General features: G+C 35.2%; 1 protein-coding gene and 2 non-coding genes across 3 annotated transcripts; 2 read left to right on the top strand and 1 right to left on the bottom strand.

The window, feature by feature from the left end:
• The first annotated feature begins 18,451 nt into the window (after positions 1–18,451).
• LOC112039714 (small nucleolar RNA R71) lies at positions 18,452–18,557 on the top strand. Its single transcript, XR_002886027.1, has one exon. It is a non-coding gene; the product is annotated as a small nucleolar RNA R71 (small nucleolar RNA).
• Positions 18,558–41,306: 22,749 nt separating this feature from the next.
• LOC112039693 (uncharacterized) lies at positions 41,307–42,464 on the top strand. The gene is made up of 3 exons (XR_010630434.1): positions 41,307–41,551; positions 41,848–41,900; positions 42,017–42,464. It is a non-coding gene; the product is annotated as an uncharacterized LOC112039693 (transcript).
• An 11,062-nt stretch (positions 42,465–53,526) lies between these two features.
• LOC112013087 (uncharacterized) lies at positions 53,527–54,138 on the bottom strand. Its single transcript, XM_024045477.1, has one exon. It carries the CDS (start codon positions 54,136–54,138, stop codon positions 53,527–53,529), a length of 612 nt encoding a protein of 203 aa, XP_023901245.1.
• Between the last annotated feature and the right edge of the window lie 17,951 nt (positions 54,139–72,089).

Consider the following 72,089-nt stretch of genomic DNA (forward strand, 5'->3'; position numbering starts at 1 on the left):
TCGGGATTTCAAATAATAACCCGCTCCTTTCTGACTGTGGCACTCGTACATATGTACCACGTCCCGCCAGGTGAGTCCCAAGCCTAGATGGCAATTCAAATCATCGATGGCTCCTAAAACCCTAAAGACATTGGGCGCACATTGCTCGGGGCTAAGCCTATGATTTCGAAGGTAGTTAGTAGTGATGGGGCCCATAGGAATAGTCATTCCTCCTTTCAGGAAGGGGATGATGGGGATTATCACTTCACCCACTTTTCGATTTGTTAGGACTTTTTCTGGGGGGCTATATCTCAAACCCACATCTTCAGGTATGCGGTATGTGGCCCTAAACTTCTTTATCTGAGTGGGACTATCCACCAGATACTGGTATCTACCCATCTTAAACAAACGAGAAAGGAGGGACTCTAAACGTAGTGACTAGGGGGCGACTACTCGAAAGTCAAAAAGGGTGTCCGAGGAGAAGATTAAAGACGAATATATGAGAACTTATACGAACAGGATCGAAAAATGATCTTTGAACTCGTGGAGATGCTTGTAGATTCTAGATTTGATGATTGTAGAGTTTGGTTGATTTGAATGCCTCTATTCGCTGGAAAGTCTGAAAATATGTAAAGTAAAGGAGGAAAAACCTCCTTTAGGGTTTTATATAGAGACAAGCGAAGGGGAAGGAGTTATCCCACCCAAATTCCGAGGAAGAGCCACGTCCATTGGATCATTAGTCCACCGTTAGATGACAAAGGCAAAATGTTGCCTAGAGTAATTAATAGCGCTTTGGAAACCTTGAAACGGCAACAGCAATTATGAAGCGCACAAATCTATGCTCCTACACATGTGAACTAAGATATTTTTGCATTTTTTATTTTTATTTTGTAGCAAATCAAAATCTTATTTTTTCTCCTCGGATGTGAGGAAAAAATTAAAATTTTGAGGGTCTACTATAGGGGGAAAAGCCCAACCTTACGTAGTGGGCCTAGAGCCCAATGTGAAGGTTACTGTATGTCTGAAGAGGCTAAAATTGTTAAGGAGTACTTCGCATGAAAGAAAGATACTTGGGAGTGAAGAAGATCCGTCTGAAAAGAGCACCAGCATTTCGAAGAGATCATTCTCCTCGGATGTAAAGATTCTTGGTCATATAAATATCTGGGGGGTTCGAATGAGCTTACTAATGACTTTAGCCGTCTGGGTAAGCTTTGGACACACCTGGAGATAAGAAGAATGAAGAAATATCTAAAAGGAAAAGTTGCCACCACCGTATTAAATGCACTGCAGCAACTTTTCTGGCCGTATTTATGTGGAGAAGACCCCTGAACAGTATAACCTCAGCTACCGCCACTCACAAAAAGCTAAAGAAGATACATGACATGACATACACTCAAGTAGGTACCCAGATGAAGAACAAGTGGATGATGGGGATGATGGGGGAAGGATGCTATATAAAGAAGAAGGGCTCCTGATAAAAGAGGGGGAAAATAGACGATAAAGAAAAAGAGAGGTTTTACTGTAGCTCTAAGAACTGTAATCACTACTCAATTTATCACAAACCTTTTCGGACTTCAATATATTTCATTTTTACGTGTATCTTTCTGCTGGTTTATACTTGGAGGTTGTAACCAATCATTGTTAATTCCATAATCTACCTAGCTTTATCATCCACGCTTTACAAATTCATTGTTTTGGGCTTGGGCCACAAATCCTAACCCTACATCAAAAGTGCACGTTATAGGTTGAAACTTTCTAAAAAAAATATAAAATTATATATCCAAAGGCATTTTATAAGAATTGACTTCTTTATGTTGTGCTACATAAGTTTTGGAAATTCCACAACATCACCAACATTTATTTTTACTTATTTAAGTTTAATGTTTTAAGACAATTAATTTTATTTTTAAGGGAAAATTTAATAAATGCCCTAAATACATTAGTTTAGAAACTATTTTCAAAAATATTTTTATGGGATAATGATAAAATAATTAATTTTTTTTTATGGCTTTTTATATTTCTCATAATAGTGATGTTAGAACTTTCCTAATATGTTTTATTAACAATTGCTCTAAAGACACTCATTAATATAACCCTTATTTTAATTATCATCTCAGCCAAACACACCTCCATTTGATAACTCTATAAGGGACAGGTAAATCCATAATAAAGAAAAATACACTACGTCTGACCCGTTCATAAATGTGTTTGCATGCATATATAATTGGGTTGTGGCCTTGTGGGTACGTATGCATATTTGCTAGCATGGGGCTTAGGCACCTGCAAAGGTTTATATTAAAAATATTTGAAAAAATAAAAGTCCCAAGTTTTACTAAGTTTTCTCACTCAAATTGATGTATATATCAAACTTTCAATACTTCAACATCACTGCTGGTGACTAATGCTTATGAGATCCCTTAAGTAGTTGTTTTATCATAGGCAGTGTTATATGCGGCGGAGGAATTTTACCTGAAACAAGGTTTGATCCAAACTTAACTTATCTTGTATCTTTTTATTAGATGTGAATTTTGAAAATCAAACTATGTGATTAAATTCTCTTTATAGTCTTAATACTCATATTAATTTTGTTCAAATTGGATATTATTTACTATTCAATCAATAAATTTATTTTTTATGCATAATTTTATACGAAAAAATTTGAAATTTTGATAGCATGGAGGATATAATAAAAACATGTAATCCAATGGTTTGATTTTTAAAATTTACATTCAATAAAGAGATATAGAAGAAGTATGGAGGGTTTCACCTTTTCCTTTTATGTGCAATCACACCATTTCTGTTGTTTTTGGATGATTGCAGGAAATTTATGTTGGGGAAAAATGAATTAAAATGTCAACTCAAGGTACAGGTTGTAGTTATGTTTCCATACCCTATATTGACTAGAGTTTTAGCTATTGTGTACATAATGAACTATACTAGACCAGACATAGTATACTCTGTCAGCAAATGGAGTAGATACACAAGTAACCTAGGGGAAGATCACTAGAAGGCAATACTTAGGGTTTCAGGTATTTAAGATACATCTTAAACTATGGATTGCACGACACTCAGTATCCAACTGTACTAGAGGGGTACAATGATGCTAATTGAATATCTGATATAAAAGACACAAAATCTACGAGTGGATATGTCTTTCCGCTGGGTGGTGTAGCTATATCTTGGAAATCTAATAAACAAACATGCATTGCTAGGTCCACAATGGAATCAGAGTTGATTTATAAAGCATAATGACTTCGTCTTTTCTTAGAGGATATGCCAATGTGGACAAAAGTTGTACCTCAAATTTGTATATATTATGATAGCCAATCAGCGATTGATAGGTGCTACAACTTAAATAATGCTCCCAAGTGCAGGATTGTTGCTAAGTAATTACTCGGTAAGTTCAAGGTCGAATCCATAGGGAAAAGGGAATTGATTAGCAAACCACAAGAGAATAAAACTAAAATAATAAAGTTTAATTGAAGAAATTTTTGATGGTTTAGTAAAGTTAATTTAAATTGAAAGAAAATAACAATATATTAAGGCGCTAAGTTTTAGGGATCCACACACAGCACATCTATTGATAGTCTTAACAATATTTATTTTATAGCTCAACTAAAATTCATACGAAGGATGATCTTAGTCAGATGATTTAACAATAAAAACTCAAGAATTAATTGTCTAAGTTAGTGTTAGGACATATGTGAATCATGTTAGGAACATATGTCATTTAGAATTGGATAATCCTTTGACAAAACGCACTTTACTTGTAATTGGTTAGATCTAGGTTTTGTTTAATACTTTAAGGAATAAGAGTTCAAGTCCAAGAGCGAAAACCATGCAAATCTATCCAAGAATCAAGTGAAGAAGTGCTGGATTTTAAAGATTGATAGCTAACTCGATAGATGGTATCTATTGACGTTTAAAAGACAACTTTTGTCCAATGCTCGACAGCTGCTCGATAGATAACCTATCTGTCGAGATTTACTAAAATTAGTTTTTCATATTTGATTTCACACCAATCCATTTATTTTAGTTTAGGCTTTCTTTTCTCACAACCCTAAACATATATAAGATTTATTTTTAGAGCCGTCACAACTGATGAAAGTGGATGCAACTTAATCTAAAAAATTTCACAAGCATATTGTGACTGGAAACATATGCCCAAGTTCATATTTCTCTTGAAGAAGCTACTGTATTTGTATGTAGTAAGGTTTTGTAACTAAGGAGCTTCGTGATCTTCATCGTGTTGATGAACTAAAGAACTTTGCAGCCAAAATCCTTCTTAAGTTGGTGGTTAGTCACGTACTTGGATCTGTGCATTGATTGGTTAGTCACGTAATGGGAGCCGTGCATTAAAAAGGAAATATTGTTACTACAGAACAAGTCCAATTGGGTATTGGGGTAAAGGTTTAAATGTAGATTGGTATAAGGTACTGAGATTCCTTTACTTGTAACCACTTGTTTTGATAATAGTGGATTCTTGGGAGTAGCGACCTTAAGTTCACCCGGTGGGATTTTGCCTTGGTGGTTTTGTCCATTAATAAACAAATCACTTGTGTCAAATTTATTTTCTATTGCATTTAACTCAATGATTTATTTGTGCTACCACACTTATTGCATGAAATTGAATCTAATTAATTCACTTGGCTAATTAATTGATTAATTTACTAAAGATGTCAATACATTCTTGGCCTATCAGTTAGTTTCATGAAATTGATTGATTTTAGACAAAACAAAACTAGTGAATTAGTTTGCAAGGAATACTAAGCATTTAACATGCTCTGAGTCTACGATAAATCAAAGAATTATACAGAACTAAACACTTTTCTAGATGAGTAAATCAATCAAAAACATAAGAACATAAACATTAAAACTATAAAATAATTGTTAAAAACATACCAATAAATATTTGGGTTTCACCCCTTGCCTTAGCAATGCTTCTAGCAAGCCATAACACAAATAAAACTCTAAAACGATAAATAAACTTTAATAAAATATAAATTACATTCTATGGCAGCTCTCCCCCGAATTTTTCCCTAAAGAGCCTTTAAATAGGACAATGAATCCTATTACAAGTTGAATTCCCGTTTCAAGAAAATCCCAGGTTTTTAAGCTTCACTTAACTGATGTTTTCAGCCCATTTAACTTCAGAATTCAGACTTTTGGTAAACTACAAAGTTGTAGCCCTTAAAGTTGAATTTCCAGCCTAACTTAAATCATCTCAATTGGACATCTGAGACGAAAGGTATGCTCCAAACACTAACAGGTACGCAGGCTGGAATCTTAATCTGAATTAAACTTGGATTTGTTGCAAATTTCTTGTGATTCCTTGCTCCAATTGGACTTGAATTTAATTGGGTTGACCTTCTTTGACTTCATCATGACTCTTGTAAAAGTAAAGTTCATTAACTTTCTTCTTTGCACAAATCCACTTATTTAATTTCATTATCATACTAAAGACAATTTCACGCAATAAAATTCAATTAAGCACAAAATTGATTATTCAGCATTATTCCAAAACCAACTATAAAATGCATGAATTAACTCAAAACAAGTATGATAATACTTTCTAATAATGATATAAATATGCAAAGTTAAGTTATTATCACACTCCCTAACTAGTTCATTACTAGTCCCTAGCAATTTAAGCGACTCAAGACAAACACACAAAATAACAAAAAATTATTACTTTAGTAGAAATAGTTAATCAAAGGTCAAAACACTAACAACCACTAAAGATATTCCACATGCCATCAATACTTAGTGTGTGAATAATTTAGCCAACACAAACACAACCTTAGTCTTAAGATAAAATATGGCTTAAATTTCTATCCAAAGTTATGCTTCAACTCAAATCTCATAGTTGTTAACACTCAACAAATAAAATCACTTCAAAAAGGGTGTAATACTCTTAACCATATGTGAGCAAAATAATGTAGAACAAAAACTAATATCTCACATATAAATAAGATGAAGAATTGTGAAGCAAAATAAAGGACATTTATAGTCTCATGAAAGGATGCCAAACACTAAGAATATTACACCACACACATTGATTAGTAATGTCAAGATCCAAACCATACCTTCCTTAAGATCAAATAGGACTTTCATTGGGACGTAATGTAGGTTAAAGAGGAGGAATTTAGAACAAAGGGTATAGGTAAAATAAAAAGTGTTCCCAAGAATAATTAGAGAGACAACTTCTTTTGAGTATATGACGGTTGATTTATCCTCTCAAGTTTCTTGAATATTGCACTTTCACTTTCTTTCTTTTTTCTTCAAAATTTCATCAACAAATTCATTATCTATTTCTTCCTCTTTCACATTCCTTTTTTTTTTCAACATTTTTCCTTTTCTGTTTATGACTTTTTTTTTTTAGTGGGTCCTCATTTTCTTCCAACTATTTCGCCACAAATTTACCACAATAAGACAATTTGATTGCATTCATTCTTGGAACACTTAAGTAAAGGGTTTGAGAAAGATTGGCTAAAATAATAGGCTCAAATGGGTGACTAGCGATAATATATCAAGAAGAAAAATAATAAAGGCTCAAAACTAACAAAGATGGCCTAAAATCATCTCTTAAGGATTGAGACAATTCTTCAAAATCCAAGACTTTAACATATTCAAGTGTGGCATAAAATTGATGAATTCTTAGCATTTGACCAAATCAGAGAGTAATGAGACTAAGCAACAAAAAAGTTATGTGTTTTCAAATGAAAAATGAGATCAAAAGAAAATAACCCTAAAAAAAAATGAATGGCTCAAGAACTCACTTGGGTTATAGTCTCTACAATTTATTTTCAAAATTTTCAAAGTCATCTCTATCTCTCAACCAAGAAACATGTTCATGTGGCTAAAGTGCATGTGCATAATAGTTGAGCATAATAATAGTGGAATTCTTTAGATAGAAGTAGCATAAAGAACTTTGACTTAAAACTCTTGCTAAAGCAACACTTTTTTTTTTTTTTTTTGGGTTGAAAATTGAACTAAAAACAAAAACAAAAATCACTAAAAACAAGCAATTTTTTTTTTTTAACAAAAATAAAACCAAATGCAAATCATCTCAAGTTCCTCCTCCCAACCTAAAACTTACATTGTCCCCAATGATATCAAGGAAAAACAATAAAGAGTAAAGAGTACAAAGAGTACCTTGAAGAGATGAACATAAATGAACAAAAAATAAAATAAAATAAAATAACACCTGCAAAAGGGGTTAGAAAAAAAAAATAACCAAAAAAAAAAAAAATAAATACAATCTGAACCACGACACAAACACTAATGCTAATTGCTTGGCATGTCTTGATAGATGGGATCCTCCAAATTAATGGATTCCTCCTCTTGTGAAAAATTCTCAAGAAATGGCTTAAGAAGTTGTCCATTCACCTTAAATATGTTACCATTTTTAGGATTTTCAATTTCTATGTCACCATGGGGAAAACATTTTAACAATGAAAGGTCCAATCCATCTAGATCTCAATATTTTGGGAAACAAATTTAACCTAGAATTATACAAAAGAACTTTTTGAGATGGTTCAAAAGATTTCCTTAAAAAAAATTTCATAAAAAACCATCATTCTTTCTTTAGAAATCCTAGAATTCTCATATGCATCACGCCGAATTTCTTCCAACTCATTCAATTGCAATTTTCTCAATGAACTAGCCTTGTCTAAGTTAAAGTAAAACATCTTTATCGCCCAATATGATTTATGTTCCAATACCACATGCATGTGACAAGCTTGACCAAAAACAAATCTATAAGGAGACATACCAAGAATATTTTTATAGGCAGTGCGGTATGCCCAAAGTGCATCATTCAACCTCAAAGACCAATTTTACGATTTGGGTTAATCGTCTTATCCAAAATTTGTTTAATCTCCCTATTGGCAAGCTCAACTTGTCCACTTGTTTATGGGTGATATGGGGTGGCAACCCTATGTGTTAGGCAATATTTTCTCATTAATGCCTCAAAAGGTTGGTTGCAAAAGTGCAAGCCCCATCACTAATAATTGCCCTAGGGATGCCAAACCTTGACAAAAAAATTTCCTTTAAGAATTTCAAAACAATTTTGTGATCATTCTTTTTGCAAGGAATAGCCTCAACCCATTTTGAAACATAATCTAGAGCCACTAGAATGTAAATATATCCAAAAGATGGGAACGGACCGATGAAGTCTATGCCCCAACAATCAAAAATTTCAACAACTAAAATTGGGTTTAAAGGCATCATATTCTACGAGTTATTCCTCCCAAATTTTGACAAGACTCACAAGATTTGCAAAAATGATGAGTGTCTTTAAACATATTAGGCCAATAAAAACCACATTGCAAAATCTTTCCAACGGTTTTCCTTAAAGAAAAATGGCCTCCACAAGCTTCATTATGAAAAAAGGAGATGACACTAGATATTTCATTATTAGGGGCACATCTCCTAATGATTTGATTTGGACAGTACTTAAATAAATAATGATCATCATAGAAAAAATTGCATACCTCAACCATGGAGCATTTCTTATCTTGAGCATACTAGTGAGATGGTGTTTGTCTTGTGACAAGAAAATTGACAATATCAGCATACCAATTGTTCATCAGGGAATGAAACCCTAATGGGCAATATATCCATGGATTCATTAAAAATGAGGCGCAACAGATGGCCTGCCACCACATTTTCTACTCCCTTTTTATCTTTGATGGTGATATTAAATTCTTGTAGTAGAAGAATCCATCTAATCAATCTTGGCTTTGCATCCTTTTTTGAAAGAAGATATTTTAAAGCTGCTTGGTCAGTGAAAACAACAGAAAGAGAGCCAAGAATATATGAACAGAATTTATCTAAGGCAAATACCACAGCAAATAACTATTTTTCAGTTGTACAGTAATTCATTTGAGCTTCATTCAAAGTCTTACTTGCATAATAAATTACATGAGATCTTTTATCCTTTCTTTGCCCTAAAACAGATCCTATCGCATAATCACTTACATCACACATAATTTCAAAAGGTAAATTCCAATTTGGTGGTTGCATGATAGGTGCAATGGTAAGCATGACTTTTAGCTTATCAAAAGCTTCTTGGCAAGTTTGGGTCCATTTAAAGGGAGTGTCATTTGTTAAGAGGTTACACATAGGTCTAGATACGAAACTAAAGTCTTTTATGAACCTCCTATAAAATCCAACATGTCGTAAGAATGATCTCACGTCTTTAACAGTCTTAGGTGTAGGTAAATTAGCAATCAACTCAATTTTTGCTTTACCCACCTCTATGCCTTTTGAAGAAACAATGTGGCCTAGTACAATCCCTTTTGTGGCCATAAAATGGCACTTTTCTCAATTTAATAGTAAATTCTTTTCTTTACACCTAGTTATGACTTTTTGCAAATTAGAAAGGCATTCATCAAAATAGTCACCAAACACCAAAAAAAAAAAAAAAAAAAAAATCATCCATGAAAATCTCTAAATAATGCTCTAACATGTCACTAAAAATACTTAGCATGCATCTTTGAAAAGTGGCAAGTGCATTACATAAACCAAATGGCATCCTCCTAAATGCAAAAGTACTGAAAGGACAAGTAAATGTGGTTTTCTCTTGATCTTCAAGTGCAATTTCAATTTGATAGTACCCAAAATACCCATCTAAAAAGCAATAGTACTTATGACTCATGGTCCGACATTAGAGAACGTGTTGGGAATTTTGGGAAAATGGTGCCCAACGAGTGGATGTCCTAGCTATTTTTCAAGGAGACTTGACTTTGAAGCCCCTTCTAAAGGCCAAATCTTTAGGCACTAAGAGAAAGAAGAATGCAAAAACCCCTTCTAGTAAGAAGCCCAAGGTACACTCTTTTCTCTATAGTGACTAACTCTTGTAACTTTTTCTTTTAACCCATGGCACAAGTAACTTTTCTTCCTTTCTCCATTTTTGACCTTTGACAGGTTACAAGCTCTATTTTTCAAGCTCAACCAAAAGCAAGAGTCACTTCTTCAACCTGAGAGGTTTTTGTGCAAGAAATGATATCTAATGAAGAAACAATGTCTAACACTGAAAGGGAGATTCAAATCGGGTGTATGCCAAAAATCCTCAAGAGAAGGAAGATTTGACAGAAGCTACTTCCAAGGTGATAGGTCAAAAATGGATTGACCCCTATGTTAAATTAATCAATTAATTATCCAAGTTAATTAATTAAGTCAATTTAACATGCAATAGCGTGGTAGCACAAACAAATCACTAAATAAGTAAATACAGCGGAAAATAAGTTTGACACAGGTGATTTGTTTACGAATGGGGAAAACCACCGAGGCAAAACCTCACCGAGTGAATTTAAAGTCACCACTCCCGAGAATCCACTATTATCAATCACAAGCGGTTACAAGTAAAGGGAATCCCAGTACCCAATACCAACCTACAGTTGAACTATTACCCCAATACCCAATTGGACTTGTATTATAGCGGCAATCTCTCCGTTCAATGCATGACTCCCAGTATGTGACTAACTAATGATGCACAGATCCCAATACGTGACTTACACACCAACTTGAGGAAGATGTTGGTTACAAAGTTCTTCAGTTCATCCAACAATGAAGTTTAGGAAGTTTCTTAGTGCAGTAGTTTCTACAAAGAATATGATGAACTAGAACAATTTCTGTCTTCGGCCACAGTATGCGTGGATTATTCTTTTGCAACACCTTGCATCACCTGCGACAACTCTTAAAATAATCCTTATATATGTCTAGGGTTGTGAGAAAAGAAACACTACACAAATACTCAATGATATGCGTGTAATCAGATTTGGAAAACCTAATTTCGTAATTCTTGACAGATATAGCTTGTGTTGAGCTTCTATTGAGCTTTAGCAGTAATTCTCGATAGAAAGGATTCTGTCAAGACTTCTGTCGAGATTTAATGAGTAGCACAATCTTTACTTGTTTCTTGGTAAAATTTGCATGGTTTTAATACTAAACTTAAATGCTTGAATCTAGAACTACTAAACCCATCCTAAATCTACCCAATTACAAGTAAAGTGCATTTTATCAAAGGATTATGCAATTACATAAATATGTCCCTAACACAAGGAACAATGGTGAAAGCACCTAGACAAAATCTGATCCATTGCTCTCATTGTTTTCTCCAGATTTAAGAGCAATCTGTTCTCAATTGCTCTCCAAATATCCTAAAATCATGAAGGATACCAGCAAATGGACCTTGTCACTTAAGGGTTTTCTCTTACAGCAAATTGGGCCTATCATATCCCAACTACAGTTAAAGAGTAAAGAGGATTGTCTAGCTCTTCCCTTTGACAATTTCCTTTCCATGCTAAGTGAGGTTGAGAGCCTAAGTGTTAATGTCGGCTGGTTAAAGAACTGTGTCATTGGATTGAGGGCTTAAAGAAGGCAGGACCCTTTGTTCATGCTTTCTTGTCCTCACTTCGTGAATTGAGAGTTAAGGAGAACTCTTGTATCAACAAAGCGAAGGAAACAGAATCAACCTTACAGGTACGTGTCACTTCAATCACTCAGCTCCAAAAATCTATCAATAGACTTCAGGTGGAATTAACATCCCAGAAGCAAGTTTTGCCCTTCAAGCTCAATTAGAAGGTGTCATCGTAGAACGTAACTCTTTGAAGAAAGTGATTGAGAAGTTGGAAGGCAAGCTAGGAGCTCTGAGCAATCCAGACTTCTCTCTTGAAAATTTTAGTTCTCTCACAAACATCATCTAATTTTCAAGTTGTAATAATTTATGGTCTTGAGAGGTCATGTGGTTGTATTATAAACTTTACTATGCTTTATTTTGCTAAGCTATTTAAATTTTGCATGTATATTATGAACAATAGCATATGAAATAGCTGAATATAAGTTTTTGTTTATAATATTATGAGTTTTGTAGAACACAATATCGGTTTGACATGATGGCCACAAAAAAATGTTTTTACAAGATTAAGCATTATACTTCTTAAGGTGAGCTCCACTAATGGGGCTATACGCCTTTATATCTGCTTGATCCTTTAGCCAATAATATCCTATTGGATGTGCTTCTTCTACTATGTATGGTTCTTTCCATTTTGGAGAAAACTTGTGTTTAATAGCTCCAGCCACTCCTCATACATACAGGGCAGTTTTCCAAACAAGTTTTCCCACTTGAAACTTTCTTTCTCTAACTTTGCCTTCATGCCTAGCCTTCATATTAGCCTAGTAAATGCAGTTATGAGAGGTAACATTATCATGCATTACTTCCACAACTTCCAAAGTGTCTTCTCTGGGTATCCCTGCAATCTCTGCTAGCTTCATTGCTGGCCTTACTAATTTTATTGGGATAACAGCCTCTGTGCCATAGACTAAAGAAAAGGGTAAAGCTCCTGTAGCTTGTGATTTACCTGTTCTATGAGCCCACAAAGCTGTAGGCAGCACCTCTTTCCACTCCTTTCCATTCTTCTTAGTCATTTTTCCCAATATCTTCAGTAATCTTTTGTTAGAGGCCTCAGCTTGACCATTTCCATTGGGATAATAAGGTATCGATGTCATGTGAGAAATGGGGTACCATTCTGTTTAACGGTGCACATCCTTGTTCAAGAATGGTGTGCCATTGTCAAAAATAATTCTGTTGGGTACCCCAAAACAACTTATTATATTCTCCCTTAAGAAATTAGTCATTAAGCTACATGTTGCCTTCTTCATAGCCACAACCTATACCCACTTGGTAAATAGATTAGTGGCTACCAGTATCCATGTACATCCTTCAAAGGAGGGGTTTATAGGTCCTATAAATCCAGCCCCTAGTTATGGAATGGATATGGAGCCACAATTGGATGAAGACTTTGATGGCTACTATGTATTTCATCCCCTTACTTTTGGCACTTTTGATATTTTTTGGCAAAGTCTTGGGCATCCCTTTGCATTGTGGGCCAGTAATATCCCTGGTGTAAAACCATTTGCCATAACTTTCTCCCACCCAAGTGTCCTGCTGGCTCTTCTTCATGCAAGTCTGAAAGAACACCATTGGCTTCTTTAGTGGGAATACATACCATCCACCTTCCTTGAAAGCTTCTCTTAAATAACTTCCCATTTACCACCTTAAACCTGGTCACATATTTTTTCAACTTTTCTCTTTGTACCTGATCAACTGGTAATACACATTGTAAAAGATTTTTTTAGTACAAACTTAGTGGCTAGGGCAACAAGCGAGTCAACAAGCTCATTCTCATTCTTGTTAACCACCTTGTACTCTATGGAAGTAAAGTGTTCCATAATCCTCTGCGTAAAGTGTTCCATAATCCTCTGCCTTGTTGGCAGAGTATGAAGCAATGTCTATCAATGCCCTTTTGATTTGAGTTTCTCCTAAAAAGGTAGTGACATATAAAGGCCTGTCGCCATTAAGAACTCGATTGACTAGATCTTTATTAGAAAAGGTGACTAATTCCTTTTCTTCTTGATATGCCACTTGCATCAAACTTCCTTCAACAGCTGCCACTTCATGATTCCTTTCCATCACCCTGGTCAAAGCTTGGGCTACCTCTCTTCTAGACATTGGCCTAAAACCTATTCCTTAAAAAGAGGTGTGTATCTTATCTTCCTACTGAATTCTCGTTACCATTTCTTCATCTACCAAAAGTGGAGTTGCTTAGCTACTGCTAGCCATGTTCTCTGCTTCCTCTTCCATAGGATCCTCACGACCTATGAAGAAAGTCATTGCCATTTTTGGTTTACGCATCCTTAGGCCTGCCCTCTTCCTGGCTTTGATAACCAAATCTCCCTTAGCTACCCTATCATGGAAGATATTCCTTAAAGCAAAGCAATCCATGGTATAGTGATCACATTTCTTGTGATACATACAATAGAGTGGACTTCCTTTTTCCTCTTCTGTAGGTTCATGTTTACATTCAAGCAACAACACTACACCATCTTTCAACCAAGCTTCTAGGATGCTATACAACTCTTCAGTGGACATGGTGAAAGGAGGGGGAATACTACCTCTTTCCCTCTTCTTACCATTGACTACCTTGTTAGATTCTTCTACCACAACAACTTCCACCTTCTTATTTTCTCTCCACCACGATTTCTAGATGTGCTCATGGTTTGTGAAGTCGAACCCTTTGAAGGCTTCCTCATAGACATTCTTGTTCTTCTTGCAGCCTTTACGAGCCTTGTAAAATTAGTAATCTAAAGATTCTCTAGATAAGGTTGGTGTTTATACAACATACTCGTGATACAAACATCCACCAGCCTTTCTTCCTCTACAAGGTCATAACACAACAAAGAAAGGTCTCAAAACCTACGAATATATTCCAGCAACCCCTCAGACACCCTTTGCTTTTTCGTGTTGTAGATTTGACAATGTGAGCTTTTCTTCCAAAGCTAAGAACTTTTTCCTGAACTATGTTGCCAAATCGTTCCAACTCAGAATTGACCCTAGTGCAAAACTAGCGTATGAAGTAAAAACCCGGCCTTCTAAGGACTTAGAGAACTCCCTAAGCCTTAATTCACAGCCATAGGAGTGAGCCGTCAGTGCATCTTAGAGAACTCCCTAAGCCTCAACTCATGGTCATAGGAATGAGCCGTCAGTGCATCTACATACTGTCTAATATGGTCTTTAGCATTCCTTGTCATGCCATCATACTTGGGAAAGATAGGAGGAGTGTAGTTAGCAGGGTAAGGCTTCCCAGCTATCTCTTCAGGATAAGAAGGTCTAGTATCAACATAAATAGCACTCTCCATCTTCTTGGATTTGAACAAAATAGCATATATCTCTTCCTTAGTTAGGTAAGGAGATCTACTCTTATGATGACCAGCCTCACCTGAGAACTCTGTGCCTTCAGAGTGCATGGATATGCAATCTATACTTGGTTCTAACCGATGGTTTTCACCCATACCGGTTAGTATCCCCGTAACCTTCTCCCTCGGAGGCAAGGAGGAAGTGACAACAAACAAAGGTATACAACCCAACAAAAACACACTTAAAAGGAAAATAACCAGAGATCCCCAGCAAAGTCACCAAAAATGTACGTGCAAGTTAGATTTGAGCTTATATAGGGAAGTAAAATAAATTATCTAATAGTACATCTACATGAGAAAGCTTGAAAAGATGCTAGCTTCGACATGACACTCGAACAAGAAGAAAATGATGGTAGGACATGAAAAAGACGCATATTTAAACAAGAAGAAGAAACTAATGATGAACGAAACACAAGATGTACATGGAAAACCCTAGAGAAGGGATGAAAAACCATAGTTTGAGCAAGAATGTAACGTTCTTGCTCTGTTCAGATATGTGTGAAAAGAGATTAATTTCTTACAATAAAGTTGTTCTTATTAATTTCTTACAATAAAGTTGTTCTTCTCTCCTACCAACTCTCTACTCTCTTCTACAAATATCTACTTGGGTTCTTACCCTAACAATACAGTTGCATGTTCCTCTTATACTCTGAGGAATATGCTTGAGTACAAAGACCGGTGTCAAGTCATCATTTCTCTATTTTTGAAATTTTCACAGCTGTGATGTTATCTGTTGTCTAGAGGATAATAATTGTGCCAACTTTGCACTAGGACCCATGGGTAGGTGACTTTGCCACTGCTTAAGAAATAAGTCTTGGACATTGAGAGGGACATCAGGAGTACTATGATTGATACACGTGTCTTTGATTTGGTTCAACCTGCATTCAACAATAAGGGGTGTCCTCATAGCTTCCGACCTTAAAAAGTCACTATCTCCCTTTTGTGAGTGTTTGAATACCATGTTAGGTGCATCTTACTTCATTTCCAAGGCAGTCAGACCTTTAGCACGGACCAAGAACAAAATCCCCTTAGCCAACACTTCCTCCTCCTTTGCTCACAATCGTTCCACATGTATGGTCTAGATTCAACCACCTATCCATTCTCCTATGCCTTAGTGGTCTTATGTACACAAAGTGTTGATGGCATGTAGAATATCTTTGGTGGTTGTTAGTGTTTTGACCTATGATTAAATATTTCTACTAAAGTAATAATTTTTTGTTATTTTGTGTCTTTGTCTCAATTCGCTTAAATTGCTAGGGACTAGCAATGAGCTAGTTGAGAGTGTGATAACAGCTTAATTTTGCATTTTTATATTATTATTAGAAATCATTATCATACTTATTTTGAGTTAATTTATGCATTTTATAGTTGGTTTTGGAATAATGCAGAATAATCAATTTTGTGCTTGATTGAATTTTAATGCGTGAATTTGTCTTTTGTAGGATAATGAAATTAAATAAGTGAATTTGTGCAAAGAAGAAATCTAATGGATTTTACTTTTACAAGAGCCATTGTAAAGGCAAAGAAGGCCAACCAATTAAATTTGAGTCCAATTGGAGTAAGGAATTAAAGGAAATTTGCACAAAATCCAAGTCCAATTCGGATTAAGATTATAGCCTGCGCACTAGTTAGTATTTGGAGCATAACTTTCGGCTCAAATGTCCAATCAAGATGATTTAAGTTGGGATGAAAAGCTAATTGAAGCCTATGGTTTCTCTCTAAATTGGAATTTAACTTGTAATAGGATTCCTTGAACTATTTAAAGGCTTTTTAGGGAAAATTTCAAGGGAGAGCTGCCGTAGAATATAATTTAGGTTTTCTTAAAGTTTCTTTATAGTTTTTACAATTTTGTTTGTGTTATGGCTTGCTAGAAGCCTTGCTAAGGCAAGGGGTGAAACCTAACCGTTTATTGGTACGTTCTTAACAATTATTTTATGATTTTAATGCTTATGTTATTATGTTTTTGATTGATTTACTCATCTAGAAAAGTGTTTAGTTCTATATAATTCTTTGATACATCATAGACTCTAGGCATGTTAAATGCTTAGTATTCCTTGCGAACTAATTCACTTGTTTTATTTTGCCTAAAATCAATTAATTTCATGAAACTACCTTAGACAATTAATTCTTGAGTTTTTATTGTTAAATCATTTGACTAAGATCATCCTTCGTATGAATTTTAGTTGAGTTATAAAATAAATATTGTTAAGACTACCAATAAATGTGTTGTGTGTGGATCCTTAAACCTTAGCGCCTTAATATTTTGTTATTTTCTCTCAATTTAAATTACTTTTACTAAACCATCAAAAATCTCTTCAATTAAACTTTATTATTTTAGTTTTATTCTCTTGTGGTTTGCTAATCAATTCCCTTTTTCTTGTGGATTTGACCTCGGACTTACAGAGTCATTACTTCGCGACAATCTTGCACTTGAGAGCATTATTTAAGTCGCAACAGATTCACACTTGCCCCAAGATCGTGCGAAGCTTTCTCTATGTTTGAATTACTAATCACACATGAAATAATGGGACAACTTGGATCTTTGAACTTAGGAGGTCTATTGTTTTGAATGATTACACTAACTTGTTCAGTAAAAAATTCCTTCTTACGTACATTAAGCTTACGCTTGACAATACACAAATCTTTCAGAAATTTAGCGTATGATGGAATTTGCTTTATGGCATCCAAAAGCAAAATGTTCAATTTGACTTGCTTAAACACATCAAGGATATCAAAAATTTTGATTCACTTTTTGAGGTGGAATCAACCTTTCGAGAAAGGGAGCAGGGATAGGACACCTTTCAATTTTTATTAGATTTAGGCTCAAGAACTTCACCATTACTCTTTATTTTGAAAGATTCATCATGTGTATTGCTTTTAGGAATATCTTTTGCAATGATTTTGCCACTACAAAGAGTAGTTACAGATTTAACTTGACTCACTTTATTTTCAGAGGAACTGCAATCATCAACACAAAATCGACCTTGGGGGTTTGGTTGTGGTTGAGATGGAAACTTACCCTTTCTATTGTGCTCATGGATGTGGTCAATTTAGTGAAAGTGCTCCTAAATTCATTTATGGCTTGTGAGTTCTGATTATTAATGGTGGATTGAGTCTACATGAATTGTTGCAAAGTGTCCTCAATTGGAGCAGGGAACAAAATTTAAAGAACCATGTGTAGGAGGTGCAACCACATTATCATTCCTTCAACTAAAATTTGGGTAATTCCTTTATCCTAAATTGTATGTCTCTAAATAGGGAGAAGGGTATGATTTTTTCACCATGTTCATAGCATTTTCTTGATCATGTAACACCTCTTTAAAAGCCGGAATTGTAGGAAATTCATTGGTAGGGTGTTCCATGGTCTCACAAATTCTACAAACCTCATCAATTTTAGGCACAGTATTGACCCATTGACTTTCCTTAATTCCATGGCTTCAAGCTTCCTAGTTATACTAGCCACCCTAGCACTAAGGTCATCATCTCCTCTAAGTTGGTACTTACTACCCCAGAGGGGTTGGTGGATGCTTTAGACCTATCTGAGATACCAGTGGTATCCCAAGATTGGGTATTCTCAGCTAAAAGATCAAAATAATCAAAAGCCTCATCAAGATCTTTATTCAAAAAATCTTCATTGCACATCATCTCTACAAATTGGTGCATCTTTAGAGTTAAACTTTTATAGAAAAAACTAATTATATGCCATGTTTCACAGCCATGATGTGGACAAGCATTAAGCAAATCTTTAAATCTTTACCAACATTGATAAATATCTCATTATCTTTTTGTGAAAAATTCATTATTTGTCTTTTAAGTGCATTAGTCCTATGAATTGGAAAAAATTTCTATAAAAACTCAGTTTGCATCTCTTGCCAATACCAATTGACCTAGGTCTCAAAGAATTAAGTGAAGCTTTTGCCTTGTCTTTAAGAGAAAAAGGGAACAACTTCAATTTAATGGTCCCTTCATTACATGATTGGTCATGGAATGTTGAACATACCTCCTCAAATTCCTTAAGGTGTTGGGAAGGATTTTTAGAATCTAAGCCATGAAATTTAGGAAGTAATGAAATCATACTAGGATTAAAAATTAAATTATTTGCATTAGCTGGAAAAATGATGCATGATGGTGCACTACTCCTAGTAGGTTGCAAATAATGCATGAGAGTTCTAATGGGTTGGTGAGCAAGGAAGTTTTCATTATTTAAATTATTCTCATCACCATGGTTACTCTCTAAGTCCGCCATGATATCAAGTATGTGAGAATGTGTGAAAGAATCAGATAAATTGCCAAACAAATTATTAGACTCAATTCTAACCAAACGATTATCACTATCACGATACCAAACACGCATGCAATAGTAAAGCAAGAAAGAAAAAGAAAAGAAAACAAATACCTTTAACAATAAAAAGAAGTAAAAAATAAAAGAAAAACTCTAAAGGAAAACTAAACTACTTAAAAAGAAAAGAGTTTGAGAGATATTACCAAATATGTGAAGAAATTTAATGCCGAAAGCCTCTCCAAACGAAGTGGAACACTTCTCTAATTGCCTAATCCCCGGTAGCGGCGCCAAAAATTTGCTACGACTTAAATAATGCTCCTAAGTGCAGGATTGTCATAAAATAATAACTCGGTAAGTCCGAGGTTGAATCCATAGGGAAAAAGGAATTGATTCACAAACCATAAGAGAATAAAACTAAAATAATAAAGTTTAATGAAGATATTTTTGATGGTTTAGTAAAGTTAATTTAAATTGAGAGAGAATAACAATATATTAAGGTGCTAAGGTTTAGGGATCCACACACAACACATCTATTGATAGTTTAACAATATTTATTTTATAATTCAATTAAAATTCATATGAAGGATGATTTTAGTCAGATGATTTAACAATAAAAACTCAAGAATTAATTGTCTAAGGTAGTTTCATGAAATTAATTGATTTTAGGTAAAACAAAACTATTGAATTCGTTCACAGGGAATACTAGGCATTTAACATGCCCAGAGTCTAAGATAAATCAAAGAATTATACAGAATTAAACACTTTTGTAGATGAGTAAATCAATCAAAAACATAATAGCGTAAGCATTAAAATCATAAAATAATTGTTAAGAATATACCAATAAATGGTTGGGTTTCACCCCTTGCCTTGGCAAAGCTTCTAGCAAGCCATAACACAAATAAAAATCTAAAAATTGTAAATAAACTTTGAGAAAACCTAAATTACATTCAATGGCAGCTCTCCCCCGAGTTTTTCTCTAAAGAGCCTTGAAGTTAAATTTCCAGCCCTACTTGAATCATCTCGATTGGAGATCTGAACTGAAAGTTATGCTCCAAATACTAACTGTTGCGCAGGTTGGAATCCTAATCCGAATTGGACTTGAATTTGGTGCAAATTTCCTTTGATTCCTTGCTCCAATTGGACTCGAATTTAATTGGGTTGGCTTTCTTTGCCTTCATCATGGCCTTGTAAAAGTAAAATCCATTAGCTTTCTTCTTTGCACAAATCCACTTATTTAATTTCATTATCCTACTAAAGACAAATTCACGCATTAAAATTCAATGAAGTACAAAATTGATTATTTAGCAATATTCCAAAACCAACTATAAAATGCATAAATTAACTCAAAAAAAAAGTATGATAATGCTTTTTTATAATAATATAAATATGCAAAGTTAAGCTATTATCAATAGGGCACATAGTTGTATCTATAATGGTAAGTCTCGACATATTCATCATAGACACAATATCGTACAGCAGTTGCTCTCAAATGGAATTATCTTCATTGACTACATAAAGTCGAAAGATAATATAGTGGATCCATTAACAAAAGGTTTGAGTGGAGATCAATTAAATTGCTCATCAAGGGGAATGAGTTTAAAGCTTGTAATTTTAAGACTTTAGGATGGCAACTCAACCCAGTTGACAAGAGATCCCAAGATATAGGTTCAAAAGGACAATTGAATCTTGGACGACTAGTAGTGTCACTGTGGAGATAACATTTCCTACCCACTCCTACGATCAAATAGTGATTCATGCAAAATGAAGGATAAGCTATGCTTTTAATGATTCTTATATGAGTGTGAGGTGGGCCGCTTCTATGAGATTTTTAGGGTTGAATTCTCTAGAGCACTCATGAAACCTAAGTTTGTTCAAGGCCAATATGAACACAATCATGAGAACTAACTATGTTTGAAAAGGAACTGTGTGAATTATATTGCCTTGGTATGCACAAAAAGTTCAATAGTTCAAGACATCACATTCACTGGTTAGCTCGTATATCTGGTAGCTAGTCTTTCATATAAAAAAATTCGAAGGCAAAAGTTATTTATCTCGATACAATGACTTTTCATTCTACTTTCTATGTGTATGCATTATCATTTGCATTGTGTTTTGTCAATTTCCGTTCGTGTGGGGGATTGTTAGAAAAATGGTTTATTAAGTCATGGGCATTTACCCAAAACCATTAAGTTGTGAATGGGAAATTGATTCTGTAAGTGCCGATTGATGTGGGTTCGGCCTTGTCCATCAAATATTTAATCATTTTTTTATTTTTATTGTTTGTATGCGTGTGTAGTACTTAACTTGAAAACAATATGTCTATTTGCTATTGCACCTTTTATGAACTAGTGCGAGTGTGCAGCAATATGTCTATTCACTATTGCACCTATTCTAAAATGGTGTCAGTGTGTCTATAAACAAGCATCTCTTATTTCATTTTAGTTAGCTTTTTTCATTCATTCTATGAGGGATTGTACCCCTAGCTCAATTTGATTTGATTAGTTTGGGCCAAACCTATGTGAATGGGTGAGTTCACTTTGGTGTCTTTTAGAATGGTGGTTTGATTGATTACATTTTCCCTATAGATTAAAAGTTTTATAATGGAATCGTCACTTATTTAATTATTGAAAAAAAAATAAGAAAAGTATAATTGAAAATTTCATCATTTTATTGATTTGACTTTGTTTCCTATTTACAATCTAGAGATTGAAAATTGTATGGATAAGTATTTGATCAACCCTTAATCTAAACTTGGAGGCTATGTCACAAGATGGGAAGGTGTTAGGCACTCACCTTACTTGGTGAAACCCTTCTAGATTACAATGGCCAACGTTCATGTCACATCATCTAATCAACCAACATATTATTAATTAATTGCTTGTTTATTAATTTAATTTAAATTGGCATGCTACTTGCTTGAATTAAGAAGTATGTGCATGTGATAAACCCTAATTCCATTTATTCATTATCACATTTGGATTGAAAAATAAATTTTAGTGAATGTGTATGAATGGTGATATCCTAGATTCAAGGATTTGAGAGAATTATGAAATTAACATGTTTGTCATATTTTGGATATGAATTTAAGATCAAAGCTAGTGATATACATGAACATGTAATAAATAATCAAGAACATGTGAAGAACACATATGAACAACATTCAAGAATATCAATAACATTCAAGCATATTCAAGAAATTTAAATAATCAACTAGCATGTTTTAATCTTAAACTAACATTGTAGGAAAATGAAAAACAAGGAAAGGGATTATTCCTGCATGTAAGATCCACATGGTGGATTAGGAGGCTTTTGGTGGAGTAGAGAAGAAGAACTAGAAGAGGGAGAGTGAGAGTGAGGCTCACTTAATATCTTAAGTCTTAGGAAGACCAAGATATGACAAAACTAACTCTACTTCACTAGAACTCAAGAGGGGAGAGTAGAGAGGATGTTTTTGTGTGTCTTGGAATGGAGAAGAAGTGAGGTTTATATAGTAGTAGTGGAGAAAATATGAATAGAATTGCATTTAAATAGGGTTGACAAAGGATGAGAGAAAATCATGAAGCTAGACTCAATTTTAGAGGTTTTGGGAAGCTTGGTTCATTAATTTCAAAAATTGGTGGGAGTGGTGAGCAAGAAAAATGACTAAAACTTCAGTTTTTCCTGTAGTTGTTATAACAACTCTGAGAGTCAAATTTGAAAAATCATATCTTACTCATTTCTAATCAAAATTGTCTTGTTCTTGTACTCAAATTGAAGCCTTAGATGTCTAGTTTCTAGAAAAGTTAACATAACTAACAAATTCAAAATGGTTTGAGAGATATCAACAAAATAGTGAACAAATGTCATTTGTTGGAAAATAGTTTCAGCACAATTAGCATAAATATGTCCCAAATTTAGCTTCCAATTAACATTAATAGGCCCCAATTACTTCCATTTTAGAATTCATCAGCCTCAAATCATGACCTAATTATCTTGATTAAAAATATGATTATACCAATTACTCATGAATAATTAATATTTGACAATTTAATTAATCAAGTGCGCAACCTTATCATAAGCTGTAGTCTTAGCCAATTGAATTATGACACGTCACTAATTTCAAATGGATTATAATTATAACCAATCAAAATTAATTGTTCATAATCACATGTAATTAGACTTAATTTGTGAGGGTGCAACTTGGCTATTTAAACTTGATTTGATGACAACTTTCAATCATGTGGTTCGATTAAGGCTTATGACCAGTCACTTTAATCGTTACAACATCAAGATCATATTGATGAAATGAAATTAATGATCCAATGGCTAGAATTAAGATACTTATTTCCAAGTGAAATTACTCTTTTTGCCCTCCATGTGAGGTTAGGTGCAAGTTACAAAATGTGGTCAACACATTCATAAGAGTCTTTAGAGAGAGGGAGAGACACTATTTTGTTTGTTGTGCACAGAGATTATAGTGCTTCTTCTGCGTGTTGTTGATCGTTGGGAGGTAGACGTCCAAAAGACTCAAAGCATCTCTAAATTAATAGTGTACGGATGAAATTTGTCTTAAGGACATAGTGTTAAACACTAGCATTGATCAGTTTTGTATCTGCCATTTTGCATTCATTTGGTCTATAAGTTTTACTCTATTTTTTCTTGTACATTTAGACATAGATTTTGCATTCATTTGGTCTATAAGTTTTACTCTATTTTTTCTTGTACATTTAGACATAGATTTGTGCATATTTTGATTATTGATGTTGTTCACAAAATCACAAAGGTAAATTATTTGTGCACATATTCCAACACTTTTTGTATTGCATAACAAATTGAAACCCATGGACTCTGGTACTATAGATTTGGTTTGAAATTACCCCAAATTTTATTGCTTTGTGCTTTGATAGATTTTTTTCCCCAATATGCTTGATGATGGGTATGATGTCTAGTTGAGATTGGGTATGTCGACCATGTATCGGTGGGTAAATATAGCAAAACTAGTCAAAATTTTATAACTCAACCCGACTCAAAAATACATGACACAAACCCAAATTTTTTGATCCAAAGCAAAAATGGGTTGACCAACCCGACCCTTTTTTTCGAGTCAACCCGACTCAACCTGTGACCTCACAATTTTAAAACAAAAAAAAAAAAAAAAAATGGTAAAGAAAGTTCAATAAAACTAAGACATTATTGATTTGACTGTTTGTTTTGAGCTTTACAGTACACAAGTCAAATTCAATTGGCAATATATAATGGACATTATTATTATTATTATTTATTTAAACATCAATATTTTAACATATTTTAACATAAAAACTTAGTGACAACTTTTATATTTATATGTCTTTAAATTAAATAAATCAATTTTTGACATGTGTCATTCAAGATGATAATTATCTTAATCAAATAGAGATAAATATCCTAATTAAATTGGAATTATAATAGTTAATAACTTTCCCTATTAAAATAAATAAAAATAGAGATAATTATCTACAAGTAACAAGTTCTAGTGGGACACTTTAACTTTGAGTTAATTAGAATCTACTACTTATTTTCAATGAGATCAATTAAAGTGGGACTCGTCCTTTGAAGCCACTATAAATAGAGGGCATACCTCCTCTCATTCTACACAATTTTTTCAAGACATCAAAACTTTGGAGAAATTCTGCCTCAAGAACACATGAAAACATTCAAAGAAATTCCTTTGAATCCTTCTCTCAATATTTGAAGTTTTATTGGAATCAATCTCAAAAGCCTTCATAAACTTCAAAAAGCCCTAAATTATTGAAACTCATCGGATCAAGCCTCTAAAGCCCCGAATAACTTCAACCTAAAGCCCTTCAAATTTGAAGAATCTTCGAAGAACTTGAAGAACGTTCGAAGACTTGAAGAACAACAAACCTCTAACAAGCTCAAAACCAGATATTTGTTGTGAAGATCGTTTGATCCATCTTCCAATCAAAGTTAAAAAGAATTCATGTTCGAGTCAAGATTACAAAGAAGATAGAATCAGATGATTATTCTTTTGTAAAAGAATCAACAACAGGGAATTGTATTCATTATTCAATTAATACAAATTATATTTGCAAAGCACTTTCAATTGTTTGATTTTCAAACTTGAGAAATTTTGTTTTTACAAATGCCATTCAAAATTATATATTTAACATCATTTAGATACAATGGCTTTAAGGAAACAATTGAGACATTTACATAATTGCATGCAAATAAATTGAAGAATGAATGATTGTGGCATTTTGTAATGAGTAAAGATTCTTAAATCAAATAACAAAGTACATGCCAAGATAATTTGGTTACTGTAAAGTTAAGAAAATATATTTAAAACTATAGTCATGTATGAGAAACATTCATAAACGTGAAAATAATGAATCCAAATTATATCAATGTGAAATGGTTTTTCAAAATAAATTATAATATTTCCTAAAGTGTATGTTACTTAACAATAACATGATATTCATAAAAGAGACCATGTATAAATAAGTAAATAATCAAACTTTAATATATATTCTCAAACCAAAATAGAGTGTCAACCGCAATTGATATAAGATTAGAAAATTATTTTTTAAGATTGTAAATTTCTTATATGTTTTTATTCTTTGTCAAATTAGTTATCCAATAAGGCATTTGTAATTTTGTTTTATGTTTTAGGATGTTGATACTGTGTAGAAATGAAACTTGTGTGTTTGTTTTAACTATCTTTTGTGCTATTTTGCTTTGGTTAATAATGTTAGAATTTGTATAATTTTAAAATTATTGAACAAGTTCTAATTTGTTTAGGTGAGTTCATTCTTGATATGAGTGGTGAATTCAAAATAATGCAATTTATGTCCAAAATAAACGATTCTTCAAAATAAATTATAATATTTCTAGAGTGTGTGTTACTTAACAATGACATAATATTTATAAAAAATACCATGTATAAATAAGTGAACAATCAAACTTTAATGTATATTCTCAAATTGAAATAGAATACCAACCACAATTGATATAAGATTATTAATGATGCAAAGAAAATCAGTAGGCTGAATACTCTGAACTTCAATGGGCTATTGGTTGCTTGGAAGGTCTGAAAAGAAAAAGATACAAAATTAAAGGTAACTGGGGTGAACCGGCCAAGAACCCTCCTATGCTTAAGTTAGTTTTTCTCTCTAGAACTCAAGAATTCCAACTTTAGGAGTAGTGAAAACTTACCTTCATTTGGTGTGGATGAGTCCTTATATAGTGAGATTTGGAGTGGTTACTTGTTTAGCAACTTTCTCAACATGTGTGGAAGTTGGAAGGTTCAGACTTAACATTCACAACTACTATAGTAGTTAGAATGTTCAATCTTATCTTCTATAACTGCTATTAGAAATTAAGTACTTAGTGAGAAGTTATAGCGATGAACAAGGATGTGCTCATACTTCAAAATAGTAGAACATGGTCTGAATTACAAGCTTTTGTACATAAATCCATTTTTGAAAATAGTGTTAAGGGGTCTTCCAGGTGTTTTCTTGATGGATGACCTTCATGCCCTCAAACGACCTCCTGGCGATGGACGACCTTTTTATGGTGGGCTAATCTTTCTGGCTCTAGATGACTATATGGACAAATTGGAGATGGTCCAATTTTTGGTTCGCCATCAGTTGCCCCATTGTCCAAGGGTTGTCCAGGACACAGTAGTATAACTATTGGTTTTTGACACGCGTCAACATTTTTATGGTCAATTGTTGTACCATATGTCGTCCTTACGCTAGGTGAATTTTATTGTTCCAGATTGTGCCACGTGTCATAACCTTATTGGTTGGCTGATCGCGTTGATTTATTTTTCGAGGAGAATGCCACGTGTCAACTTCTGGTTGGTCCGTGTTGCTTCGTTAACCCACCTCTAGGAATATGTACGTTCTCTCTCTCTTGCCCTTTTGCTGTTCTGATAATTTCCTTTCTACCATTTCGTCCAAGAGCCTTATCTAGTCCTCGTCTTCTAGTCTCATCAGGTACTTTCTTTCCTTCATCCTTAGGTTTTCGTCTTTGTTCATTCTTCTAACTATGTTTGCATCTAGTAGTAGCCTAGAGAGAGAGATAGACGAGTATTAAGACGTGTCCTCTGTGAGTGGTGGTGGTAGTTATGAGAGCAGTGTGGGTAGTACAAGTTGTAGTAGTGATAGTAGTTCTTTAGACGAGCATTATTTGTCTAGGATCCCTGGTTTTCCTTTAAAGGAATTTCAAGAAATGCAATGTAGGACGACTTCTAGGGCAGAGGCTAGCACATCCAGAAGATCACCTAGTCCTCCTCAGGATGAAGAGGAGGAGGAAGAAGAAAATATAATTTATAGTTGTGCTCCTGAGGTAGCATCTACTCTGAACGCGCCTAAGTTAAAAGCCCTTGTAGGTAGATATCAAATTCCTGGTGAGTTTAGGCATCATCTACCTAAAGAGGGAGAATGGTGTTGTTCTCTTTCTTCTGGTTTTGGTGTATATACCTCTTACCTTCTAACAGGCCTTAGGTCTCCCTTAAACTCCTTTTGTAGAGACCTCTTCCATAGGTTGGGTATTGGACCAAACTAGCTCAACCCTAATGGATGGAGGATGTTAGTTGTCATGTAAGTGCTATGGCATGAGGCATTGGAAGGGAATTGTCCAATCATAATGAACGAGTTCCTTTACTGCTATAAGCCATCAGAGATATAGTAATCTGCTGGTTTTTACCAATTCTCATCTAGGGGCCCTCAATTTAGTTTAATAAAGGGCCATAGTTCTTCTGATAGGCTTTGGAAGAAAGAATTTTTTTTTTTTTTTCTAGAAATTGGACTGGGGACCCAGTTGATATAGATAGTGCCCCTTTCCCTCATTTTACCAGCCTCCTAGGTCGTCTTCGTCCTAAGGGTATGTCTTTCTTCCTTTCTTTTATTTATTTTATCTAACTTTTTTACTCATCTATCCTTCTTTTGTATTGGTGCAGCTGCTACTCGTCCACGCTTGGACAAATTTTATTTGGATCGTATTGACTAAGCACGTGCCTTCCCTAAGAGGTCTTTCCATAACTTAATGACTCTTAGTTATCTGGCTGCTTGGGGGCTTGGTCCTGAGCCTACTATGGAGAACCTTGCACATGAGGAGACTACTCGTCGAAGTAAGTATCGTCCATCCTCTTTTTTTTTTTCACTAACTTCGTCCTCTTAAACATAGGGTTGGCCACTATGAAAGAAAATAAAGGGAAAGGCGTTGCGAGTGGAACTAAGGGTGAAGAGGACATGCAGGTCTTGGACAATGTCACTCCCCTGGTCGTCCAGAAGCCTAGCATCCATACTGGAAAGAGAAAGGGTATATCCAGCTCTGTGGACCTTGGTGACCTTCCTACTTGTTGAGGTTCCAAGAAACAGAAGTCTGGCAAGACTCCTTGTTAGGACATATTTGAATCATGTTAGAAACATATGTCAATGTAGAATTGGCCAATCCTTTGACGAAATGCACTTTACTTATAATTTAGTAGATCTATGATATATTTAATACTTCAAGGAACAAGATTTCAAGTTCAAGTGTTAAAGCCATGAAAATTTGTCTAAGAATCAAGTGAAGAAATGCTGCATTTTAAAGCTCGATAGCTATCTTGACAGATAGAATCTATCGAGGTTTAAAAGGCTGTGTAAGCTCAATGCTCGACAGCTTCTTGATAGATAAGCTATTTATCGAAATTTACGAAAACCTTGCACATGAGGAGACTACTCGTCGAAGTAAGTATCGTCCATCCTCTTTTTTTTTTTCACTAACTTCGTCCTCTTAAACATAGGGTTGGCCACTATGAAAGAAAATAAAGGGAAAGGCGTTGCGAGTGGAATTAAGGGTGAAGAGGACGTGCAGGTCTTGGACAATGTCACTCCCCTGGTCGTCCAGAAGCCTAGCATCCATACTGGAAAGAGAAAGGGTATATCCAGCTCTGTGGACCTTGGTGACCTTCCTACTTGTTGAGGTTCCAAGAAACAGAAGTCTGGCAAGACTCCTTGTTAGGACATATGTGAATCATGTTAGAAACATATGTCAATGTAGAATTGGCCAATCCTTTGACAAAACGCACTTTACTTATAATTTAGTAGATCTATGATATATTTAATACTTCAAGGAACAAGATTTCAAGTTCAAGTGTTAAAGCCATGCAAATTTGTCCAAGAATCAAGTGAAGAAATGCTGCATTTTAAAGCTCGAAAGCTATCTTGATAGATAGAATCTATCGAGGTTTAAAAGGCTGTGTAAGCTCGATGCTCGACAGCTTCTTGATAGATAAGCTATTTATCGAGATTTACGAAAACCTTGCACATGAGGAGACTACTCGTCGAAGTAAGTATCGTCCATCCTCTTTTTTTTTTTTTCACTAACTTCGTCCTCTTAAACATAGGGTTGGCCACTATGAAAGAAAATAAAGGGAAAGGCGTTGCGAGTGGAACTAAGGGTGAAGAGGACGTGCAGGTCTCGGACAATGTCACTCCCCTGGTCGTCCAGAAGCCTAGCATCCATACTAGAAAGAGAAAGGGTATATCCAGCTCTGTGGACCTTGGTGACCTTCCTACTTGTTGAGGTTCCAAGAAACAGAAGTCTGGCAAGACTCCTTGTTAGGACATATGTGAATCATGTTAGAAACATATTTCAATGTAAAATTGGTCAATCCTTTGACAAAACACACTTTACTTATAATTTAGTAGATCTATGATATATTTAATACTTCAAGGAACAAGATTTCAAGTTCAAATGTTAAAGCCATGCAAATTTGTTCAAGAATCAAGTGAAGAAATGCTGCATTTTGAAGCTCGACAGCTATCTTGACAGATAGAATCTATCGAGGTTTAAAAGGCTGTGTAAGCTCGATGCTCAACAGCTTCTTGATAGATAAGCTATTTATCGAGATTTACGAAAATCAGATTTTCAGTTATGATTTCACTCCAATCCATGCATACATGTTTAGGCTTTCTTTTCTCACAACCCTGAACATATATAAAGATTATTTTAAAGGTCATCATAGCTGATGAAACTGAATGCAAAAGTTTTTCACAAGCATATTTTGATTGGAAAAATATGCCCTAGTTCATCTTTCTTTTCAAGAAGCTGTTGCGTTTGTACGCCGTAGGGTTTTGTAACCAAGGAGCTTCGTGATCTTCATTGTGTTGATGAACTGAAGAACTTTGTAGCCAACATCCTTCTCAAGTTGGTGGTAGTACGTACTTGGATCCGTGATTGGTTAGTCACGTACTGGGAGCCATGCATTGAAAGGATAGATTGCCACTACAGAATAAGTCCAATTGGGTATTAGGGTAAGGGTTCAACTGTAGGTTAGTATAAGATATTGGGATTCCTTTACTTGTAACCATTTGTTTTAATAATAGTGGATTCTCGGGAATGATGACTGTAAATTCACCTAGTGGGGTTTTGCTTCAATGGTTTACCCTATTCGTAAACAAATCACCTGTATCAAATTTATTTTCTGCTGCATTTAGTTATTTGGTGATTTGTTTATACTACCATGTGTAATGCATGTTAATTGACTTAATTAATTCACTTAGCTAATTAATTGGTTAATTCATCACAAGAGGTCGATACATTCTTGGCCTATCACTCCTCCTTCTAAGTTTCCAAAGCTCTCTTTTGCGACGATACACCTAAACGCCTTGGTAGTGAACTTGGTACCCCAGACAACTCCATTCGTCCAAACTACTGCACTCATCTAACATGAGGACCTCCCTTTTATAGCTAAAGCTCCTCACAGGGCCCACCCTTCAGAGAAAACCAAGCATCCTCCCAACTTGGTATTGGATGAGGGTTATGCTTGGAGGAAGTTTGAAGAAATCATCACTGACAATGAGGTAAACTCATGTTATAACAAGCCAATGAAGGACTTTGAACGTTCTGCCATCCATGACCTCTTCAAGGTATGTGGTTTTCATTATTTTCCTTTTATTTTCTAAAACATTCAAGAAAAATTTCTAACTCTCCTTTGTTCATTCACAGGCCATGTCCAAGTTTTACACTATGTCTACCCAAGCTAAGGAGCTTTGCATTGAGGCTAAGGATGCTAAGGAGAAGAATAAGAAGCTAAGTAGTGAGGTTCTTTTGAAAAAGGGGGATGTGATTAGATTGACTAAGGATCTCAATCGTTTACAAGGAATTGAGACGAGGCTAAAAGATGAGGTAGAGGAGCTCAAGGCGGACTCCATTGAAAAAGAGACCCACATCACTCACCTATAAGGGAAAGTTTTAGAACTCGCCTCGTCCTTGGAAAAGGCTCGAGAAGAAGCCATTACTGTCTTCAAGAGGTCAGACGATTTCAAGAACCGTCTAGACAGTCATTATGCTGCTGGCTATGAGGACTTTCGTGCTAATGCCAAGGAAACTTATCCTGACATGGACTTAGACTCCTTCAAAATTCCTCTTGCCATAGAGAGTTCCCTGCTTTCGATGAGTTTCGAGGACGTCAACGTGATGGACAATGCTACAACTGAAATAGCCCAAGATGCTATTGTTGCTAGCAAGGACGATTCAAAGTTTAGGGTTGATGCCCTCAGTGGTTTATCCTAGTAATTTTATTTTCCTTTAGACAAATTTATTATTTTAGTTTATTGGAGATGCCTGTTGTTTTGGGCTTCACTTTTTTTTTTTTTTTAAATATAAATTCATTCAAGTATAATTGCTTCGTCCAAGTGTATGGACGAACAACATATACAATTGCCTTCATTGGCTTCGAATAACTCAAGGGTTTTTGGACGGTAGTCATCTACCCTTCTTTAGCTTTTATGAATGAATGTCTACTTTAATTTTCATTTCTTACTTGGTATTGAACATGTTATATGCTTTATGAATGAATTTTGTTCACATCATCCATATTATTTCTATGGTTTTGTGTGGTCTGTCCACTTATGAGGACATTTTATCTCGTCTTGATTATATGAACAAATTTTTATCTACATCGTCCTTGTTAAAATAAAATTTTCATGCTCTACACTTTTACCATTCTTTACATTTCACAAGTATAACTTGTCTATGAATGGTATTTCTTTTACTAGCTTTATTCGTCCATAAATTTTTACTTTTAGCTTACATCATTACTCGTCCATAGATTGGACGATTTTTTACTCATCTTTTGTCGAGATGTTTCCAGAATTTACTCGTCCAAAGATTGGATTGTTTGGCTAGTTAAATTCATCCGTGGACTTTGAAATATTTTTATGTGCATGTTTTTCCTCGTCCATTAGTTAGACGGATATTCCTTAGGTTTTATCTTGTCCAATGCTTAGACGAATATATATTGGTTTATTTTCCTTTGCTTTATCCTTATTTTAAGGAAAGTTTATAGACGTTACATCCCTGCTTCCAAAGATTTTACTCGTCTTGGGCTTTTAGACTTCTTGTGGACTAGTTTGAATGAAATCATGAAAATTGGAAATTCATACCACATTATATACATTGGAAATCCAAACTATATGTACATAACATAAACATCGTCCACAAGCATGGCACATGCTTAAAACCTAGTGCCTTAGGGAATTAGTAATACTTAGACTAAGTACATGACTTCGTCCATCACAAATTCATCCATAGATAGAGCAAAAGTTAGAAACTAATGCACTTTTAGGGAATTAAAATATTTAAAAACATGCAGTAGTAGTAATAAACATAAACAAATTGGAGGAAAACATTGCATAACTTCAACTTCGTCCATGATGCTCGTCCATGGTGATGCTCATCCAGGCTGACCCTTCATTGATAATATCTTCTTAGATGCTCAACATTCCAAAGGTGCTCTAACTTCTGTCCATCTAGGGCTTCCAAGTAGTATGATCCCTACCTTTTGGCAGTTGATAACCCTATAAGGTCCTTCCCAATTAGGCCCTAGCTTTCCGTAAGCTGGGTTTCTGGTTGCCAAGGAGACCTTTTTAAGAATGAGGTCCCCAATGTTGAAGCGTCTGAGTTTCACCATTGAATCATATTGCCAAGCCATAAAACTTTTGTATCTTGCTATAATCTGCTCTGCATCCATTCTTACCTCGTCAATAAGATCGAGGTTAAGACAAAGTTGTTCTTTATTCTCCTCGTCTTGATACTTCATCATCCTGTGGTTAGCCATGTGCACTTCTGTAGATATAATTGCTTCACTTCCATAGGCTTGTTTGAAAGGAGTTTCCCCTGTGTGGGCTTGTAGGGGCCCTCACAGTCGTCCTATAAACCCATAGAACACCGGTAGCTTATCTAGCCATGCCGAGTCTTAATGATTTTCAACAAAGATTGGTTTGCTACCTTTACTTATCCAGTTGCTTGTGGGTGGGAGGTTGAGGAATAATGATTCTTTATTCCAAGTTGTTTGCAAAAATCTCTGAAACGTGTGTTATTAAATTGTCATCCATTATCAGACATTAGAATCCTGGGTACCCCAAATCTGCATATAATGCTCTTCCAAACAAGTTTTTGACATTCTGTTGTGTAATTTTTGTTAAGGGTTTAGCTTCCGCTTACTTGGTGAAGTAATCAATTCCTACCACCAAAATCTTCATCTGCTTGATTCTAATTGGAAAGGGGTCTAAAATATTCAATCCCCATTGTGCAAAGAGCCATGGGGCCATTATTAGGGTGAGGTACTCCAACAATTGCCTAGGGATGTTACTGAATTGCTAACATTGATTGCACACCATCACATAAGCCTTAGCATTTGCTTGAATAGTTGGCTAGTAATAACCTGCACAGACAACCTTGTGGACAAGTGCTCTAACTCCTGAATGGTTGCCATATGCTCCCTTATGGACTTCTCTCAATACGTAGTTTGCTTCTTCTGGAACTAAACATCTTAGATAAGGCTGAGAGAAGCCTCTTTTGTATAGCACCTCACCTATAAAGACGTACTTAGCTGATCTCATCCTTAGCTTTTTCTGGCCTTGTCTCTTTCTTCTGGAAGTCTTCCATCTTTTTGGTAGGTGACTATTAGGGTCATCCAATTTTTTTCACCTTCTATTTGTTGTACTTCTTGAAGATCTATGCTTCACATGCATTGGATTTCATTAGACTCATCCACCGATCCATCTGCTGATGCTTCCTTCGCTAAGGTGTTTGCTTCCACGTTTTCTTCCCTTAGGACTTGAATGAAACTAGCTTCTTTAAATTTCTTAATAAGGCATCTCACCTTATTAAGATATTTCTTCATTCGTTCTTCTTTAGCTTCACACGTTCCATTCAGTTGACCTATAACCAATTGAGAGTCTCCCTGGACGACTATTGATTCAGCCTTTAAAGACTTGGCCAATTCTAGCCCTTTAAGAAGGGCTTCATACTCAACTTCATTGTTGGTTATTTGATACTGTAGATGAACCTTATACTTCATCTTTTCTCCTTCTGGAGACTGCAACATAACTCCTATTCCTCCTGCATATAATGTAGATGACCCATCCATATGGATGACTTATGTTTTACCGTCTTCCACCCCGTTTAAACTACCATGACTTGGAGTGAATTCTGTAATGAAATCTACTAGAGCTTGTGCTTTTATTGCATTTCTTAGTTGGTACCCAATGTTAAACTCACTAAGCTCAACGACCCATTGGATCAGTCGTCTTGCAGCTTCTAACTTGTTCATTGCCTTCTTGAACGGATGATCTGTCATAACATTGATGATCTGAGCTTCGAAGTAATGCCTCATCTTCCTGGAAGCCATTATTAATGCAAAAGCTAACTTTTCCATCATCCGATATTGTCTTTCTGCTTCCCTTAGTGCTCGGCTTGTATAATACACAAGTTTCTGCACCTTCCCTTCTTCCTTGATCAATGCTAAACTTACTGCATGTAGGGACACTACTAAGTATAAATATAACTCTTCACCTTGTACGGATGGACTTAGCAGGAGAGCCATGGTAAGATAAACTTTAAGATCCCGAAAGGCCTTCTGGTACTTATCCATCCATTTGAACACCTTTCTAAGAACTTTGAAAAAGGTAAACATTTATTTGTAGCTTTGAAACAATCTTGTTTAGAACTGCAACTCGTCCAGTGAGAGACTGGACTTCCTTGACATTCTTTGGTGATTCTATGTTCAGTATGGCTTAGATCTTATCTAGATTCACTTCAATTTCTCTTTGTGTAACCATGAATCCTAGAAACTTCCCTGACGAAACCCCGAAGGCACTTACTTGGATTCAGCTTCATATTATATTGTCTAAGTGTGTCAAAAGTCTCCTTTAGGTCGTCCAGATGTTTCTTCTTATCCAAACTCTTCACCAGCATATCATCCACATAAACTTCTACATTTCGTCCTATTTGTGGATGGAACATGTGATTAACTAACCTCTGATAAGTTGCTCCCACATTCTTCAAACCAAAGGGCATCACCTTGTAAAAAATAAACCTTGATTGGTAATAAAGAATGTCTTCTCTTGATCTGCCTTGTCCATCTTTATCTAGTTATAACTTGAGAAGGCGTCCATGAAGTTTAGCAATTGATGACTTGCTATTGAGTCCACCAATTGGTCAATGCGTGGCAACGGATAACTATCCTTAGGGAAAACCTTGTTCAAATCAGTGAAATCTACACATATCCTCCACTTACCGTTAGCCTTCTTGACCATCACCACATTAGCCAACCAATCCGGGTAATAAACTTCCCGAATGAATTCTATTGTAGTTAACTTCTAAGCCTCTTCCTTGATAGCATTATCTCGCTCAGGAGCAAATACCCTCTTTTTCTGACGAATGGGCTTGGAAACTAGATACACATTTAATCAATGAGTAATAACACTTGGATCAATTCCTAGCATATCTTTGTGACTCCATGCAAAAAGCGTCAATACTCTTCCTTAAGAACTGGACGAGGTCTTGTTTCGTTTTCTCCTCCATACTTGTTTCAATTCTAGTAAGCTTTTCGAGATTACCCTCTTCTAGAGGGATATCTTCCAGTACTTCGGTGAGTTTTGTAATAACCCTTCTCTCCTCTATGATTATTGTTTGCACATGCTCATCCATAACTAACATGGCTAGGTAACATTTTCTAGCAGCTAACTGATCTTCTTGCACTTGCCCTATCCTAATGACTAATAGGTGGTAGGTAGATGTTACTACCTTTCAATGACAGCATCATAGGAAGACGAACAGTCCACCATGAGGAAATTCACTTCCTTGGTTATTTGTTGTGAATATGCTCCCACCACTACTAGTAATGTAATAGTGCCTACAGGTAGCACTTTTATTCCTCCAAATCCTACCAAAGGTGAACATACTGGATGAAGTTGATCTCGTCCAAGCCTCATTTGTTGGAAGGCGAGGTAATATAAGATGTCTACCGAACTTCCATTATCCACCAACACCCTTCTAGTTGTATAGTCTGCAATAAGCAAAGTGATGACAATTGCATCGTCAAGTGGGTGATGGACCCTTCCAGTGCCCTCCTCTGTGAATGTAATGGCTTGCTCGTCTGCCCCTCTCGTCCTTAGTGGTCATCCAGAGAGTTGGACATTCTGCACCACTTTCAGGTATGTTTTCCTTGACTTGGAAGACTGCCTAGTTGAGGTTTCTCCTATAATAACTCTTATTTCTCCAAGTGGGGGTCTTAATGGCTCTTTTATCTTTCCTTTCAACTTCTCATCTTTATGATCTCATCCAACAAAATGTCTCAACTTTCCCTGTCTGATAAGATTCTCTACTTGCTGCTTTAAGTCATAGCACTCGTCCATGTCATGTTCATGATCTCTCTAGAAGCGGCAATACTTGTTCTTATTGCACTTACTAGGATCTCCCTTCATCTTTTCTGGCGACTTCAAGGATGGGTTATCCTTGATCTACATAAGCACTTGATCAAGTGGAACATTCAAGGATATGTAATGATGACCCCTTCCTGAAGACGAATTTGCCTTCCTATTATCTCTATCCTTTTGCATTCATAAAGTTTTGGACTGAATGGACGAGTTCAGCCATGGTTTGCGGCTTTTGATCATAAAGCTTGTGGATGAATAAATTGGAACTAACTCCATTGTGGAAGGATGCCAATAGTAACTTGTCATCCATCTCGTCTACCGTAAAAGCTTCCCTGTTGAAACGAGTGATGAAGGAATGCAAGCTCTCATTTTCTCCTTGCTCTATGGTCAGCAGGCTAGACGAAGAGCATTTATGCCTTTGTCCTCCGATAAAGATGTTAACAAACAACTTACTCAACTCCTCAAAAGAACCAACGGTGTCCGAAGGTATTTTGCTAAACCACACTCGTGCTAGCCCCTTAAGGGTAATGGAGAAGGCTCTACACATTATCTCATTTGGAACTCCTTGAAGGTGCATTGTCATCTTGAAGGTTGCAATGTGGTCACACGGGTTGCGCGTTCCATCATACTATCCAAGGAAGGCATCTTGAACTTGGAAGGTAGGGGATGACTATTGATGGAATCTACGAAAGGAGAATCAGTTCGATGAATTAAATCATCGACATGATTCGTCCTTTTCATATTTACCCTCATCTCTTCCATGGCTCTCCTCATTTGATCCATTTCCCTCTCCAAATGTGGCACCCTATATGAAGTGGTACCCCTTGACTGGTTCTCATGCTCAACATTTTCTCATTCTCAAACTTCTTGACTCTGAGCTTGCCCTTCTGTACATCGTTCATGGCGTTGCCTCCTTTGGTTAATCTCTCGGGTTAGTTCTTGATTCTAATGGGCTAGCTTTGCCATGGTGACTGCCATAGACTATATTTGTTGGACGGAAGGTGGTTCCATGATAGGTGCTAATTGTGAGCAAGGTTGGGATGGCTAGAAGCGTTCCCACTCTCTTGGTGGCCTAGACTAGTGGCCATCGACCTTATTCGGACCATACAACGTTTTTTCTGAGAAAGATCACAAATTTAATGAAACTTTCCCACAGACGGCGCCAATCAATGATTCCTAGAAAATTAGTAGGCTGAATACTTCGAACTTCAATAGGCTAGTGGTTGCTTGGAAGGCCTGAAAAGAAAAAGACACAAAATCAAAGGTGACCGGGGTGAAACAGCTAAGAACCCTCCGATGCTTAAGTTAGTTTTTCTTTCTAGAACTCAAGAATTCCAACTTTAGGAGGAGTGAAAACTTACCTTCATTTGGTGTGGATAAGTCTTTATATAGTGAGTTTTGGAGTGATTACTTGTTTAGTAACTTCCTCAACGTGTGTGGAAGTTGGAAGGTTCAAACTTAACTTCCACAACTACTATAAAAGTTAGAATGTTCAATCTTATCTTCTACAATTGCCATTAGAAGTTAAGCACTTAGTGGTAAGTTATAGCGATGAACAAGGATTTGCTCATACTTCAAAATAGTAGAATGTGGTCCGAATTACAAGCTTTTGTACATAAATCCATTTTTGAAAATTTTCTGAGTGTTGAGGGGTCTTCCAGGTGTTTTCTTGATGGACGACCTTCATGCACTCAGACGACCTCCGAACGATGGACGACCTTTCTATGTTAGGCTAATCTTTTGGCTCTAGACAACTTTATGGGCAAATTGGAGATAGTTCGATTTTTGGTTTACCATCAATTATAAGATTAGTTTTTAAGACTGTAAATTTCTTATATGTTTTTATTATTTGTCAAATTATTTATCCAATAAGGCATTTGTAATTTTGTTTTATATTTTAGGATGTTGATATTGTGTAGAAATGAAATTTGTGTGTTTGTTTCAACTGTCTTTTGTGCTATTTTGTTTTGGTTAATAATGTTAGAATTTGTATAATTTTAAAATTATTGAACAAGTATTAATTTGTTTAGGTGAGTTCATTCTTGATATGAGTGGTGAATTCAAAGTAATGCATTTTACATCAAGTAATTTGCTAAATTACTTTCTAAATGGCAGATAAATTTCTTTTCATAAAAAAAAAAAAAAAAAAAAGTGCAAAAATATGGGTTGACCTAACGTGTAACCCGATTGATCGACCCATTCCAAACCTGCTTAAAATAAGCCATTTTAACTTGTAACTTGATGATTGACTCAACCTGAACCCGACTAGTTGCCTTATTAGTGGGTGGTCAGTGGCTAGTGGGTTTGTTTGTGTCTATGGGTGTATGGGTTTCGTGGGTTGTTGGCATGTGATGTGGGTGTGCTCAAAACCAGTGTTAGATTAAATTATTATTGCTTATTTTTCATTAGTTTTGAATTAGAATATCTATTGTAGTAGCTAAGATGTGATTTGTTGGTCAAGTTATCATTTTTTTAAACCCATTTTCTCTATTACTAGTTTGAATCATAAAGGGGAAAAATTCTATAGGTAACTCTAATATTTGTACATTGTTTTTTCTATAATGTCTCTTTTGATTATTGCTTGCTTTTGTAATTTAATTTGTTGAAATGTATTAAAGATGTGGTATTTTCCGGTCATAAGCAATGTGGCCTCCTTTTATCTATTTGTAAGAGCATTAGCACCTGGTTTCTATAATATTAAAAAAAAAAAAAAATTCTCATTTTACTATTTCAAAAGCTATTTATCTATTATATCATATCATTTTATAACACACCCAACATCCTAAACTCTATTTTTTTTCTGCTTTATTTAAATATTATTTTTTATTATTGTTTTACTATCTCTCTCTCTCTCTCTTCCTCTTCCTCTCTTTCACCCTTTTCCTCTTAAGCAACCAACAACCGCCACATCATAGTGCCACTGCCAAAGACACCAAGCAAACTCACCAACCCACCAAGCAAACCCAATGGCCCGAAACCACCATCGCAAACCCACATCAACCACCACACACACAACACCCATACCCACACACAATGCCCAAACCAATAAACCCGCACACACATAACACCTAAACCTATAAACCCACCATTGCCAATCAACCACCACCTCACCAAACCCACCACCCACCCCACCACTACGGCAACACCCTACCACCACCACCATGAACCTATAGATGCACAGAAACCCACAACAAATCAAAGCAAAATCCACACAACTGAAACCTACAAAATCTGAATCCAAAAGGAAAAACCCATCCCTAAATCAAAACCCATAGCAAATTCCAACCGCAAAGCCCATCAGAATCCATCCAAAATCAAAACCCATGAACCATAAATCAATCCATTGTGAACCACAGTGCTTCAATCAATCTACCTCAACCAACACCACCACATCACAGAGCTCAAAAATGAACAAAGAGAGATAGAGAGAGGAGAAAGCTCGAGAGAGCCAGACTTGAGAAAGCAGAGAAGAGAGGAGAAAGCTAGATCTGCTAGCAACCAAACATCGGCAAGCAACCTAGCCACCATAATAAAAAATAAAATAAAAACTACCCACCACCGAGAGAGAGAGAGAGAGAGAGAGAGAGAGAACCAGAGAGGTGAGATGGAGAGTGGAAGTCGAAGAGAGACAGTGTGCTAAGAAGAGAAAGAATGAAGTGAGAGAAAGAATTAATATAAAATTTTACAATTTGTTACAATAATTTCTTTCAAGTAAGACGTTACTATAGCAAGATTGTATAATTTTTTACAACTAGCATGCTGGATAATGCATGTGTTTTTATGCTTTGATACTAAAATATAGCAAATTATGAGATTTAGCCACCCAAATATTGATGCTCTAAGGATTCAAGGTGAGGTCATGGTGTTGTAGTCATAAGGCTTAGAAAGCATAATGCTATCTGCTAATTAGTAGGGTCAATTTACAAAGATGGAAATATCGTAGTGGATGTGCACGAACTTATTGAGGATTGGTTGGATTGGTGATATGGTTATTGGATGGTGTAACATTGTACTAGGTGTAACTTAAACCCAACCCTACATGTATATATAGACAAACATTTAAATTGTTTTTTTTTTTTTATTTTTATTGCATGAGTTTGCAATTAGTCATCTTTGTTGGTTTCACAATTTTTCCGCTAATTTTCTTTTTAGTTTTTGGTAAAAATGCAAAACTCATTTTCTAAGTTTTACTAAAATTCATTTCAAATTCTCTAACTTTATTTTTATTTAACTAAGTCTTAAAATTTCAAATTTATTCAATTAATACTTGCCTTTAGAGTTGTGTTGTTAATGACCCAATTTTTTTTTTAATTTAAATTTTTTGTTTACTCTCTTTAATTATAGAGAAATGTTATATTTATAACATTTTTTACAACAAATTTTGTATTAGGTTTTTACGGGTAATTATTAGTAAGGTATAAAAGTAATTTAAGTGATAGGTTCAAATTAAAACCAATAACAACTAACTACCTATTACTTATTGCGAAAAATTAAAATGTTATAGATTAGTTTTTTTTTTTTTTTTTTTTGATAGGGTAGCACCTCTCTTAATTATAAGAAAAACTAACAAAAATATTTCCAAAAATTAAAATTAAAAAAAAATTAATTACTATTATTTAGGAAAAAAAGAAGAAGAGAGAAACTCACAACACTGATGCTGCTCTTCCTCATCGGGTTCTTGCCTAATCTGATCACCGATGCCTCACGTTTGAACTGGGTTTATACGTTTTGAGTGGCTGAGCAATTTCTGAAACTCCCCTTAAATCCGAATTGTACAAATTTTCTGAACCTGACATTTACGAAGACAGTGGCCGGCGTGAAGTCTCTGATTATCTACGTAAGTAGACCAGTTTTCCTTTTCTTTTTTTTCGGAAGCCATTTTTCAATTGCTTTTGAGAGATTGTTCAAGATGTGATATGTGTGTTTTCTTTCTGTGTAAGCCCTTTGTTTGTTTCTTGGCGAAGTTCAATTTAGTTTTGGTTTTTTTCATCGCAGATTTCTCACCTATCAACCTAAACTTAATTGAATTGAATACGATTGTAAAGGAACTACTAATCTCCTTTTCAGTTGTCTTCAATTAAGGATTTTAATTCCTAATCCTCTTTCCTCTCTTTTCTTTTTTGTTGAACTTAGGGAAACAGCATTGAAGATCAAATTCTACCTGCGCTTCGTCTCTTCAAAAAATGGTTAGTGATATTTTTACTTTAATTTTGGGATTTTTTTTCCCTTACCAATGTAGAATTTAAATTATTTAATACTAAATATTAAATTTGATGTGTTTCTAATGTCCTTTCACGATTAGGTTTTTATTACTGCGAGGGCCAGTTTCGCGTGTATGATTTTTCGACAGGAAATTTGATGGGTTTATAAAGCTTTGATCTCAGGAATATGAATAAGAAACCTTTAAAGTTTGTTTGGTTTAGTTGATGCTTCAGATTTTTTTATTAAAAAAAAAAAAGTAATCAAATTTTGTAATTTTGTTGGTGGTTGGGTTGGTGGTGAGATGTAATTGTTCTTGACTTTGGGTGGAGGGTCACTTTGTCAAGAGTGTAGTAACTATGTGATTCCAGACTTCAGCTCTCTGCGATGTTTTTATTGCTTTTAGTGCAGACTCAGAATAGTATGTATTTCCTGGCTTTCTTTTATTTTGGATTTAGGATTGAGGTTGGATAGTGTATTTAATTACTCATAATACTATTATGATAATAGTGATTCACTGCCAAAGATGGGCTATATTTTCCAGTTGCAAAGATTTTTGTGCTATAATTTTAGTTTATCAAAGGAAAAAAATAAAAATGTAGCCAACTTTGACACTGAAGGAACAGTATCGTTGCCTGATACTTGTACTCTAAAACTTACTGCATATTTATTATTTCTGCTGGCTTCATTTGTTTTCATTATTATCTACCGTGAATGCCCTTACTTTTTAGAAATATTTTTGAGCTCTTGAGCTTATTGTGTATATTATCATTATTGCTGGTTTTATTTGTTTTCATTATTATCTACGGATTGAATCTAACTGCCATGAAGTTCTCATTGTGATTCTTTAAGGATTGAGGTTGGATAGTGTATTTAATTACTCATAATACTATTATGATAATAGTGATTCACTGCCAAAGATGGGCTATATTTTCCAGTTGCAAAGATTTTTGTGCTATAATTTTAGTTTATCAAAGGAAAAAAATAAAAATGTAGCCAACTTTGACACTGAAGGAACAGTATCGTTGCCTGATACTTGTACTCTAAAACTTACTGCATATTTATTATTTCTGCTGGCTTCATTTGTTTTCATTATTATCTACCGTGAATGCCCTTATTTTTTAGAAATATTTTTGAGCTCTTGAGCTTATTGTGTATATTATCATTATTGCTGGTTTTATTTGTTTTCATTATTATCTACGGATTGAATCTAACTGCCATGAAGTTCTCATTGTGATTCTTTTGGTTGTTTTATTTCTTTGTAGCAAGTATAGTCAAACTTTTTTTTTTTTTTTTTTGTGAGCTAATTTAGAATCTTTAATTTAAAATTATCTCAAAATTTGCTTGATAGGTGAATTTTTACAATTTTTTTCAGCAAAACCATAACTGCACCACATCTTGCTTTTGCGGCCACCTGTGCGGTGTGATGCGGTTTAGAGTTTAGCCAAAACCATAATTGCACCGCACTTGATTTTTGTGATCACATGTGCGATATTATGTATAAGATACAGTTTGAAATCGGTATATTTTTCAAATTTTGGGCCTTTCTTACTTGACCCAAAACTAATTTTTCCCTTTTTTTGGACCAAGTTTTAAATTATTTAGCTAGTTTTTCTTTATTTTGAGTTGGCTTTTCTAGTCAACACTTGCTAGGGTTATTAAACTTTTTTTTTTTTGAAAACTAGGGTTATTAAACTATTAATAATATATTTAATATTAAAAATAAATAAATATATTAATATATAGAGAGGGTGCGGTGCGGTTTGTGCGGTTTTCTTATTATAAAACTGCAAACCGGTGCGGTGCACTATTACTTGCGGTGCGGTACGGTTATGCCATTTTGCGGGCGGTTTTTGCGGTTTGATGAGCTTGACTTTTAATCACATTTATGGTAAGTATTTTTGCTATATGTAATGTAAATCAAACATGTTTGAGGGATGATATTGTCAAATTTCCATCTTGAGAACTTTGAAATCTCTGTGAACATGTAACTTATAAAAAGAAAAAAGAAATTTCTGTGGACATGTATTTTTTGTTCTGCCGTCCAGTCTGTCACTGTGGCCTGTTCTTTTCATTTCTAGGATAAGGATTCTACAGATTTCTTAGATCAATGCAAAAGAAAGAGCCCCATACATTTATGCTCAATGAGCTCAAAGAACTGATGTAGAGTTGGATAATAAGAATTGAAAATTTGGTTGTGAAAGGAATGTATGCCCTAGTGTGATTATTTTCCTTTATTCTCTCTTTTCTTCTTCTCTTTCTCATTTTACTATTGTTTATAGGAATTTTTCCTCCAGCCCATGAGCACCATAAATTTTTCTCTTTTCCCCTTTTTTTTTATTTTTTTTATTTTTATTTTTATTTTTTAAATTGATAAGTTACCCAATCGGTCTTAAACTCTCATGTCATCCTCCATTCTGCTCTTATAAGGAAAGGAGGTTCCATTTGAGCTGAAGCTCATTAGCTCTCAAGTTACAAGTTACAGCCCCAAATCAAACCTTTTTTATTTTATTGATTTATTTATTTATATATTGATTTATTTTTAACAATCTCTGTTCTAGAATCCAGGGTTAGGTTCTCTAAAGATTTTTCTAGTGCATCTTCTCCCCCCTCTTCAGCTTCGCTGTTGCTGTCCCGTCTTATTTTCAGAACTGAAACCTGGTAAAAAAAAAAAAAGGAATAATGTTTAATTTTTATTGACGAAATCAGAATCCATGTTGATTATCAAGACAATAATAGTAAAACTCTTTTTTTACGATCGTATTCTGCATCACGCTTTCTGGTAGCACCATACTGAACAGGATAAAAATATTTAAAAAAAATAAAAAAAAAAAAAACAAAAACAGAAAAACCAAATCCAAATCCAAATCTAAACACATAACGGACCTGAAACGCTTTGTTTTCTTGTTCGAGCTGACGAACTCTCTCCTCGTAATTCTGCTTTCGCTTATCATCAGAACCTGACGACGATGAAGAAGCAACTGGACTCGTTTGCTTTGAGCGACGATTCGCCTTCTTCATCTTCTTCTGCAATTCAATTATGGCTAAGATTTTTCTTCAATCTCTCTCTCTCTCTCTCTCTGTGAAATGAAACCCTAATTAATACGGACTCACCTATTTGTTTGAATCGGATTCGAATCCGAGGGAGGCTTTTAAAAAAGCTAAAAAAAATATCGTTAATGGTAGAGAACAGAGATCCATGTTTCACTGCTCACTGCTCCTTTTAATTATTACAATGATTTTCTCTTTCATTGTTCATTCATTCACTCCACGACAACTCCTAGCTTGCCACGTCGGCAGTGGTACTCCTACAATGGGAGCGAAAATTTTGAAATTCAAATTTGGAAATGAAAAGTTGTCGTTTGGACTTTTTGAGTTTGGGCCGAAACGACCCAGACTCTCTGTCTCTGTGGCCCATCTGGCCCATATGTGGAACGTTGTCGTCCGGGATCGATTTACCAAACGACGAGCCTTTGGTAGAAACGAAATTGCATTAACAAAAACTAAATAGAGTTAGGGTGAAGAGGCCGTAGCCTCTCATAATACAGACCAAAATTATCATAAAATAACAGCATACATAAGTCCACATGTGGACTTTCAAAAAGAATAAAATCTTGACTTGAATTTAATCAATTCAAGCCAAAGCATCCGCGCATTTGTTAGCTTCATGAAAGCAATACTTCATCCTCACTTGATGAATTTGATTGATGAAAATCTTGCAATCTATGATAAGAGAAGCGTGATATAAATTACTATAAATTCTTCAATAACCCAGCCAAGCAGCTATACTGTCAAGCTCTTTCTCGATTGCCAAAAGGTTTAATCTAATACAAAGTATCAAATCAACCCTAGTGTTGATGCCACCCCTATAGATCGAATGAACCCTTTAACCCGTCTCTCACTATGGTCACGGATTGAACCCCTTCTAGAACCAATGAGTCTTGAATGCACAATCATACCCTCCATTTGAATCCGTTATGTTGATGTGATAATGGTGTCTATATAGGGAGTTCAAGTTGAACTCGTTTTGGAGAGACAATTTCAGTGTTGAAACTTGGTACTTGTCTTTTAGACGAGTTTACGAGAAGGCTATTCCCCAAATAGCTTTAAAAACTGTTAATTTAGCAAATAATTTCTAAAAATTATTTATTTATAATGAAAACATGACCTAGTATACATGGACTTGCTTCTTCTTGCAGGTCATCTTTGAAAAAAGAAAACAATTTCATTCAACTTTATCTTTTTGATAATTCGATAGTTACATGAGGAAGTAAGGATTTGAACTATCGACATCTTTGTTGGACACATCAAGAGATGTTAATTGAGTTGCAAGATTCTTGGCCACTTTGTTCAACTTTAAAATTGTGAATTTAATTCACTTAATCATAATTCCAACATATATAAACTAAATAATCTGAATAACTAGCTTAACTTCAAAGGCAATAGTAAGCATATGATGGTAGATATCATGTCTTTTGTAAAAACCCACAAAAAACTTCTTTCATGGAATCCTGATAATTGCATATATCTCAAAGTTCACTATGTTGGTACCACTTACCAAGTAGGGGCAAGGATATTAATTCAAAGGCCACTGTTCTCTTTTCATCTGATGTTCTTTTCGGCTGGAAAGGACTTGTAGAGCAAGAATGCTAGACTGCTCCATTGATTCATCCAATTGACCAGCATTCTTCCCATCTCACTGAATAGATTGCTAATATTTGATGCAGCCCATTGCATAGGGTAACTCAATTTGAATAATTCTAACCCATATTGTGAGGTATAATTCTTCCACCTGGTCAATCTCTTTTCATACTCTCTATAGTTCCAATCTAGAAATTTCAAGCCTTAAAAAAAGATCCCAATGGTAAACCCAAAAAAGTTATGGGAAAAGAGCTTATTTTACAACTCAAAAACTTAGCTAATGCTTCTACATCCGGCACAATTCCTACTGGCACTATCTTACATTTGTTTAGGTTCACTCTCAACCCCGTGAATAACTCAAAAAAATACAAAATAAATTTCAAGTTTACAAGTTGCTCCCAGTCCACTTCACTAAAAATCATAGTATCATTAGCAAACAACAAATGAGAGATAGTTAAAGCATCACCATTCCTTCCCTCGATTTTAAACCCCGTCATCATTCCTTCCTTAACTGCCTTATCAATTATTGAACTGAGCACTTCTATGATAAGGATAAGCAAGAGAGATGACAGTGGATCTCCTTGTCTCAGTCCTTTGGAGCTTGAGAAAAAGTTTGAAGAACTACCATTAACAAGTACAGAGAAACTGATAGAAGATATGCACATTTGTATCCATCTTCTCCATCTCTCTCCAAACCCGTATCTCTCTAACAAATACAGAAGGCTCTCCCAACAAACATGGTCATAAGCCTCAATATTAACTTTGAAAATTAGTCCTAGCAAGTTGCTCTGAACTCTACTTTCCAGGCATTCATTTGCTATTAGGACAGAATCTAAAATATGTCTTCCCCTTGCGACTACATTCTGTGAATCCGATACCAGCTTACCCACTACACTCCTCAATCTATTTGCCAAAACCTTCGTTAAGATTTTGTAAAGACTTCCCACCAAACTAATTGGGTTGAAGTCTTCCATATTAGATGCACTTGGTTTCTTTGGAACAAGGGCTATGAAAGAGGCATTTAAACTCTTTTCAAAGGTGCTTCCCATATGAAACTCGTGTAAGAATCTCATCTTTTTTTTGATAGGTAATAAGACTTTTATTGAAAAATTGAACATCATGTTCACGATGGTGAACACTTTGAACAATGAAACAAATACAAGAAGATCAAGAGCTAAAAGAAATAGAAACTAAAAAATCAGCTACAGCAGTACAATTCGTACCCCCCAAATACGAGCCCAAAGAAACAAAGTACGAAAAAGTAAACATTTTATGTGTTCTAAAGTTCTCGCCTTGCCTTCAAAAATGCGAGCATTACGTTCCTGCCAGACTAACCACATTAAACATGCCGGGACCATGTTCCAAATGATTGAAAGATGCTTTCCAAACCAGTTTCTCCAAATAAAGAAAAAAGATTTCACTGACCTTGGCATGACCCATTGGATCCCAAACATTGCAAAAACTTCACACCATAAAGCATGAGAGAACTTACAATGAAGAAGAAGGTGGTCCACTGATTCCCCATCATAACAACACAAGCAACACTGATTAACCAAAAACTGACCTTTCTTAATAAGGTTGTCAATGGTGAGTATCCCATCATTAGCTGCTGTCCATAAGAAAAAGGACACCCGTTTAGGTATCTTAGTACGCCATATACACTCCCAAGGAAAGGCATCAGTAGGAGGACTAGATAATAGCTTATAAAAAGAGCGCACATCAAAAACACAAGATGTAGTCAATCTCCAAACCAACTGATCATCCCCCTCACCCCTCGGCATAGAGGAATAAATAAACTCAAAGAATGAGTAGACAGTGGTTGCTTGCCAATCCTGAGGACCATGACGAAACAATAAGTTCCAGCTCCTACCTCCTTCTGAATTTGTTACAATCACGTCAGAGACATATGCTTCTTTAGAAACAGAGCAATCATACATGGAAAGGAAGAGTTCCTTCAAAGGAGTAGGCCCACACCATGGGTCATGCCAAAAACTAACATGGCTACCCTCCCCCACATTAAACAAAATATGGCTAAAGAACTTCTCTGACCCTTCTTTAATACTCCTCTATATCCCACACCCGTGAGCACCTCTTACCCCTGTAGTGCACCAGCCTCCTCTTACCTCTTCATATTTGTCTGCTATAACCTGACGCCATAATCTATGATTTTCTTTCCCAAACCGCCACAACCACTTCCCAAGCAAAGCCTTATTAAATAACCCAACACTCCGGATTCCCAACCCGCCACATTCAACTGGCAAGCATACCTTATCCCAAGCAACTAAAGGATATTTAAACACATCCTCTGAGGCCCCCCAAAGGAAATTCCTCTGAATTCTTTCAATTCTTGCAGCCACAGCCTGAGGAATGGTAAACAACGATAAAAAGTAGGTGGGAAGACTCGATAGGGTACTTTTTAACAAAATAAGCCTACCTCCTTTAGACAAATATAGTCTTTTCCATCCAGCCAACCTTTTCTCCATCTTTTCAATAATAGGATTCCAAATTGATGAATCCTTGTAGTGTGCCCCAAGAGGCATACCCAAATATCTCATAGGCAGAGTGCCCACCTTGCAGCAAAGGATACGGGCCAAACCATTCAAATCCCCAACATCGCCAACAAGAACAATCTCACTCTTGTCTACATTAACTTTCAGGCCTGTAATAGCTTCAAAGAATATCAACACCATCCGCACGTATAATAACTGTTCCCTAGAAGCATCACAAAACAATACAGTATCATCAGCAAAAAGAATGTGAGAAATATGGATACCCCCATGTTTATGTGATCCCGCTTTAAATCCACAAAGAAAACCACCATTTTCTGTCATCTTCAACAGTCTACTCAACACTTCCATAATCATTAGAAATAAAAGTGGAGACAGAGGATCCCCTTAGCGAAGACCACGAGAACTACCAAAAAAACCTGCAGGGGATCCATTAACCAAAACAGAGAATTTAACTGTAGAGATGCACGCCTTAATCCACCTACTCCACCTTGCCCCAAAGCCCATCCTTTCCATAAGGTAAAATAGTGCATTCCAGTTCACATGATCATAAGCCTTCTCAATGTCCAGCTTTATTATAGGACCAGGAATACCACTCTTCAACCTGCTATCTAAACATTCATTAGCAATAAGAACCGAATCGAGGATTTGTCTCCCTCCCACAAAAGAATTTTGAGAGTCAGATATCAATTTATCCAAAACTCCTTGAAGCCTATGAGCCAACACCCTAGCCAACAGTTTATAAAGGCTGCCCACAAGACTAATGGGGCGAAAGTCTTTGATATTAACTGCATTAGTCTTCTTGGGGATCAAACACAGAAATGTGGCATTCAGAGATTTCTCAAAAACACACTGACTGTGAAAATCTTTGAAGAAGGCCAATATATCCCCTTCTAAAACACTCCAACATTTCTGAAAGAATGCCATAGTAAACCCATCTGGCCCAGGGGCCTTATCACCTTCCGCCTCCTTGAGGGCCTCAATAATCTCCTCTTTCTCGAACTCTCTCTCCAACATAGACCTCTCAGATTCGTCTAGGCAAGCAAACTCTAACCCATCAATAGTAGGTCTCCAAGTTTCCGGTTCCTGATATAATCTCCTGTAAAAATCCACCACCTGATCCGTAACATCTGACTCCTCCTCAAAGAGAAAGCCATCCACCTCTACACCCCTAATTTGATTGGTTCGCCTATGGGAATTAGCAATTCTATGAAAGAATCTTATGTTGTTATCACCTTCTTTGATAAAAAGAGCCTTTGACTTCTGCCTCCAAGAAATCTCTTCCAAGGAAGCCAGAAAATCTATATCAGATTTAACCACCAACCTTCTAGCCCTATCCTCTTGAGTCAACACCTGCAACTCTTCTCTCAAGTCAAGGTCTAAGAGCTCAGTCAAAAGACTCTTTTTCCTAAAAGCTATATCTCCAAAAACATGCTTGTTCCAATGCTTCAAATCCCTTTTAAGGGCTTTCAATTTACAAGCTAGAACGTAACTTGGAGGTCCCAGGAAATGATAACCATTCCACCAATGACGAACCTTATCCACAAAACCCTCCACCTTTAACCACATATTTTCAAATCTAAAAGGGTTCTTTCCCCTTGACAAAACACCTGCCTCAACTAGCAAAGGACAATGATCCGACACCACCCTAGGGAGAGTTCTTTGAGTTACATCTAAGAAATGCTCTTCCCAATCTACTGTCATCAAAACTCTATCTGGTCTGGACATAGAAGGACTATCAGAGTCTCGAAACCAAGTATATTCACCTCCTACCAAAGGCAAATCAATCAGCGAATGTTTAGCAATGAAATCCGAGAATTTAAACATAGCTGGACTAAAAGAGTTACAGCCAAGTCTCTCAGCCGGGTAACGGATAACATTGAAATCTCCCAACAAGCACCAAGCCCCAGCCCACCGTGATCTCACTAAGTCTAATTCTGCCCACATAGCATCTCTAAGACTTCTATCAGTTGGTTCATACACCCCTGAACAAATCCATTCAAAGCCATCTGCCACACCCTTTAACACAACAGAAATTGAAAAACTTCCAACCATTGAATCTACTCTCTCAAAAACCCTTCTATCCCACGTCAAAATGACACCCCCAGCTGTATGTATGGCGTCTAAAGCCCCCCAATCTACAAAAGGGCTACCCCAGAGACTTTTAACCACGCTAGAGCTGGTGCTATCTAGTTTAGATTCTTGAACACATACGATATCACACTTCCATTCCCGTAAAAGGTTCTTCACAACATCTCTCTTATGAGGATTATTCAAACCCCTCACATTCCATGACAGAATTTTTAAGTTCATTTACCAACAGACAAACCCAAACTAGAGGATTTCAAACTGCCTCTAGAACTTCTACCAGACTGTCCATCGTAATTAATAGATGAAAACGAATTTCTTAACTCCCTCAACCCCTTTTGGTTTGAATTGCTTACCCGACGAGTAGTAACAACAGTTGCTTGCTGCTCCCAAACCCTCTCAAGTTTTTGAAAAAAATCAATACACTGTCTCTCACAGCAATCAATTGGGAAACCCACATAAGTACTAAAATCTCTAATCTTCCTACTCACCCATTCTGATGGCTCCATAACCTCTTCCACTGAAACCCCATCCGAACCATCTTCCATAGAGACGAGATTAAAAGAACCATTTGGGTCCCACAGAGCCAGAGGTGTAATGACCTCAGGGTTAACAGCCTCCTCACCCTTACCCGAAAGCAAAGTAGCATCCCAAATCAGTCTAGGAACCTCAGAGTCATCCAAACCACGACCCACCTCAGAAATAGGAAAATACAAGTCCGAACCCCCCCTCACTTGGCTCTGAACCTGAGTTGGGCACCCAGATTTAACACCGGTTGTCGAACAGGCTCCATTAACTGTATCGGCAACCAAACACCCAGCCCCATGGTCCACGATTTGATCAGCGACAACAGGAGAGTGTGCTGGTTCTCTAACTACACTCAAACCTGCCTCCACATCAGTGCCGTGATCCTCTGAACTCGAAACATGTTCGTCGGGCTTCAAATCAGTCACAAAAGGGCCACTAAGTCTCGCACCGGAGCTCTGGAACTCCCTGGACTCTTTCTTATGAGTTGGTCCCTCATCGGAGTTCATATCAGCAACAGGGGAGCCACCCAGTCCCTCGCCGGAGCTTGGAATCTCCCCTTCTTCATCCTCGTGAGTTCCCGATCCTTCCCCAGTCACCCACTCCGAAATTTGCAAGTCATCGGACCCATCTCCTATATGTATGTGTCTTGAGATGTCCAAAGAGGGATGGCCCGACCCATTCTCTTGACTGGGCTGGTGGGCTTGATCAGGTCTGCTTACAGTGGGCTGAAACTTACCCCAAGAAACAGTCCGCTTACCCTCACCCATTAAATCAATAGTTATTTTTAAACAAAAGTGGGCCTGGGTCCATTTTAAATGACTTAAACGGACTGGCCTACCAGCTGTTGACACACTAGCAGATCTTACCTTTTTGGAAACATCATCAAATCCCCCCAAAGACTCAAACTGATTACGCTGACCAGTTATATTTGGAAGATATTTCACAAAATGTAAATTACTCCCTTTATTTTCGCGGCCATTTAATTTTTTCCAAACTTGGGGATTTTGCATGTCACCTGCTTTTTCAAACTCTCTGCCTCCGGCCACCACCTTCTCCACCGGTCCAGCATTTGACTTCCCCAAAAAATAGTCACGTAATCTTCTTCCAAACAAAGTCCAACCACCTATCTTATTCCCCTCTGGAACACGTAGGCAACCCCTTCTTGCACCATTGTGGTATTCAAAGATTTCCACAAAAAAGCCGCCCTTGTTAAATCTACTGGCAAACTCCAAAAGTTTAGAATTCTCACGTAAACGTTTGAAAAAAGGTTGTTTTCGAAAGTTCCACTGATCTAGATCTGCTAAACAAGCAATAATCCAATCCAAACCCAAACGACCCACCCTAATGGAGCCATGGAACTTACCCCGTCGTTCATGAATAGCATAGGAATCTATCCTACCACCATCAAAAGCTAAAGAAAAAACCTTTGAATCAATATGAAATACAGCTGAAATCCTCTCTAACCCTCCTGACTGTGGTTTAGGCTTGGGTTGTTGAGGTTTAGGTGGCTGTGTGGAAGTAACAATAGGTTGTAATGTTGAGGGATGTGACAAGTTAGGTGGCTGTGTGGGAGTACTGGTGAGCTTGGGTTGTAAGTTTGAGTGAGGGGAAGTTATGGGGACAGGTATCAAGGAGTGTGGTGGTGGTCCTTGGCCAAAGGTCGGCCAAAAAAATTGTGGTGGTATGAGAAAAGGTAAAGGGGGGTGATACGGATTGTAGGGTTGGCATGTTGGTAGGGGCTGTGGTGGTAGTGAAGGTGTATATGGATGTCTGAGTTGGGCAGGCTGTGGTGGAGGGGGGTGTGGATATGGTGGTGGTGATATAAGGGTGGGGCAAGGTGGTAGAGAGGTCATGGATAATGGTGAAAAGCTATGGTGAAACCATCAAGACCAGGAGTTTCATCCCCATTCATGGACTTTAGCACTGGAAATACTTCATCTTCTTCAAACACCCTCTCGAGCCATTCTCTATCTTCCTCCCCAAGGGTAGAAAATTCAAAACCATCCATCTTTGGGCATGTTTCAACAATTTCTTTGTACAAGTTCTTATAAAAAGCAACAATCCCATCTTTAATTTCACTCTCTTCCATGAGCATTAAGTCATCCTCTTTCAAACTCCCAATATACTTAGCTTGTCTAGGGGAATTGGACAATCTATAAAAGGATTTTGTGTTACCATTCCCTTCCTTCAAACAATATGTCCTGGAATTTTGTCTCCAGCTCATTTCTTCTACCTGAACAATCTTTTCTATCCCAATCTTCAATTCATCTCTAGTCCTTATTTCTTCATCATTTAAGCCACTCTCCTCTTTTAACTCTAGCCACGATAGCTCACACAAAGCTCTACTTTTCTGCATCCCAATCTCTCCAAAAATCTCCTTATTCCACGTTTTCAGATCACCTTTTAGCTGATTGAGTTTCATGAACAAGACAAAGCTGGACGAGCCCATAAACCTATACATTTCCCACCAACTCTGCACCTAATCCACAAACCCAGTTACTTGTAGCCACATATTTTCAAATCTGAATTCACATATTCCTCTACTAGAAGCACCACAATCCAACAAAATAGGGTGATGGTCTGACACTAGTTGTGAAATCAACCTCTGCACTGCATCCAGAAAGTGTTTCTCCCACGCTATCGAAGCCAAAAAACAATCAATGCAAGAGAGAGAAGGTTTGTCCTGGTTATTACCCCATGAAAAAGGATCACCTTTTAGTGGAAAATCCAGTAATTGAAGCCCATTGATAAAGTCTGAGAAGCCATGCAATGCTTGCGAAAAATCACGACAATTCCATCTTTCATTTGGAAATCTGAAAAGAGGGAAAAGAGTTAAATTCTTATATTACTGCTAAAAGAAACTATTTAAGTAGGTTACACATGCACTAGGCGGGTTTTAAATCCATGACTCAGCCGTCAACTCTGTTCTTACAAGGTAAGGAGTTGCCAATTGAACAAGATTTTACTGGCTACAACTAACAGAAACTTGAGTTGTACAAAGCTTAAATTACTAACTAAGGAAGTTCTGAACTGATTCAAGGACAGAACCTTAGAGAGACTAGCCATGAGAATAGATGAAAGGACTATATTAGCCTTAATTCAAAAGGACATAGACCAAACAGTCACTAAAGAACACAACTGATGCCCTTGAAAATTAGATCACTCGACCAAACTAATAAAAAAATATTTAAAAATCAGGAAATCCAAATCTAAATACATAAGATGGATATAGCACAAACCTGAAACGCTTTGTTTTCTTGTTTGAGCTAACAAACTCTCTCTCTGTAATGTTGCTTTCCCTTATTATCATAAGCTGATGAGCCTTAAAAATAGATCCCAATGGTAAACCCAAAAAGGTTATAGGCAAAGAGCTTACTTTACAACACAAAACTGCAGCTAATTCTTCCACATTCGGCACAATTCCTACCAGCGCTATCTCACTTTTGTTTAGGTTCACCCTCAACCCCGTGACTGCCATAAAGCACATCAAAAGACATCTCAAGTTTGTAATATGCTCCAAGTCCACTCCACAGAAAATTATAGCATCGCTAGCGAACAACAAATGCAAGATAGTCAAAGCATCACCATTCTTTCCCTCCAGTTTAAACCCCGACATCATTCCTCCCATAACTGTCTTATCAATCATTTTACTGAGCACTTCCATAGTAAGGGTAATCAGGAGGGATGACAATGGATTTCCTTGTCTCAGTCCCTTTGAACTTGAAAAAAAGCTTGAAGGACTACCATTAACAAGTACAGAGAAACTGACAGAAGATATGCATATCTTAATCCATCTTCTCCATCTCTCTCCAAACCCATATCTCTCTAACAAATATAGAAGGCTATCCCAACTAACATGGTCATAAGCCTCAATGTTGACTTTGAAAATGAGTCCTGGCAAGTTGCTTCGAACTCTACTTTCCAGGCATTCATTTACTATTAGGACAGAATCTAAAATATATCTTCCCCTTGCAAATGCGTTCTGTGAATCCGATACCAGCTTACCTACTACATTCCTCAATCTATTTGCCAAGACATTTGCTAAGATTTTGTAAAGAATTCCCACCACACTAATAGGACAGAAGTCTTCAATATTAGATGAACTTCGTTTCTTTGGAACAAGGGCTATGAAAGAGGCATTTAAACTCTTTTCAAAGGAGCCTTCCATATGAAACTCATGTAAGAATCTCATCACATCTTCTTTGATCACTCCCCAACATTTTTGGGAAAAAACTATGGTGAAGCCATCGGGACCAGCTTACCTACTACATTCCTCAATCTATTTGCCAAGACATTTGCTAAGATTTTGTAAAGACTTCCCACCACACTAATAGGACAAAAGTCTTCAATATTAGATGCACTTCGTTTCTTTGGAACAAGGGCTATGAAAGAGGCATTTAAACTCTTTTCAAAGGAGCCTTCCATATGAAACTCATGTAAGAATCTCATCACATCTTCTTTGATCACTCCCCAACATTTTTGGAATAATGAAATTTCAATTAATGTTGAGTGCAGGTAATAGGAATTAGATGGTCATCTATCTTTTATGTTGAGAGTATAGCAAGGGTGAAAAGGCTGTCTTTAAGTGGTTTGCTTCTTTATAAGTTACGAATAGCTGATGAGTTTTTTGTGCAATGGCCACAACTACAGAGAAAATATCCCCGAGCTCACTATGTTGGTTGTCTCATGTAGTTGATTGCTTCATGCTACTACCATGGGTACAAGTTTTGTAATGTACTTGCCTATTTCAAATGATTAGGGCTAGTCCTTTTTTTTTTTTTTTTTTTTTAAAATCACAAGAAAATACAAGTGTTTTGAATCCCATTGTGGAGAGGAAAAAATTATACGAGTGATTTTCAGTTCATACTACATAATTATAATGATAACCTTGAGTTCATTGAGTTTTAATTTTTTTTTTTAAGCAAATCCTGGGCACACACACTCTCTCTCTATTCCTCAAATCTTTATCCTTTTATTTTCCTGCAAACTGGTAGAAATTGAATTTATACTTGCAAAAAACCTTAATCAATACAATAAAGCCCTCACTTATTTCAGCGTTATTTTCATACTAAAAATGCACAGTTATCATTATGAAAGGTAATACCCATCCATCTACAGCATTCACATCAATAGTACTAAAATTGTTATCTTTTAGCATCTCAAAAACCGATTTTATCCAATTTAACACCTTATTTTACAATACATACTACATTAAATCTTCTATTTTTACCTACAATACATTAAAATAATGAGTTTGAATTTGGTAAGGACAGAATGTAAAACTCCTATTAGACACATTCAATAATAGATTGCCACAATAACCTTTAATTGATGAGAAATATATCCTACCGTATCTAATAACTTCTAAATTAATTCCCATTTTCATCAATGTCTTTGATTTCAGAACAAACTTAAACCTAAATCTCATCCTTTCTTATCCAAAAAATAAATAAAAATCTAAACTTAAACCCAAATCTCATCCTTTCTTATCCAAAAAATAAATAAAAATCTGAAATCTCATTGTTTCCTACGTCGTTGCTCAAGTTTTAATTTTTCAAATCTGAAATCTCATTGTTTTTGCAAGTTTGCTCAAGTTTTAATTTTTCTTGATTTCTTCTTTTTCCCAAAATGGATTTTGAGATTTCTCAATCGTTCCCATCGTTCGCTCAAGTGAATGCTACTGAGATTTCTTAATCATTTCAACAGCATTGTCCCAATTGTTCACTGCGTCACGCTGGCCGCTTGAGTCATTATCGGATCCTACATTTCGCGATCTCAAGGTTTATTTCTCTTAATTGTTTTTTTCTTTTTTCCCACAATGGCTTTTGAGATTATGACTTTTCATGTAACTTTGAATATTACACCCATCCATACTGAATTTATTATATATATATATATATATACACACACACACACTAGATCTCCAATTAATATAACCATAATGTAAAGAAAAACAATCATTCCAAGGATGGAATATAGCACATCAAGTTACAATTTCAATAAGCAAACTAAAATAAATTATAAAAAAAAAAAGTAAATATTTTTTCTGAGAATGTTACTTCACAAAGATGGTTTGGTTTCGCACCAACCGGAAGTCCAGAACATCGCTATAAAGAACCATTAATGCATCCCATTAATTCAGGTGCATATTCCAGCCCAGTTTCATCTGGAACCCAATAACTCTTTTTTATTTAGGTTGCCTTTGGGATTAGTTTATAATGAGCAGCTTTTTTTTTCTATTTAGTTTATTTTTACTACTATTTATGAAACTCATTGCACTTTTTGATATTATTTATGGATCTTATTATATAATTTCAGCTAATTTTTTGCTTTATCTATAGTACTTTTAGTAAAATGTTTTATGATTCAACTAAATAAGATGTTTCTAAAAACCCTTACTCTCATTATTCTTGTGAAACGCACAATTTCGAAGAGAAGAGAACTCTAAAGAATGAATGTCACGGTTTGGTGACTTTATTGTCTTTTGTTTGTAACCCATTATGTCTCCTTAAGAAAACATAGGAGTTACTATGCTCCTAGTCTGGAAACACCTGTGCTGTAGCTGGAGCTCTGAAACATTTATCGCCACATATAATGGACTTGAAAGATACACTTAAATGAGGCAATATACTCGCAACTTGAGCTAAAGTGGGATGATTCTACGTAGTAAATCTTCAAGGATAGATTTTGGTAGAGATTGACTTTCTTTTTCTTCTTAATGTGGTGTGTTAACAAAATCGTTTATTTATTTATTTATTTATAATTTGATAGTTGGAAGAGGGAACATTTAAACTTAGGATGTTTCTGTTAGAAATACCTAAAGGTGCTAATTGAATTTCAAAACTCTTGTTGTATGTTAACTAAGTCTTAAACTTAGTTAACATGGGGCTAAAAAAATGTGTTATTTTGTCTTTATATTATTCTTGTTCGCGTGGGAGAAATAAGTACCTTTTAAACTATAGGCAACAAACATAGATTTATTAGTGGATTCCATTGTAATTGTTTTGTATTTTACGATATGATACAATATATAATGCCAACAAAAAAGACCATTCACAATGCCATTTATATTTTAAAAATTGTAAATTCCACAACTCGTACCCTAACTCTTTCCCTCTTGGTTTGTTTATTAGGAGAATTTAATAGTTTGTTTGGATTGAGGGGAGATGAAACATTTATCGCCACATATAATGGACTTGAAAGATACACTTAAATGAGGCAATATACTCGCAACTTGAGCTAAAGTGGGATGATTCTACGTAGTAAATCTTCAAGGATAGATTTTGGTAGAGATTGACTTTCTTTTTCTTCTTAATGTGGTGTGTTAACAAAATCGTTTATTTATTTATTTATTTATAATTTGATAGTTGGAAGAGGGAACATTTAAACTTAGGATGTTTCTGTTAGAAATACCTAAAGGTGCTAATTGAATTTCAAAACTCTTGTTGTATGTTAACTAAGTCTTAAACTTAGTTAACATGGGGCTAAAAAAATGTGTTATTTTGTCTTTATATTATTCTTGTTCGCGTGGGAGAAATAAGTACCTTTTAAACTATAGGCAACAAACATAGATTTATTAGTGGATTCCATTGTAATTGTTTTGTATTTTACGATATGATACAATATATAATGCCAACAAAAAAGACCATTCACAATGCCATTTATATTTTAAAAATTGTAAATTCCACAACTCGTACCCTAACTCTTTCCCTCTTGGTTTGTTTATTAGGAGAATTTAATAGTTTGTTTGGATTGAGGGGAGGGAGGGGAGTAGAGTAGAATTGGTTGAAAATTAGCCTAATTTTCGGCCAAGAATAGTTGAGCTATGTTGATTTGTATAGTTTGTTTATATCTGAAGAATAGTTGATTGGTTGTTGTAATTCAATTTGAAATTGCATAATTGTGTTTACGTTTATATTATGAATCAAGTTATTAAATTTTGATCAATGTGAAAGAGCACATCCAAACTTATATATTTATTTTTTTATAAAGAAAATATTTATTTTAACGTTTACAAACCATTGAATTTATCTCAAGATACCCTTTACCATCAGTTTTAATAATACTTTGATGTTTAGTAACCATTGATAAAAGTGTAATATTTTTTCAACAATAGCATAGGTTGTAGAAAAATGTTCTCGACATAGTTTTTAGGGGTAATTACACTTTACCAATCTGTGGTTTGTCTCAAATTCAACTTACCCACCTGTGGTTTCATTTTTTACACTTTACCTACCTATGGTTCAATCCGTTACTGCTCTGTAACCCACCTCCCTATTTGTCATTACTCTAACATGTATTCTTTCAAAATCAAAATACAAAACAGATCAAACACTTCTCTCCACCAAAACACACTCTCATCCACTTTGCTCACCCACCTGAGAGCTTAGATGCTACAATGCTACCCACCTAATTTATTAGACCGAAAATCATCTAGGTTTTGATTGTGCAAGGAAACCGACAAAGAACAAGACCCATGAATTATGGGTTTTGGGCATTACAACCCGTGATTGTTGAGTTAACAAATTAGGTATTGATCTGTTCATGTTTCTCCCTATTAGACTTTGACAAGATGCAATAAGTATTGCATCTTATCAAACTCTACGTTCTTGAGAAAATCATAAATTGTAACAACGAAAAAATTGTAAAATGTTAATAAGAATAGAAATAACAAATAAGGGGAGAAAAAATTATAAATTTTCAAGTACAAAAGATTTAAGATTAGCATGTGGGGTTTCTACACCATTCAAAAATCTGCATAAAGTGTATAACTAATCATGCTTTCTTTTTATCTGCTGAAGTAATCTACTATGTTCCTAAACAATGGGCTGAAAATCAATCTTAAAAGATGTGACTCAATCCCCTAAAACAATCCCCTAAGCCATTCAAAAATCTGCATGAAGTGTACAACTAATCATGCATTCTTTTTATCTATTCATGCATATCAGCTTTCAAATATGCATGTCAAATTATAGATAAACAAACCCCTAAGCCTACAAATAGCATATCAAACAAAAGACCATAATAATTCAATCCAAAAGCTTACAAATAGCATAAAAACTTTGCATATCTATCAAATTCATAATACTTCAAACGGAACACCACTTTGCAGAAACCCAATTTCAAAAAAATAAATAAATTAATCTACCTAGAAACAATTTATGCTGATTTTTAAACCCAACTTCAAAATTAAACCCAACTTCAACTGAAACACTATGCAAATTTTTTAATCTACCTAGAATAAGAGGAAAAGAGTAGATGAAAGAAAAAGAAAAAGAAAAACAATACTTCAAGCTCAGAAAGTTAGGAACTCACCCAATAGAGAGAAACCCGAATAGATCAAGATCCAATTTGTTAACAAAAAATCACAGGTTGATAAAGATCAAAACCCTGAATCAATAGATCAGTAACTCCATGGTTTCCTTGCTCAAAATCATCCCAAGGATCCCAAGCATAAACGGGTCTAAGAACTCAGGTGGGTAGCATCCTCAGTGGGTGAGCAAGCGTGTGATAGAGAGAGAGTGTGTTTTGGGGGAAATGAGTGTTTGATCTATTTTATGTTTTGATTTTGAAAGGAAACGTGTTAGAGTAACAGCAGATAGGGAGGTGAGTTACGGAGTAGTAACAGACTAAACCACAAGTGTATAAAGTGTCAAAAATAAAACCACAGGTGGGTAAGTTAAATTTGAGGTAAACCATAGGTGGCTAAAGTGTAATTACCCCTAGTTTTTAATGGCGGTTCTTGACGGTCATTTCAACCATGATATTACAATTTTGATATTATTTGGACTAATTTTCAGAGTTTGTACCAGGGACTGGAACACAATTGTTACAACATTTTGACAATAGCTAAGGTATCAGTCTCTTATAGATCAAAATAAAATAATAAAATATTAGACATAGAGTCACCATAACTAAAATCAAGGGTGTTGTGAAAATGTTTCGTCCAGAGAATTTCTCAATTTTTTTTTTTTTTTTCATTTAAGGAGTTAAGGATTATGTTATGTTTAGGGGTCAATATTATTTTTGTTCAATCAAAATTCTTGAGATTCTCAAATCAAGGTGTTCAATAATTTTTATTTTTTGAGTACACAGAACTTGTAAGTTTAAAATAAATTATATATATATATATATATTCTATTTTTTTTACAAGTAAAATTTTTATTTTAACAACTTAGATTATTCATATGAACACATTGAAATAAATTTAAAGCCGTCACCTAGACGCGCCGTACAAATACTTGGTATTAGCAAGCAATTTGAGCCTCTTAGAGAGATTTCAGTGGTGGACAGGATAGGCAAATTTTGGTTTGCTAGGGGCTATGCTACTTTTGAGACATATTCTTGGACTTTCCTACCCGATACACTGTTCTCCGATGCACCATTACTTGTTGAAAATATTTCCATAATAATAAATAGATAATTGGGATAGAGTCAAAGAGCAGAGCGTGGACGGAAAAAATTGCAAACTAACACTGATCTCCAAATAATTTTGTTAGTTAACAATGTTTCTAAACTATTTAGGAAACTAACTTCTTGAGTCTCTTAGACTCGAGTTCACTGTAGCAACTCGAGCGTAAGAGACTTAAAGATCAATGTGCTGGTAGTGAAAATCGAGTTTTACACACTCGATTTCTTTTCTTGTTGACCCACTATTCTTCCTTTTCTTCCTTCGTTCTTCATTCTCCAGATCAACAGACTTAAATCAAACCCCAAGAACAAACCCCTTTGTTCTTCATTCTCCACACCAACCAGACCCAAATCAAACCCAGAACAAACCCTTTCATTCTTCATTCAGTCCAAGCCTTCGTCGTCTGGGTTTAGTTCGAGTCACCATTTGGGTTCAGTCCGAGCTGTTGCTTGGAGCCTTCTTCATGGTTTTTATTTTCCATCTTTGTTGGGTTTGTGTTTCTGTTTATCTCTTTTGCTGGGTTTGTGTTTATCTCTTTACTTCATTGTGGACTTGTGTTTTTGATCTCTTTGCTAGATTGTATTTTGATCTCTTTGCTGGGTTTGTGTTTCTCTCCTCTTTTGAAGTCATTTCACTTTACAAAACTTGAGCCTTAAAGGCTCGATTTAGCACATTAAACTCGAGTGTCTTAGACTCAAGATATTAGTTTCCTAAATAGTTTGGAAACGTTGTTAACTAACAAAATTGTTTGGGGATTGGTATTAGTTTGCAATTTTTTCTTGTGTGGATGCCAAAGTCTTTGTTTTTGTTTTCTTTTCTCAAAAAAAAAAAAAAAAAAAAAAAAGTCCTTGTGTCGGTGCATCAACTCTATCTGAAACATTTATCGCCACATATAATGGACTTGAAAGATACACTTAAATGAGGCAATATACTCGCAACTTGAGCTAAAGTGGGATGATTCTACGTAGTAAATCTTCAAGGATAGATTTTGGTAGAGATTGACTTTCTTTTTCTTCTTAATGTGGTGTGTTAACAAAATCGTTTATTTATTTATTTATTTATAATTTGATAGTTGGAAGAGGGAACATTTAAACTTAGGATGTTTCTGTTAGAAATACCTAAAGGTGCTAATTGAATTTCAAAACTCTTGTTGTATGTTAACTAAGTCTTAAACTTATAATTTGGGGCTAAAAAAATGTGTTATTTTGTCTTTATATTTTTCTTGTTCGCGTGGGAGAAATAAGTACCTTTTAAACTATAGGCAACAAACATAGATTTATTAGTGGATTCCATTGTAATTGTTTTGTATTTTACGATATGATACAATATTACATAATGCCAACAAAAAAGTCCATTCACAATGCCATTTATATTTTAAAAATTGTAAATTCCACAACTCGTACCCTAACTCTTTCCCTCTTGGTTTGTTTATTAGGAGAATTTAATAGTTTGTTTGGATTGAGGGGAGCGAGGAGAGTAGAGTAGAATTGGTTGAAAATTAGCCTAATTTTCGGCCAAGAATAGTTGAGTTATGTTGATTTGTATAGTTTGTTTATATCTAAAGAATAGTTGATTGGTTGTTGTAATTCAATTTGAAATTGCATAATTGTGTTTACGTTTATATTATGAATCAAGTTATTAAATTTTGATCAATGTGAAAGAGCTCATCCAAACTTATATATTTATTTTTTTATAAAGAAAATACTTATTTTAACATTTACAAACCATTGAATTTATCTCAAGATACCCTTTACCATCAGTTTTAATAATACTTTGATGTTTACTAACCATTGATAAAAGTGTAATATTTTTTCAACAATAGCATAGGTTGTAGAAAAATATTCTCAACATAGTTTTTAGGGGTAATTACACTTTACCAACCTGTGGTTTGTCTCAAATTCAACTTACCCACCTGTGGTTTCATTTTTTACACTTTACCTACCTGTGGTTCAATCTGTTACTGCTCTGTAACCCACCTCCCTATCTGTCGTTACTCTAACATGTATTTTTTCAAAATCAAAATACAAAACAGATCAAACACTTCTCTCCACCAAAAACACACTCTCATCCACTTTGCTCACCCACCTGAGAGCTTAGATGCTACAATGCTACCCATCTAATTTATTAGACCGAAAATCATCTAGGTTTTGATTGTGCAAGGAAACCGACAAAGAACAAGACCCACGAATTATGGGTTTTGAGCATTACAACCCGTGATTGTTGAGTTAACAAATTAGGTATTGATCTGTTCATGTTTCTCCCTATTAGACTTTGACAAGATGCAATAAGTATTGCATCTTATCAAACTCTACGTTCTTGAGAAAATCATAAATTGTAACAATGAAAAAATTGTAAAATGTTAATAAGAATAGAAATAACAAATAAGGGGAGAAAAAATTATAAATTTTCAAGTACAAAAGATTTAAGATTAGCATGTGGGGTTTCTACACCATTCAAAAATTTGCATAAAGTGTATAACTAATCATGCTTTCTTTTTATCTACTGAAGTAATCTACTATGTTCCTTAACAATGGGCTGAAAATCAATCTTAAAAGATGTGACTCAATCCCCTAAAACATTCCCCTAAGCCATTCAAAAATCTGCATAAAGTGTATAACTAATCATGCATTCTTTTTATCTATTCATGCATATTAGCTTTCAAATATGCATGTCAAATTATAGATAAACAAACCCCTAAGCCTACAAATAGCATATCAAACAAAAGACCATAATAATTCAATCCAAAAGCTTACAAATAGCATAAAAACTTTGCATATCTATCAAATTCATAATACTTCAAATGGAACACCACTTTGCAGAAACCCAATTTCAAAAAAATAAATAAATTAATCTACCTAGAAACAATTTATGCTGATTTTTAAACCCAACTTCAAAATTAAACCCAACTTCAACTGAAACACTATGCAGATTTTTTAATCTACCTAGAATAAGAGGAAAAGAGTAGATGAAAGAAAAAGAAAAAGAAAAACAATACTTCAAGCTCAGAAAGTTAGGAACTCACCCATAGAGAGAACCCGAATAATCAAGATCCAATTTGTTAACAAAAATCACAGGTTGATAAAGATCAAAACCCTGAATCAATAGATCAGTAACTCCATGGTTTCCTTGCTCAAAATCATCCCAAGGATCCCAAGCATAAACGGGTCTAAGAACTCAGGTGGGTAGCATCCTCAGTGGGTGAGCAAGCGTGTGATAGAGAGAGAGTGTGTTTTGGGGGAAACGAGTGTTTGATCTATTTTATGTTTTGATTTTGAAAGGAAACGTGTTAGAGTAACAGAGATAGGGAGGTGAGTTACGGAGTAGTAAAACTAAAACACAAGTTTAGTGTCAAAAATAAAACCACAGGTGGGTAAGTTAAATTTGAGGTAAACCATAGGTGGCTAAAGTGTAATTACCCCTAGTTTTTAATGGCGGTTCTTGACGGTCATTTCAACCATGATATTACAATTTTGATATTATTTGGACTAATTTTCAGAGTTTGTACCAGGGACTGGAACACAATTGTTACAACATTTTGACAATAGCTAAGGTATTAGTCTCCTTATAGATCAAAATAAAATAATAAAATATTAGACATAGAGTCACCATAACTAAAATCAAGGGTGTTGTGAAAATGTTTCGTCCAGAGAATTTCTCATATTTTTTATTTTTTTTTCATTTAAGGAGTTAAGGATTATGTTATGTTTAGGGGTCAATATTATTTTTGTTCAATCAAAATTCTTGAGATTCTCAAATCAAGGTGTTCAATAATTTTTTTTTTTGAGTACACAGAACTTGTAAGTTTAAAATAAATTATATATATATATATATTCTATTTTTTTTACAAGTAAAATTTTTATTTTAACAACTTAGATTATTCATATGAACACATTGAAATAAATTTAAAGTCGTCACCTAGAAGCGCCGTACAAATACTTGGTATTAGCAAGCAATTTGAGCCTCTTAGAGAGATTTCAGTGGTGGACAGGATAGGCAAATTATGGTTTGCTAGGGGCTATGCTACTTTTGAGACATATTCTTGGACTTTCCTACCCGATACACTGTTCTCCGGTGCACCATTACTTGTTGAAAATATTTCCATAATAATAAATAGATAATTGGGATAGAGTCAAAGAGCAGAGCGTGGACGGAAAAAATTGCAAACTAACGCTGATCTCCAAATAATTTTGTTAGTTAACAATGTTTCTAAACTATTTAGGAAACTAACTTCTTGAGTCTCTTAGACTCGAGTTCACTGTAGCAACTCGAGTGTAAGAGACTTAAAGATCAATGTGCTGGTAGTGAAAATCGAGTTTTACACACTCGATTTCTTTTCTTGTTGACCCAGTATTCTTCCTTTTCTTCCTTCGTTCTTCATTCTCCAGATCAACAGACTTAAATCAAACCCCAAGAACAAACCCCTTTGTTCTTCATTCTCCACACCAACCAGACCCAAATCAAACCCAGAACAAACCCTTTCATTCTTCATTCAGTCCGAGCCTTCGTCGTCTGGGTTTAGTCCGAGTCACCGCTTGGGTTCAATCCGAGCTGCTGCTTGGAGCCTTCTTCATGGTATATATTTTCCATCTTTGTTGGGTTTGTGTTTCTGTTTATCTCTTTTGCTGGGTTTGTGTTTATCTCTTTACTTCGTTGTGGACTTGTGTTTTTGATCTCTTTGCTAGATTGTATTTTGATCTCTTTGCTGGGTTTGTGTTTCTGTCCTCTTTTGAAGTCATTTCACTTTACAAAACTTGAGCCTTAAAGGCTCGATTTAGCACATTAAACTCGAGTGTCTTAGACTCGAGATATTAGTTTCCTAAATAGTTTGGAAACCTTGTTAACTAACAAAATTGTTTGGGGATTGGTATTAGTTTGCAATTTTTTCCTGTGTCGATGCCAAAGTCTTTGTTTTTGTTTTCTTTTCTTAAAAAAAAAAAAATAAATAAATAAATTCCTTGTGTCGGTGCGTCAACTCTAAAAAATATTGTTGTCCTATTTGTGTTTATGGTTTTAAAGGCATATATAATATTGCAATATCCTAAGTTATTGAAATAAAACACTGGATTTCATGTTTGAATTTTTTTTGTTGCACTTAAAAAATGTATTACTATTAATTTTGGTAGAGTTAGGGACTCCATTAATTGGGTAGGGTCAAGGACTAAGGGAAAAAATCTCTTCGAGGTCAAAAGTCCTAATCTAGCTTAACTTCCTTCTTCTCTACCACTGGTAACTTGGCCTTAGCCTTATCTTGCAACTGATCATCCTCTAGCCTCCTATATTATTCCACCCGCTCCATCAATTTGTTCATGTCCGTGACTGGTTTTAAGGCCAATGAAGCCCTCAAATTAGAATCAATGGGAAGGCCACTTTAAAGGTACTTGTAGCAATTTCCCCATTATCTCCCCCGATCTTATTATACAATTCCTAATACCAATCCGAATAAGCTCTAAAGGTTTCCCCCTCCTTCATTGCTAACGAAAGGAGCGAGGTGAATGGCTTCGAGGTTCGGCTACACGTGATGAACCTGGCCCGAAATGCTTTGATGAGCTCATCATAACCTCTGATAACCCCTTTCTCTAGCCCATCGAACCATCTTATAGCTATCGTACCCAAGCTAGAAAGGAAAATTTTACACATCAAGGCTTCATTCTTAGAGTATATGACCATACTTTAATTGTAATGACTAACATGCTTCACGGGGTCTGTTTTGCCATCATAAATTGTGAACGTTGGCTTGGTAAATCTCTTCAATAAATTTGTATTTTTTTTTTCTTCCGAGAATGGAGACTATGATATTTGGTACAGAGCCTTGGCCATGGCATCTTCACCAGAAACATCCAGAGCTAAAAGGACTTGAGAGTGAGTAATTGGTCCTTTCAACTTACTTCCCTCAAGCTCCTCCCTCCTAGTCCTGTGAGGAGGCGAAGATGTTGTTCTATCTCTAGGAGGAGTTTTCTCTCGTTCCTCATGAGAATGGGGCAATCCTTTATCCCTTTTCCTATTCCTATCATCCCTTCGACGCTCACCTCGTCAGGAATGACTAGTTGCTGGACTTGGTCCTCTCCGATGATGCAACTCCTCATTTTTATAGTGAAGCAGCTCCTTATTCTTCTCTGCACTTCTTTACAACAAAGCCACTTGTTCCCTCAATCTCTCTAACTCCACTTCCCTATTAGCATAGGACGGTCCCTTCATATTGGTAGTTGATCCCTCCTGTTGTGGAGGTGAACTAGGTGGTTATTGGGTCCACCTATGAACTTCGAACTTTATGCGTCTATCCACATGGACAGATTCTGCTGAAATACTAGGCCGCTCGAGATGGGCGGAATCACTTCGTGACCAGTGAGCCATGGTCTCAGACAACCTCACTCTTGAGTCTTTTGATTGGTAAAGTGATTTCCCACAAACGGTGTCAATTGTAGAGACACTGAAAATAATCACCGAGGAACTCACCTTGGAAATCTTTTACAAGCACCCACTTAATAAGAATAAAGAAAAGAACATGGGAAAACACACTCTACAATGGAAAACACAAGCAGTGGATTTCATTTACCATTATAATATTGCAAATACTATTACAATCTAAGCTTTACTGGCCGCAGGATGTTTTAACCTACGTTCCCATGGTATTATACATGTTATCACTCTTTTCTCTCGTTCTAAGATGGGTTTCTTCTCCCTCCTTTTCTCTCTGGATCCCCTATCTTTTGGCTTCTCCCTCTCCTTTTATATTTTCATCCTTGTTCTTACCCTTACAGCTATCCCACTTCTACCCAGGGTAGCAGGGATATATATATATATATATATTTTTTTTATCAATCTCCTCAGCTTCTTATCTTGTAACTCTGACGGCCTGGGGGTGACGTGTATTGTTCATGTTGTCTTTTGTGCCATTAATGCAACAAAGGTTAGGTAAGAACCCCCTCATTAATGCGGAGGCAAAGATCTTCCTCCTTCTTGCGCCTTCCAGGAGTTTCCAATGGTCACTAGTATCTTCCAGAAGTCATATGCTGACAATCCGCAGGAATGGACTACCTGTGGTACTTAACCTCATCCTCCATGCCTAGGACGAATCAGCTTTAAGCCCATCGCACGAAGGCCTAGCCCAATTACTTTGCCACGGTCCAACAACTTCTTAGGCTTTCGGTCCGTGGAGGGACTGTTCTTCTTCACACAACATAGATTGCAACGTTTGAATTGTATGTCAATTTAGGAGTTTTTAACAATTTTATAGGATGCTTGCTTGGAATCACCTATGAAAAAAAAAAACGAAAAAAAAAAAAAACTATTATTACATATAACAAATGGAATGAACATATACCAATAGCTAAAATTGAAAATATAAATCAAGAAAGAAAACTAAAATAGAATTGTATATTATACAACCTTTAAATTTAATGTCAATTTAATAGTTTCCTATGAAAAAAATCTAAAATTAAAATAAATACTAGTTCTAAAACTATATAAAAGAAGCAAATAAAACATGTATTTCAACACTAACCTTTGTTGAAAATCACAAATTGCATAAATCACTAAGCAAATGAAAATCACTAACCTTTGTTTTTTATTGTTGGACTGAGATTGTGATATGGTGATAAATCAAACCTATTCAAAAAAGAATCACTAACCTTCGTTGTTTATTGTTGGAATAATATTGTGATATGGTGATAAATCGAACCTATTCATCTTAATACACAAAAAGTTCATTACCTTTCCATCTTAATATCACAAATTGCTTTTAAAAAATCAAAATTAAAATAAATAATAGATTTAAAACTATATAAAAGAAAGCAACATAAACATGTATTTCATAGATCCTTTGAGAGATCTGATTCCATAATAAAAAACAACATTATTTCCAAATTACTAAGAATTAGCTTTTAATTTCTCTTCGGAAAAAAAAAAAATGAGAATCACTAACCTTTGTCGTTTATTGTTGGAGTGAGATTGTGATATGGTGATAGATCAAACCTATTTATCTTAATACACACAAATTTCCTTGCCTCTTAATATCATAAATTTGGTGATGAGATAACACCTTTGGTGATGACATAACATTTGTTATCTTAGATTCTTCTTCTTCTTTTTATTTTTTTGTTCAATAAGTATTAGTAGTTACATCATGCATAATATTTATGGAGTCTCATTTGATATAATTATAGAGTTTAAATCCTATTGAAATTATAATTTCTAATCAACGTTAACATTAAAAAAGAAAAAATAAATAAAGAAAGAAAGGAAAATGTGAATACTATAATCTGTAAGGAAATATGATAGAATTGTTTTATTTTTTAATTTTTTAATGGAGTTATTATACGGTTTGTTAGCATTCTCTAACTAAAGTAAAAACCCTAGCTTTCATATATCTAAAACCTAGTACCAAACCAAACCTCTTGCTCTTATATATACACATGAGTTTCTATTCTCCAAAAAAATAGATAATATATCAACTTAAAAGATGTTTAACTAATGTAGAAATTTAAATTATAATGAGATAAAGAGAATATATGTAAATAAAGAAGTTGGAAGTGAAGAGAAACCTAAAGCTAGAAAAAGAAGTGTATTAATTGATAAGAAGAATTTTATATATAAAAATAAATAAATAAACAAATAAATAAAGATAAGAAGAAGGAGAATTACATGTAGCATTTTTTTTTTTATCAATTAAGATTTTTTATCAACTTATAAGAAGAATTTTTATCAAAAAAAAGATAAGAAGAAGAAGAATTACGTTTTTTATCAATTAAGATTTTTTATCAACTTCTAAATTATATAATAAATATGAAGAATTTAGATTGTAATCAAATTATGATTGTTATCAACTTAGAAATTATAAGAGAAGGAATAAGAACAAAAAAAATTATATCTTTTTTTTTTTAAATCTAAAAATTTTTCAACAATTTAGCGAAGCCACAGCTTCTAAACCCAACTTTTATTATATAGTATATGATATATATATATATATTAGTAGAAATTTTAGGGTGTATCTTGTTAGGACCTGTGATTAACATTGTATTACTGCAATGTAAAAATAAATAAAATAAATTTTTTTGGTGCAGATGCTAATAAAGAACCCAAATACAATTCTGAGAACTGTATAAATTATAGAAACTTATGTAAATATGAGTATATGACCTTGAAAATTTTAATTAAATCTTGGAAGATTCTGGTAATTTCTTTTAAACCTCCTCTCCTCTGACCAAAAAATAACCTTCCGAGTTCCAACAATTCCACTTGGGTAGAACTTTAACTGCCTTATGTGTCATGAGGCGTTAATTAGACCAATTTTCTTCTATACTTTTGTTAGGGATTATTTTGTCAACATAAATTTGATTTAAATGATGGGAAGGTAGTCCGATTTTTCAATTAGGTACAGACGTGTTTACACTTGGCTAAATATTGTGATTTGGAAGCTTTGTAACTGGATTCCTTGTCCACTTCTGTAACCTTTGAATCACCATTTTAGCTTACTTATACCATTAGAGTTAAAGCCAGTAATCTCATCAAACAGAAAGTGACCCTACATACAAAGTAGTTTGCCACAAAATTGCCTAGGCAATTCATATGCATACAAGAACCCGAAACGCACGGGTTGATTAAATCCTGGTGTTGTAGGAAATTACATGTTGTAGGTGGCTTCACCCACTTGCCTCAAGAAACTTGATCCCATTTTACCTAACAAAAAGGGAGACAGAAGAGATGGTTGGCGACTCAATAATTGAATGGCCAGATTAGTACCCCTTTTGTGAGTCATGAGAATTCTAATCCACATTAACATAATTACATACCTAACAAGGTAAAGTTAAGGGTGGGTGTGGGATTTTATATTGAAACTGAAAGTGCCTGCATGCCACTGCCACTGCCACTGCCACTACTTATGGGTCAGTGGAACTAACCCAACCTCTTTTGGTACACAGTTGAAATTTGAGAATTTATTTACATTAATAAGTCTCTAAACCCAAAGGGCATTTGTGGGGTTTACAAAGGCAATTAAGAAAAAC

The sequence above is a fragment of the Quercus suber genome, unplaced genomic scaffold, assembly GCF_002906115.3.
Source record: "Quercus suber isolate HL8 unplaced genomic scaffold, Cork oak 2.0 scaffold_155, whole genome shotgun sequence".
In the NCBI taxonomy this organism is placed as follows: domain Eukaryota; kingdom Viridiplantae; phylum Streptophyta; class Magnoliopsida; order Fagales; family Fagaceae; genus Quercus; species Quercus suber.

Coding starts and splice junctions, on each gene's coding strand:
- LOC112013087 (XM_024045477.1), bottom strand. CDS start 54,138: ATGTATAGGTTTATGGGCTCGTCCAGCTTTGTCTTGTTCATGAAACTC.